General features: G+C 36.1%; 1 protein-coding gene and 1 non-coding gene across 2 annotated transcripts; both read left to right on the forward strand.

The window, feature by feature from the left end:
- The first annotated feature begins 6,624 nt into the window (after positions 1–6,624).
- LOC141655535 (uncharacterized) lies at positions 6,625–38,661 on the forward strand. The gene is made up of 3 exons (XM_074462611.1): positions 6,625–6,993; positions 7,093–7,551; positions 38,518–38,661. The coding sequence occupies exons 1-3, from the start codon at positions 6,625–6,627 to the stop codon at positions 38,659–38,661; spliced, it is 972 nt and encodes a 323-aa protein (XP_074318712.1).
- LOC141622078 (small nucleolar RNA R71) lies at positions 19,479–19,584 on the forward strand. Its single transcript, XR_012532861.1, has one exon. It is a non-coding gene; the product is annotated as a small nucleolar RNA R71 (small nucleolar RNA).
- Positions 38,662–72,089: the final 33,428 nt, after the last annotated feature.

Below are 72,089 nucleotides of genomic sequence, written 5' to 3' on the forward strand. Positions count from 1 at the left end.
ATGATCAGCGACAGTTTCACGGCAATCGTTGTGGTCAAACATTAGTAATGTGCATAGATATTTGTACCGTAACACTTTAAGCACGCTCTGCTGCAAAACAGAAGCCAACAATTAACAAGATAGGCAAAACACAATGAACATGAATTTCTTTAAAATAAGAACCAACACTCACATCATTTTTCATCAGGCCACATTTCCAAGAGATTAATCCCATAAATGTTTCCATGTGTCTCATTGTGTATATACAACAGTCATCAACATTGTAGTTATTTCTCCAACTAAGCTTTGCAACAATGGGATCCATAGCCAACACAACGTTGCTAGAGTAAGAAGTTTTTGGATTCTCACCCAAAAACCTTCCAAGAGCATCAATCTATGACAAAACATTTTAAACCAGTGTTAAGCGCGACTAATAGTCCCAATTCAATAGAACAACAAGAATGTGTCAAATTTAAACATACTGTTAACAGTGGAGATACACCATATTTCTTGATGGCGTCTTCATCTGAGAGTGAGTTGTCAAGAATGACGAAACGCTTCCTCACCAGGTCAACCACGTATAAGAAGAAGTGTTTCTCGTGTACAATTGGGAAAAAAAACTGAAATTACAAAACAAATGACGTACAACCATAAGTACAGTCAAACTCTTGGAAGGGTACATTTTAACTAATCGTGAGGCATATGTAAAAAATGAGAACGGTACATTGCAATATAAAGTGACCTCATTTAATACAAACGCAAAGAAAATTCCCTTTGACTCAAGCAGTTGAAATAAAACAAAAGCAGAATGCAGACATGGAATGATAGTATGACTCATGGTCTATGTTCCCAACGTGTACATATAGTTGCAACTGCTCATGCATATTATATATTCCCCACATTGAGAAATTATAACATTAACAATGTAAATGTTTAAAAAGTACATTTAGTACGTTTAGAAAGTACATTGAGAAATTATAGCATTAACATTGTGTTAAATGGCCATTTATCCTAATTTGGCCTAATCTGAACTTTTTTAATATAAAATGGGTATATACAAGTTGAGGTTCAAATGAGTTTAGTAGTTGGAATTAAACAAAAAAAAGAAAGGACTTATGCGATAATAGTATGTCTCAATTTTTTAAAAATGCAATACAACAATGGCAAAGAAAATTGCAAAGTATTTCAAGCAAACAATAACAACTTACGAGTGCGATTGAAGTTATGTCTATTCCCTGGAAAAGCTGCAACTTCATTTTTACACGAGCCTCGAATAATTCATAAATATTTTCATCACTTAAACCTGGGCTGGGTTTCGCTAATACAGACTGCATGGAAAAGTAACGAAAGAGGGAAGTACAATATCTCAAAATACATATTACACACAGCATTTCAGAGTGTATGTAAATGTACTTACATGCACAAGCGTGGTAAAAAAGAACCGCTTCGGAGTACCAAGATTATTTTCTTCCTCTTTACAATTCAAATATGATGACCAGCAATCAATTACAACACTCGAAACATGTTCAGATGGCTTTAATGACCACAAATGCATTCGCGTTTCAAAATAAGTCTTTTACGATTATAAGTGCTCACTAGAGCAAAAAATATATCAAATTACTTGTCAGGTGTGAAACATGGAAAATGACATTTACAAAATGGTAATTTAGCAAGTACACATTTTAGATTACCTGGAACGACGATTGTTAGTGTCCCGGTCACTGAAAACATATTTAGACACTTGAAGGTGCACCGCAGTAAGAGGTGTTAACACATTGGTGTCATCTTGGATAGCAGAAAACAACGGATCAAAACGAGATGACTGTTGCTTGTTGCTGGATAGAGGTATATAAGAAGGATTTGCCATGAAATTATCCCTTTTGGTAGCTGAAGAAGATTCACCAGGGACAGGGCGATCCCGTTTAACCCCTTTAGCTACGGCTAACCTTGCCTCACTCTCAGCAAAGTCTTTCTCCAATCCTAAATCGAACGAAAATTCACCAGTGACAGGTACGGATGAATTTCTCCACTTAGCACATTGTTCTATGTGTTTAGCACGAGCAAGTTTCAATTTGTACGCTTTCTCAGCTGCATTTGTTACAACAATAAACTGTTCATCCTCATCCAGTGTGCTGGATTCCCACGGCGGTGCACACGACACATCTTCGGTACCACCACCATATGTCAAATATATAAATTCAGTTGCTGAATAGGCCTGTTTGACACACTCTTCACCTGGGAAACATTGCAAACCAACCGCGTATTTCTCATCTAACACAACCATATCTTCCATGACTCTCTTTGCTGAAGCAATGTAGTCATCTTCAAACTCCTGGACAAGGGACAGTATGAAGGTACATCTTTAGTACTATGAAGGTACAAAAAAAATATTTCAAAGTGAATCTTGAAAAGGAATAGTTAATACTTTGAGAATCAATGGATATACCTCCGTAGACGAGTACGAAATTGGAGATTTTGTATCAGTACTAACATCCGTCGACACTCTCCGCACTTTTTCAACCACTTGTCTACATGGATTAGAAAATCTAATTCTTTCCATCGGTCGACCTTTTACACGACCAAGGCCAAACTGACCAGCTTCCATATCCTGCTTTTCCCTTAAGAAAAGTGCAGCAGATGTCCAATTCAAAAGAGTATAGTAATCTCTTTCTACGAATCGTTTTTCATGGACAACACGGTCAACATAAACAAGCTGCAAGTAAAAACAAGATTATGACTGGAAAATGGCAGGTTTTAAAACCATAATAACTAACAATAGATGTAACCCAGAAGATTTGTACCATTAGAAACAGGAGAGGTCCACCAAAGTGATTCTTCTTCCCCTTCTTAACTCAATCCTTTGTGTTATACCACAAACTCTCCATGAAAAATTGACACCAATCAAGCTGACCAATGGCAGACACATTCCTCAGCGATTTTAGTACATGATGATTAACGAACGACTTCTGATTGTTGCGCATTAACAAAGAGACAGCAAGTACCACAAAATTAATCTTAAATTGATCACTGTAATCATCATGACAAATAATATGCTCTGTAAGGGTCTTGATATCCACTTGACCATCAACATGAAATTGAGCTTTCCAATGCACGTAAAACGCATCACATTCTGCATCTTCGTCACTACAGCATGAAAGTAAAACAGGTTTTCCTCCAATTGGGAGGCCAACAGCATCATGAATACAAGAAGCAGAAACACGAAAGCATTGTTTATTAGGTAGAATCATGAAATCCGAATACGGGTTGTAGTTCTCAACTAACCAATAACCAAGGCGTAAAGGAAGCCTTGTAACCCTTAGCCAGAACAATGAAGAAAAACCAATCTCTTCCAGAGCACACCATTGATTGTAATCAAGGTGTCGAAGAACATCAACAAAACTTTTAGGTGACATCTGGGTGGTAATACGGGAGAACGTTGGAGTAGGATCATCAACAGTAGGACTGAGGTTGTTCAACCTCGGAGAAATACGGCGTGTAACAGTTACAGAATTGCCTTTGTGCTTCAATAACTGAAAGTAGTTTTGCATGTAATATTAATGAGTTGTGTTGTGTTGTACACGTTTCACGAAGAAATGTCCTATTAGTTTTATTGAAATGTGCATGATCTACAACAATTATGTGCACGCAATTATGACCTTTTGCATGTGGACTTAAATTGATGCTACTTACGTTAAAAGTACTTAAAATTCAACAAAAATCCAAAAAAGCACAAATTAGATCAAACTAAAAAACAACAAACAAATCGAAATGTATAAGTAAGTTACGAAATCAACAAACAATGCGACAAATACAAATTCCAATAGCATGAAAATAAAGAGAGGTAGGGCTTCTGAGCCCGAAATTTGAAAGGAAATAATTTAGGAAGGGAGTATGCAATTTCGTACTTTATGAAGTTGCATGCAAAATTACAAATGATGCAATTTTCATTAAATGTATAAACAAATGCTTGGGTAGATTTGATTGTGGTTTACGATTATTGCGTTCATCCCCGTTGACTGTGAATCTGTGATAGACACAATTTTCCTTAAGAAGTTTTTGAAACAACTTTGTAATGGGCACAACTGTACATGCATGAACACATTGAAATCTGACTTGTGGTCTTAAAATTAATGCAAAATCAGGATTTTCCGCAGTATTTCTGTGATAATCTGAAAGGCAGATTACCTCGTATGGTGACTATCAAGGGTCCCGGTCCAGACATTGATATCTGGGAAGTGCAGGTTGGAACATCAACAAACACCACTTGGGTTTTCGGTCAGGGGTGGAAAAACTTTGTTACAACATTCTCTTTAGAAGAGAGTGATACTTTGATCTTCAAATACAAGAAAAGTTTCTATTTTAAGGTGATAGTGATAAGTGGGAAAACTTCCTGTGAGAATGAATCATCCCATTTCGTTACAATCTCGACACCTGGAGGTCAGCTCACTGATGGCCTAGACTTTAACGAAAAGCAGGAACACGAAAAGGAAAAGGAAAAGGAAAAGGAAAAGGAAAAGGAAAAGTCTAGCATTTCATAAAACATAATATGTGCATAGGTTGAAATCACAACAAGCAAGCATTCAATTATGAAAGCATATTAATTTAAGCATAGATTTAATCCCATGATTGATTCCCCCAATTGCCCATTAACCCTAGCTTAAGAGACTACTCACTCATGATCATGTTTAACATGCTAATATGGTTGTCAATCATACTAACAAAGTAAAACATGATGAACATGTGATGTAATTAAAAATAATTAAGCAAAGGTAAAAGGGATTATAACTACTTGAGATGATCCAAATAATAAAGCAAAGAATAATAGAAGTAAACTTGGTGATTGATGGAAGGTTGTCAATCCTCTAATAAACCCCAAATAATCTTCTAATTACCCAACTAAAACTAAGAACAATTGAGAGATTAAGGAAAGATTAAGATGTGATTAATATTGAAATGTGTATTACAACTTGAATTAAGACTAAATTAAGAGAGATTAATACTTGATTAAGAGGGACTTTTTAAAAAATTAGACTAAAAAAACCCTAGGAAGGTGATTATGAAACCTACAAGGAAAACCCTACGTAGCCTTCTCCTAGATGCTTTTTCCACTTGATTTCTTCATTACGGCACGTTATTCATCGAGTAAAATGAAACATAAACACTCTAGTAGGCTTCAGAAGATGAAATCAGCAGGAAGAAGCGTTGATAGTAAGAAAAAAGCTCAAAAAAAGGGACCATCAGAGGAGGATGTGCTAAGAACAAAACCTATGCAGGAAGTCAATGGTATTCCTGGTTTGAATTTTGATGAGGACCCTAATGACAGCAGTCATGTCGATGATGAGATTCTTGTTGAAGATATTACAGATAGTGAGATTGATAACAATGTATGGATCACGAAAAGAGGAAAAAAAAGTGTCGTGGTTACAGAAGAAGATAAAGAAGATGATAACATCCTGCAATTTACCATAGAGGACACTAAAGATGAGATTGAGTTCTGGAATAATGCAGTATACTGATTTATTCTAGGTGCAAACCCTCCCTGGGAGGTATTGCAAGGATTTATTCATAGAATATAGCAGAAGCATAATGTGGACAGGATATCATTCATGCCAAATGGGATATTTCTGGTACGCTTCTACAACATTAGGGATAAGGAGACCATATTACAAGCAGGGCACTTCATGTTTGACAATAAGCCATTGATCATTAGGTCCTGGGATGTGAATGTTGAACTGTTGAAAGAGGATGTCAAAACATTTCCTGCATGGATAAGGATTCATGATTTGCCACTTAAATTTTGGGGTAAATGCTTGCCTTCCATTGCAGGACTGGTGGGAAAATTTCAGAAAACTGATCAGCCTACATTGGACAAAACTAGGTTGGGTTTTGCACGAGTAATGGTAGAATTAAATGTTGGCCAAAAGTTTCCATCTAAAGTGAAATTCATGGATGAGTATGGAAAGATGATACATGTGGGGATTGAGTATTAGTGGAAGCCTTCCATTTGCCTCAAGTGTAAAGGAATTTGTCATGAGATGTCTACTTGCATGAAGGTTTCAACCAAAATGCAGCAGAATAAGCATGTTCAGCAGGTATGGAAGCCAACGCCTATTACTGTCACACCTAGTGTGCATACCAGTCTAAAGAAGGTGAGCTCTCTAGTGTGTACTCCTTATAATTCCCATACGCACACTGCTATAAGTCACAATTCTACACCAGCAACACTCCACAGGTTTGCTTCATACAGAGATGTTGTGGAAGGATTTGTGACTCCAAAGGTTGGTATTGGCCAACAGGGTAACCCTACTTCCACTCCTATTAATGAATAACATTGGTTTTTGGAATGTTCGGGGTTTGAACAATGTAAATAAACAAAAAACTGTAAAATGGTTCATTCTTAATAAAGATATCGGTCTGTTTGGACTAATTGAGACTAAAATAAATAGGGAAAATGTGAGAAATATTTCCACAAATATGTTAGATGGTTGGTGTGTTACTACTAATAGTAGTCAACATAAAGGTGGTCGTGTATGGCTCCTTTAGAAACCGAATTTGTTTGATGTTCTGGTATGTCAATATGATGCACAATTTATCCACACAAGAGTCATTTCTAGAGCCTCCCAGCAGCAGTTCTGGTTCACTATGATGTATGCTTATAATGATGGAATTGGAAGGAGGGATCTATGGCAGAAATTAGGAGTAATTGCAGGACAATGCTCTGGACCTTGGGCACTGGCAGGAGATTTCAATACAGTTATTAATCCTGCAAAAAGATTGGGAGCTAATACTAAACACGTTGATATGGATGAGTTTCTAGATTGTATATCAATATGTGGTGTTGCTGATATAGGTGCTACTAGTGCATACTTTACTTGGACTAATAAACAAGATCCATCTACCAGAGTTTTTAGTAGACTGGACAGATTTATGGTCAATCAGGAATGGATGAATCAATTCCCTAATATGATGGCTCATTTCCATCCAGAGGGTCTATTTGACCATTGTCCATGCACTGTGAGCAATATTGCATTAGGAGATGGCAAAAGAGCTAGCTTTAAATATTTCAATATATGAGGAAAAGCTGCCTCTTTTATACCTACAATTACTGAGTAGTGGCAGAAGCACTATCCAGGACATAAGATGTTTAATGTCATTAAGAAATTGAAGGCCTTAAAACCTGCACTGAAGAGATTAAACAAGGAATGCTATGCTGATGTTGTAAACTCCACAGCAATTGCTGAGGCCAAGCTTCATGCTCTTCAAATACAATTAGTTCAGGACATTCACAACCCTGAACTGCTTCAGAAAGAGCTTGAGGTTGCTGCTAGCCTAAAGAATCTTACTGTGGCAAGAGACAGTTTTTTGAGCCAAAAAGCAAAGTCACAGTGGTTAGAAGCTGGAGACAGTAACACCACCTATTTTCATGGGGCTATAAAAAAGAGGATTAGCATGAACAAAGTTATTCAGATTGAGGACCAATATGGCACTGTATGCAGTGATAGCAAGAGCATTCAAAATGGATTTCTGGACTATTACCAGACTCTGCTAGGTAGCAATAAGCCTATTGAAAAGGTTAGACCTAATGTGCTCATCGAGTTAGTGTATATCGTACAATCCCTAAGAAGGTTTGGGTCCTGGAGCCAAGTCGTCTAGACTGTACAACACCTACAAGTCGACTTAATCCTTCCTATTCAACTCTATGCATGGTCTAATGAGGCTCGAGTTGGTTTATGTCTTACAAGCCTCATTGAAAAGATAAGAGATGGGTAAAGAATGCAAGGATTCATAGGCTCGCATTTCATCAAACATAACATGTGCATAGGTTGAAATCACAACAAGCAAGCAATAAAATGATAACATATTAGATTAAGTATGAATCTACCCCCATGTTATGGTTCCCCTAATCCCCTACTAATCCTAGCTAGGAAACTACTCACTCATGATCATGGAAAACATGCTAACAAGGGTGACAATCATATTAACAAGTCTAAACATGATGAAGGAGTAAAACAATAAACAAGGATAAAGTAAAGATTAGAGAAATTGTACCAACTTAGGAATGATCCAAATATAAAGCAAAGAATAATAGAAGAAAACTTGATTGATTGATGACGAGTTGTCAATTGTCCAATAATAACCCAATAATCTTCAATTACCCAATAATAAACTTGAATTACTCAGTAATAAACTTGAACAATAATTAAGGAAAGATTAATGTGTGATTTGTGAAATGATTAAATACTAATCTATTTTAATCTACTCCTAATGAAGGCTTAATAAAATCTAAGGAAGCTTAGTCCCTTTATTATTAAAAATGGAGTATATATAGTGGTACATCATTAGGTTAAGCAAGGGTAGATTAGTAAATAACATTACTAAGTGTTGAATAGAGAATTGCAACTCCTGAGGGACTTACGAGGATCACGTAGCAAGTAAAAGAATTATGGAAAACAATCCGCTCGTCCCGAGTGAAAAACGCGCATCCTGAGCCTCAACCCGAGCGGGTTGATATTGTCCAGAGCGGGTTGAGCAGTAACTTACTCTACTTCAGCTTGACCCGCGCGGGTTGAGCTTCTGTTCCATTTTTTATTGCTTTTGAGCCTATGATCCTTCTATATACTCTTTTATTCTTCATCCTTGGTCATCATTCTTACCTCCTCTTCATACTAGTCCATCCAAGATCGTCAACAAGCTTCCGAATATGCGCGAGAGATGGAATTCCGCCTCATTATCTCCTTTCCTTTAAGACATATAAAATGCACTAGGAAAGCAAAATAGAAAGGAATTGACGGATAAAATGGCCATGAAATGCTATAATAGTATGCAAAATAGGCTCAATTAGGGGACTAAATGTGCGCAATTAAGAGTCACATCAAACATCCCTAAACCGAGCCTTTACTGGTCCCGAATAAAGACGTGACTAGAACTAGACCTTTATTTAAACTATCCTAATAATATAACCGATGTGATACAATTAGGGGGTCTCACTCCGCCCCTTCAACTCACAACAAGACATCCATGAGGTAAGATGCCTTCTTGCAAGGCAAGGTGGGGCTTGCCAAAATGGTGATACATCCAAGCATTAAGCACACAAAACAAGTAATGGATGCATCTACAAAAGAATAGCCACTTTCCTCATCTAAGTGGCGGAAATCATCTAAAGGGGTAGCAATTTAAGGGTACACACTCCATCATAGATATTATTTCTCCAAGCTACTAAGTCTAGGAGGATACCAACAAATCACCTCCAAGTTGTGTCAAACTAGGGTACCTTAGTCCACAATCGCTAAATGCTTCCGTCAAGAGTAGACTCCTTATGGTGTTAGAAACACTGAAGGATCGTGAAATTCCGCCTCTTGCCTAGACAAGAAGAAGGGTCGTCCCCTCTCCACTATGCAACAAATAAGATCAATGGATAAAATGGATCGAGATGTTTTGGGTTTCACATTGGTAGTTTGCTTTTTGATTTGTTTTTCACCCCAATTTCTTGTGGTATTTGACATTTGAAGAACATTTCTTGCCATTTTTTATGATTGGCATATTTATACTTGGCAAATATTTCAATCTTTGCATTTTTGAACATTTTTCAAAGTAACCCCATTTTGTAGCATGGGTACTTTTATTGAAGCATAGGAGTCTATTTTTGCTCCTCTTTTCATTGATGCACTTTGCAAACTTTTTGATTTTGATTTGGTACTTGAACTCAATTTGATATTTTTGTGCCCATTCCCTTTTTGTTGACAAAATATGATGATAGAAGTGTAAGAACGGTTGCATGGCTTCAAAGGTCAGCTTGGAATAAACGGTAGCCAAAGAGTTATCATACCACAAGGTACTCTTGACTAGGCCTTAGTCCATGGGTCAAAAGATACTAGTATGACACATACTAGGGTGTCTTGAGGGTATTCTAGCAAACAAAGTCTCAAGGAGAAAAATTATCTACAAGGGCCTTATATACACTTGTCAAGCTTCCAAAATAAGCATTTTCACAAAATTTTCTAACCATGCAATTACATGCCATGATGCAACTAACATATAAACAACTATAATATGTATTCTTCTATCAACTATTATGCCATATAATCTAGATGCAACTCCTAACAACACATAGATACACAAACCGTAACAACAAAACACACAACGTCCTCCTTGACATGTATGCTCATCCTCCTCATATGAGTAATGAAAAGAAACGGAAGGGAAATAGATATTAGAGCGATCATACCAAGCGGTCTTCACATTCCTTTGACAATGCCTCAAATGAAGTGTCGTATCTATGTGAGAAGAGAACAGAAAAACAAGTATATACAATTCTACACTACTAAATTAAAGAATATGTTTTTGGTTTTTGAAATTTTTAAATTTTTATGGATTTTGTTTTAATGAAATTAAAGAACATATTTTTTGGATTTTTCGAAAATTTTCAATTTTTGTGTATTTTGGTATATAAATTCCCATCCCCCACTTTATTTTGGACATTGTCCTCAATGTACATGTAGGAGTAGGAATGAAAAATAAATACATGTTTTTGGATTTATAAAGTTTAATGGAAATTGAAGTACAAATACAATGATATGTTATGAATGAATGCATGCTTTAACTAAATGCAATTCTATATGACATATATAACAAATGAATACAATCTAAACTACACTAAATGATGCATGTTTAGGTCACCTATGATCAAACCTCCCCAAACCTAATTAAGCACTATTTCTAGTGTAGAAATGAATAGGTTTGGTCATTAGTGATTATGCATGAATTCTAGTCTATATGCAACTAACTATATGAATCATGTGAGATATATTACAATGCAAACTAATCTAGTCATGTGAGATATATTACAATGCAAAATATACATAAGAGATAGGGAAAGAAAGGGTCTTATAATCACGATCTCAATCAAAGCCTCCATCATTAAGGCTATCATCATCTTCACTTTCTTCTTCTTCCGCTCCTCCTCTTTGGTCATCTTCATTCATGCCTTGGTTTGGGAACATAAGGTGAGGTTGCACCCAAGAAGGCCTAGGGCCATTAGGATCAATAAACCCTTGTTGCGCCATATGGTAGTATTGAGGATAAAGGGCTAAATAGTTGTCTTCTTGCCCTCGGTGGATCCTAAAATACATGTTGCTTATCATACCCATCAAGATATCCATGGCCGATGGCAGGGTGTCTGGAGGAGATGGAGGAGGAGGAGAAGGAGGAGGTGAGTAGGGTCGGTAGACATGGGGGTATGGAGGTATCTCTGCATATATAAGAGGGCCGAACACCATGAAGGAACGGTGGAAATCCAAGGCTTGGACCTTGGGATGATGATGGTGCATGGGAAGGAGTAGAAGGTGCCTCCTCATGTCTCCTAGGTGGTGGATCCACAATCCTCTCAATGGGGAGGAGGTAACTCGGCATAGGTGCAAGGTAGCTCGTCCTAGGCACGGTAGGAGGAAGGTCCGAACAAGGAAGGATAAATGTAGTGCTTCCCTTGGTGTACCAATCAATGCTCCCAAATCATTATACTTGCACCATTTGTGATGCCTAAAGATAGCCTTCTCATCAATCAAAGTGTCTTCGGGGAGAGCCACATACCTCTCATCATCATTAAACCCGGGACATAAAACATTGGCCATCCTAGTCACAAGACCACCCATCACAATTCCCTTTGACTTTGTTGTACCCTTTGCTAGATTTCGAAACCGGAAAAGTAATTCAAGTGCGAGATTAAAGTTGTAATTTGGAAAACCTTGGGACATTCAAATATGACTCAAGAAAAGTCATGTCAAGTTGACTCATACTTCCCGTCTCACTCCGACCATAAATAGTCCCCGTTATAAATTGATGCCACACTCTAATAACCGGATGATGAATGTAAAAAGCATGACACTTCTTAAAACCATTTAATTTCAACCCGGTGATCGCTCTCCCAAGTGTGACTCCGTGAATCCCACGGGGTTCTCAGGGTCGGTCTCGGGTATCACAAGTCCAAAAATTTCACCAAAGATACCCAAATGTATTTGGTGGGTCTCATTACACCACCTAAATTCCAAAGACACCCCATATCTTTCTGCTTCAAAAACTTTGAGACTATTAAAGAATTCCAATGTGAGGCTAAGATATGTTTCCTCATGCATATAAAATAAAGTCTCAAGACCCATTCCTCTAAAGAAAGACTCGGTTTGTCCTTCAATACCAAGCTTATCCAAAATTTGACGACAAATGAAACGAGTAGGCTTGAATTCCTTACCTAGTAGTTTGACAAATCGCCTCCTATGCTCATTTTTTATGAATACTACCTCCGGGAAATCATCAAGTTGCTCTATCTCCGGTACTAGCTCCTCTTCATACATTTGGAACTCCGATGGAGCATTATAATTGCTTCCTTTTCTCCTCTTTGATCCCTTAGTAGTAGTAGTCTTACTCTTGCCCCAAAAACTCATTATTGTAGTCTTAAAATCCACCAAGTATCACTAATCAAGATGCTTCAAATCTTCACAAATAAGAGCCAAATAACCTTGAAAATGCCTTATTAGAACACTAGAAGTATTGTAGTGAAGCTAGAAGGCAAAAATCAAACTCGAAAAACAATTGTAGCTCACGGATTTTTGGAGCTTCAATTTTTAAGATGATGAAAATGAGTGATTTTGAGTATGTAGAAGGTTGGAAAGTTGGTTTTTATTGCATAGAAATGGATTAGAATGATTTTTAGCGTAATTTAATGGTGATTTGGTTGGATTTGATGGTCATTTGAGTGATTTTTGTGAGTTGGGGTTGAGCATTGAAGGTAGAAGATGAAGATGACAGGTGAGATTTGAGTGTAGAGCAAAGTCCTGGCTAAAAATAGAGGAAACACGGGTTAAAAGCTGAACACGGGTGGGTTAGAAGTGATCGGCCCGGATTCCTGAACATATTCTGCAAATTTGAGCTGAACCCGCTCGGGTTGTGTCTGACTCGCTCGGGTTGACAGTGGACACGCTCGGGTTGATCTGAACCCGCTCGGGTTGGGAGCTGGGATGTGGATTTTCTTCGGAGCTCGTGCAGATTCTTGGGCAGGGTGCTTTTTCTTTTTTTTTGTCCTTCAATCCGCACGGGTTGGGCTCGGGATGCACAGATTTCGAGCAATTTTGTCCCAACCCCTTTTTAATGATAGAAAATATGTGCACAAGCCCAAAATATCCATTTTCTTCATTTATGTACATTTTCTACCTTCTTATTTTCATCAATTTCCTTCAAAAAGCTCAATTAAAAATATGAGATCCCTCCCTTTTATCTCTCATGCAATTTATTAAATGAATGAATGCAAAATTACACTAAATGCATATATACAAATTAATGGTTATTGAGGAACTCCATCAAACCAAAGATTATCAATAAACAATTTCATGGAAGATTATCACTAGCATTCAAGGCGCGTAGAAGTCGGTCAAATTCTTGGGAGTGAGATATAAATAAGCATGAATAACAATACAAGATTATGCAATAAAATAATGGCCAAGTAATAGACCGAACAAGCGTGTGAAGAATGTTATGACAAAAATTCTAAGAGATGTGATGGATGGTAAGAACATGAAATGGGTAGTTGGTTGGTAATTCACTCAACTCGTCCTCCAAATAGTCAAAATCACCACATTCAATGCAAGTACTCTCATTATCATCTAAGGTGATTTCAAGGGTGTCTATTTGGGGTTCCCAAATGTCCTCATATTCTTCATCCCAACAAGGTCCATTATCAAAGGGGTTGTCATAACAAGGCTCACCAAGTTCAACACAATTGTCTCCCTCTAATATGTCATCCTCAAAGGGTTAGTTTCCACTTAAGCTCACATCCATCTCACTCTAACTTGCCCATTAGCATCAAATTTCATGGAATTTTAGGTTCATTGTTACACAAGAAGAGTAAGGTGACGGCATCCAAGCATTGGTTTTACAATCAAGAATGTACTCCTCATCATCACTCTCTTCATCTAGCACTCCATATTCCCAAGGAGGGGCAAATTTGTGGGCATAGTAGGTTGGTTCAAGGTTATAAGAAGGTGTCTCATTCTCACAAATCTCATTTTCATCATAGTTTTCCTCAATGAATTTTTGAAGTGTGGTTTTTATCGCTTCCATACCTTCCTTGGCACCTTCAAAGATGTCATGTACAAATTGCTTAAGACAATGGATGGTCATGAACTCAACAAATTCCCAAAATTCCTCACAACTCATCTCACATATCCTACCACCACTCAAGTGAAATACCAAGTTGTGGATTTCAAGGTTCATGCCATTATAAACAACACAACATGCTTCATAATTTGAAAGAGTAAAACCATGATGCCAAGCATGAGTCATATAATCTTCATATCTTGCAATATATTTATCAAATGACTCATTTTCATATTGCCAAAAAGTGAATGTAGACATGCTAAACATATGAAATAGAACTACTACAAGAAATGAAATTCCCAAGGAACCACGATCCCTCAAGAAGAAACACAACTAAAACTATACAAAAGAACGATTCAAATACACAACACCGTCCCCGACAACGGCGCCATTTTGATGGAGGGTGTCGTTTTCCGCCATCAATCTCATTTATACCCAACTACTAGCATAGCAAGCAAGTCGTGGTTGATCCACGGGACGGGTGTACTTAAATTGTCCAATCTAATTATAGTTGTACTCAAGGTGTCACAATTGGTTTGGGTTTGAAAATTCTAAACTATTGAAAGCAATGAAAAGTAGGCAATAAGATGAAAGGATGTACACAAATGATAAAGATACTAGGATGTCATGGGATCATAAGGGAATTCACGGAAATAGATCATACAAACATGTTCTTAATTAAAAGCAAGCACTTATTGTTGTGATGGGATCGAGTTAGTGTATATCTTACAATCCCTAAGAAGGTTTGGGTCCTGGAGCCGAGTTGTCTAGACTGTACAACACCTACAAGTCGACTTAATCCTTCCTATTCAACTCTATGCATGGTCTAATGAGGCTCGAGTTGGTTTATGTCTTACAAACCTCATTGAAAAGATAAGAGATGGGTAAAAAAAATGCAAGGATTCATAGGCTCGCATTTCATCAAACATAACATGTGCATAGGTTGAAATCACAACAAACAAGCAATAAAATGATAACATATTAGATTAAGTATGAATCTACCCCCATGTTATGGTTCCCCTAATCCCCCACTAATCGTAGATAGGAAACAACTCACTCATGATCATGGAAAACAAGTTAACAAGGGTGTCAATCATATTAATAAATCTAAACATGATGAAGGAGTAAAACAATAAACAAGGATTAAGTAAAGAGTAGAGAAATTGTACCAACTTAGGAATGATCCAAAAATAAAGCAAAGAATAATAGAAGAAAACTTGATTGATTGATGAAGACTTGTCAATTCTCCAATAATAACCCAATAATCTTCAATTACCCAATAATAAACTTGAATTACTCAATAATAAACTTGAACAATAATTAAGGAAAGATTAATGTGTGATTTATGGAATGATTAAAGACTAATCTATTCTAATCTACTCCTAATGAAGGCTTAATCTAATCTAAGGAAGATTAGTCCCTTGATTATTACAAATGGAGTATATATAGTGGTACATCATTAGGTTAAGCAAGGGTAGATTAGTAAATAACATTACTCAGTGTTGAATAGAGAATTGCAACTCCCGAGGGACATGCGCGAATCACGTAGCTAGGAAAAGCATTCTGGAAAACAATCCGCTCGTCCCGAGTGAAAAATGCGCATCCTGATCCTCAACCCGAGCGGGTTGATATTGTCCCGAGCGGGTTGAGCAGTAACTCGCTGTACTTAAGCTTGACCCGCGCGGGTTGAGATGTTGTTCCCTTTTTTCTTGCTTTTGAGCTTATGATCCTTCTATATACTCTTTTATTCTTCATTCTTGCCTCCTCTTCATACTAGTCTATCCAAGATCGTCAACAAGCTTCCGAATATGCGCGAGAGACGGGAATTCCGCCTCATTATCTCCTTTCCTATAAGACATATAAAATGCACTAGAAAAGCAAAATAGAAAGGAATCGACGGATAAAATGGCCATGAAATGCTATAATAGTATGCAAAATAGGCTCAATTGAGGGACTAAATGTGCGCAATTAAGAGTCACATCACATTGTTCTATAACCGGAGTAGATGTGGTAGCTTCCTCAATAGTGTTGACAATTTCTTGGACTTGCTCCCTTGGTTGAGCTACTACCAAAGCTTTAGATGCTAGAAGAGCTTGTTGCCTCTTTGACAAATTTGGAGTTTTGGATGCCTTAGTTCCACCTTTAGTCCTTGCCATTGTATGGTCCTTATCAATTTGCTATCAACAAACAAAGATGATTCTTGAATACTCCTTAATTCTTCAAATTTCAATCAATTCCTCAATCAATTGGGGATTTTCGAATTTTTGCCCCAAATCCTAGAAAATTGATTCAATTTGTGAGGAAATTGATGATTAAATGGCCTTTTGTTGATGAAGGAGTAATTTAATTGTGTTTTGAGCAAGTTTTAATTTGTTTGTGATGAATTTTTGTGAGAAATTGATGTTTTTATGTGAGGGGATTGAAGGTTTAAGTGAGGGAAAATGGTTGTGTTTGCGTTTGAAAGGTGTAAATGAATTGGGAAGAAGTATAAAAATTCCATGTTTGGGTTAGTAGCAGGTCTGGGACGGGCGGCTTGAAGTTGGCTTGAGCTGATTCTGCTACATGCAAATTTGAAAGATGCAAAGCAGTCTGGGACGGGCGTCTTGGGACTGGCTTGAGCGGATTCTGGCCTGAGACGCTCGTCTCAAATTAGGGATGGGCAGAGTTTCTTACAGGAAAATCTCACAAATTTGAAGCTTCTCGGGACCCACGACTCGAGTCTGGGACGGTCGGCTTGGAGTTAGACACGCTCGTCTCGAAACCACCTCGGGCAGATCCTCTAACAACACTTTCTTCAACATTTGAACTCTTCCCATCTCCCACTACCCAAAGCCAGGACGGGCATCCTAGTGCTGAAGAAGCTCGTCTCAGTGCTAGCTCGGGCAGATCTGCTCGTCTTAATGTCAACTCCCACGAGCTCAGGTCTGCTCATGGGGATCCTTTTCCCGCGTCATTCCTTCTTCCTTTCCTTGTTAATTGTTGTGGGTTGCACTACAAAGGCTTGACTAGCCTAGTCATATGCCATCCTCACACTTGATCAAACACTACACATTAAAACACATTAGAATCCCTCCCTCACTTGCTCTCTTGTCAAAAATCTTATAACAAAGCATGAAAATGCAATGCAAAAATGACAAAAAATGCAATAAAGTAAATGAAATTCTAGTTAGGGGGGTTAGAATATTTAGAAATGGTGGTTTATAGAGGACTCCACCAAACTCTCCTTTCTTTGCTGAGATGTTAAGGGGGAAAAGCCAAGGTGTTATTGATGTTGCTCAACACCTTGTAAAAATAGTCGAAGGCTTGCTCATTTTGATGATAAAGATCTTTCATAGATCTTTACACATTATTTGGTCCAAGTTCATAGCATTTCCAATATAAGGATTGACCAATCCTTCAAATTCATCGTCCCATAGACCACAAACTTCGCTTATTCGTTCCTCAATGTTGTCATGAGTTGTCAAGAACAACTCTCCTTCCTTGTTATTATGGCCAATGAGACCTTATTCATTACTTGTCATGATGGGTGAGCTATTCAAGCTCTCATTGTTGTTGAAAATTCCATGCTCTCCGAATTGGGCTACTTGAATGTCATCCACTTTCTTCTTCCATATGGGTGATGTTTCTTACCCATGGCTTGATCTTTGCATAGATATTCTAACTTCTTCCTATCACTTTCTCGGCTATAGTGATCGACCACGAAGCATGGCTCATGTAATCGGGGACCTCTCATGGTTTTGTCAAGATTGAAAGTAATTGTCTCATCCCCTACTTCAAGTGTGAGCTCTCCATGTTTCACATCGATTACCGCTCCGGCGGTATGCAAGAAAGGTCTTCCTAAGATGATTGGGATGTTAGAATCCTCCTCCATGTGTACAATGACAAAGTCTACCGGGATGAAGAATTTGCCAATTCTCACGGGCACATACTCACATACCCCTAGAGATGTTTTTGTTGATCGATCCACCATTTGAAGAGTAATGTTGGTGCATTTAATCTCTCCCATTCAAAGCCTCTTACATACCGAGTATGGCATAACACTTATACTTGTCCCGGATCTTTGAGCTTTGGAGGAGAACTTCCTTGATGAATAGCACTACTCACTTTGGTGAAGGCAATATTCTCCAACTTTCGGATGGACTTCTTCTTGGTAAGAATGTCCTTCATGTACTTTGCATAACCCGGAACATGATTGACCAATTGTGTGAATGGGATTGAGACTTCTAAGTTTTTCACAATTTCCATGAAATTTCCAAGTTGCTCATCAAGCTTAGGCTTAGCTTGGCGACTTGGGAATGAAAGTCTAATCACAATAGGCTCTTTGTCAACATTCTTAGCCTTTTCTTAATTTCTCTTCTTTGAAAGTTCATTGATGGTAGGCTCTACTTCCTTAGAGTTCTCCATAACTCTTTGCTTTCTACTAGCATCCATAATATCTTCATCAATTGGCCTCTTCGGCCCCTCATATCTTGTACCGCTCCTCAAATGGATGACACTAACCATTTCATGTCTTGGGGGGGGGGGGGGTTACCTTGAGGAGGTAATTGCCCGTTTTGTCTTTGGGAGTTAGAAGATGCTAGTTGAGTCATTTGAGTCTCTAACATTTTGGTGTGGGAAAGTATGTTGTTGATGGTGGTTTGTTTGGCTTGGCTATCATTTTGCATTTGGGTGAAGAATTCTTGTTGGTTCTTTTGCATTTGGAGGACCGCTTTTTGAACATCAAAACTTTGGTCATTGCATTGGTTGTAGGAAGATTGATTTTGATATCTTTGGCTTTGGTTGAAAAAGGGTCTTTGAGCTTCATTTCTCATTGGAGGTGGGGTGTATGTTGGTATTGAGGATTTTGAACATTTTGGCTTTTGTATGGATTTGGATGAAATTTGGTATTCTCATTATAGTAATTAGAATAAGGGGTGCCATTCTTGTATGCTTGGAAAGCATTTACTTGTTCATTTGTTCCCCTACATTCATTTTGATTATGTCCCAAGGTTCCACAAGTTTCACATACTCCGTTTGGGATTGAGGATGATGCTATCATAGCATTGACATGTTGTTTGGGTGATTTGGAGGCCTCTTCAAGCTTAGCCATGGCCTTCTCAAACTTTAAGTTGATGGTGTCGATATGAGCACTTAGTTGAGCACCCAATTGTGTGACGGAATCCACCTCATACTTTCCTCCTCTAGTGTCCTTTCGAGGCCTACTATATTGGGAATTATGAACCGACATCTCTTCGATTTTGGCCCATGTTTGGTTGTCATCAACTTCGGTAAACCTCCCATTGGATCCCATATTAAGCACATTGCATGAGTCTTCATATAAGCCGTTCCAAAATTGTTGAACAAGGAACCACTCACTAAGTCCATGGTGTGGAAAGAGCGATAAGTGTCCTTAAATCTCTCCCATACTTCATATAATGATTCTTCATCCCTTTGCTTGAACCCGGTGATTTGGGCTCTCAACATGTGAGTCTTTTCCGGAGGATAGAATTTCTTGTAAAAGGCAAGTGCTAACTTTTTCAATGAATCAATAACAAGGGTAGCCTTGTCTAGGCTCTTCAACAATTGCTTTGCGGTTCCGATCTAGGAAAAAGAAAACAACACCCACCGAATTTGGTCTTGAGTAACTCCGGTTTGAGAAATTGCATCACAATAGTCACAAAAAGTCTCCATATGTAAATGAGGATCCTCACTAGGCATCCCTCCAAATTGACTTCTCTCAACTAATTGTATCAATGCGGATTTGGCACTGAAAATACCGGTTAAATGTGATGGTGTAGGAGTACCGTTTGGTAGGTTCTCCTCGGTTGGTACGGAATGAGATGAGAATTTAGGCATTGTTGGTTGATTTTGTAGTTGGTTTGGAATTATGTTATCCTCTCCTTCTCTTACAAAAGGGTTGACAAACTCAATGTTATTTGGTTGAATGTCCACAACCTCTCCAATACCTAAAACTCTTGAAGTACCCCTAGCAACTCTTCTATTGTTGGTTAAGGTCCTTTCAATCTAGAGATCAATAGATAATGGATTCCCTTGTGATCTCCTAGTCATGCAAAATATCAAACAACTAGAAAACAATTAGAACAGCCTGTAGAAGATGAGTTCCCCAAGGTAAAGAAAGACACAACTAAAAACAATTAACGAAAATCAAATCAATTGAACACCGTCCCCGGCAACGGCGCCATTTTTGGTGTGATGTTATTGCTCGTCGTTAAAGCTATCAACCAAAACAATATTTCTAACTCTACAAACTACTGTTTAATGGAGTGGTAAGTAAAGGTCGGATCCCAAGGGACGGGTATTGATTTAGGATTTCAATTGCAAGTAGTTTATGTCTTAGGGTGTCACAAATTTGGGTTGAGATGAGATGTAATTTAACCTAATCAACAAGATGAATGTAAATTAAGAAGACAAAGTAAAGCAATTAGAGGGGTTTTGTAAACTATTGATTAAGGGCACTAGGGTGTCATGGGTTCATAAGGGAATCATGGAAATAGATCATACAAACATGTTCTCAAATAGACGCAAGCAACTTATTATTGTGATGGAATCGAGTTAGTGTATATCTTACAATTCCTAGGAAGATTTAGGTCTCGAAGCCGAGTCGATCAGGACTTTACAACACCTACAAGTCGACTTAGTCTCTCCCTATTCAACTCTATGCATGGTCTAACAAGGCTTGAGTTGGCTTATATCTTACAAACCTCATTTAAAAGATAAGAGATGTGTACAAAATGCAGGGTTTCATAGTCTAGCATTTCATCAAACATAATATATGCATAGCAAGAAATCACAACAAGCAAGCATTCAATTATAAAAGAACATTAATTTAAGCATAGATTTATTCCCATGATTGATTCCCCGAATTCCCCATTAACCCTAGCTTTAGAGACTACTCACTCAAGATCAAGTTTAACCTGCTAATAAGGTTGTCAATCATACTAACAAAGCAAAACATGATGAACAAGTGGATGTAATTAACAATAATTAACCAAAGTTAAAAGGGATTATACCTACTTGAGATTATCCAAATAATAAAGCAAAGAATAATAGAAGTAAACTTGATGATTGATGGAAGGTTGTCAATCCTCTAAACCTCAAATAATCTTCTAATTACCCACTTAAAACTAAGAACAATTGAGATATTTAGGAAAGATTAAGATGTGATTAATATTAAAATGTGTATTACAACTTGAATTAGGACTAAATTAAGAGAGATTAATACTTGATTAAGATATGATTATTAGATCATGCTACTCTAGGTAGTACAATAGGGTATTTATACTCAAATTAAGTACAAGGATTAGGGTTAATAAGGGCTTAAATGATCATTAAGACACTAAGAGAAGTTGATGATTTTCAAGTCCCATAGGGACACGGGCGAGCTGGGTTGCAAGACCCTTAGGGCTACGCACGAGCTGGCTGAAGAATACATGGGTCCTATGGGAAGATCCGCTCGAGCCGAGCCTTGGGACGCCCGGATCCTGGCTTGAGCTGCCCGTGCTGAGGTCGGGACTCCCGGATTCTGGGACAGGGTTTCTTCTGTTATTCTTGACTGCCTAACAATCCGTGGGGACTGTGTTAGGGTCGTGGAGATCTCCATCATTGCCCAATTCACTTGTTTTATTTGCTTAGGCCTTTAGTTTTGGTCTCCTCTTCGATGGTTGGTCATTAGATGCGATCCATTTATCTTTATTTTGCTTCATAAATGCAAGGCTAGCAATCCTCTCCAACCAAGGACACAAAACCTCAAAGAATATGCAAAATGGGGAACTAAAGATAAAAAATGACCCTAATAGTCGCTAGAAAGCATGGGGAACGAGGTTAATTGCTCGTGAAGTTATTGCTCGTCATTAAAGCTATCATCCAAAACAATATTTCTAACTCTACAAACTACTCTTTAGTGGAGTGGTAAGTAAAGGTCGGACACCAAGGGACGGGTATTGATTTAGGATTTCAATTGCAAGTAGTTTATGTCTTAGGGTGTCACAAATTTGAGTTGAGATGAGATGTAATCTAACCTAATCAACAAGATGAATGTAAATTAAGAAGACAAAGTAAAACAATTAGAGGGGTTTTGTAAACAATTGATTAAGGGCACTAGGGTGTCATGGGTTCATAAGGGAATCATGGAAATAGATCATATAAACATGTTCTCAAATAGATGCAAGCAACTTATTGTTGTGATGGAATCGAGTTAGTGTATATCTTACAATTCCTAGGAAGATTTAGATCCCGGAGCTGAGTCGATCAAGACTTTACAACACCTACAAGTCGACTTAGTCTCTCCCTATTCAACTCTATGCATGGTCTAACAAGGCTTGAGTTGGCTTATATCTTACAAGTCTCATTGAAAAGATAAGAGATGGGTACAAAATGCAAAGTTTCATAGTCTAGCATTTCATCAAACATAATATGTGCATAGGTTGAAATCACAACAAGCAAGCATTCAATTATAAAAGCATATTAATTTAAGCATCGATTTAATCTCATGATTTATTCCCCTAGTTCCCCATTAACGCTAGCTTAAGAGACTACTCACTCACGATCAAGTTTAACATGCTAATAAGGTTATCAATCATACTAACAAAGCAAAACATGATGAACAAGTGGATGTAATTAACAATAATTAACCAAAGGTAAAAGGGATTATACCTACTTGAGATGATTCAAATAATAAAGTTAAGAATAATAGAAGTAAACTTGATGATTGATGGAAGGTTGTCAATCCGGCCTCTAAACCCCAAATAATCTTCTAATTACCCAACTAAAACTAAGAACAATTAAAAGATTAAGGAAAGATTAAGATGTGATTATTATTGAAATGTGTATTACAACTTGAATTAATATTAAATTAAGAGAGATTAATACTTGATTAAGAGATGATTATTAGATCATGCTACTCTAGGTAGTACAATAGGGTATCTATACTAAAATTAAGTACAAGGATTAGGGTTACTAAGGGCTTAAATGATGATTAAGACCCTAAGAGAAGTTGACGATTTTCAAGTCTCATAGGGACACGGGAGAGCTGGGTTGCAAGACCCTTAGGGCCACGCGCGAGCTGGCTGAAGAATACCTGGGTCCTGTGAGAAGATCCGCTCGAGCCGAGCCTTGGGACGTCCGGATCCTGGCTTGAGACGCCCGTGCTGAGGTCGGGACGCTCGGATTCTGGGACACGGTTTCTTCTCTTATTCTTGACTGCCTAACAATCCATGGGGAGTGTCTTAGGGTCGTGGGGATCTTCATCATTGCCCAATCCACTTGTTTTATTTTCTTAGGACTTTAGTTTTTTTCTCCTCTTCAATGCTTGGTCATTAGATGCGATCCATTTATCTCCATTTTGCTTCATAAATGCAAGGCTAGCAATCCTCTCCTACAAAGGACACAAAACCTTAAAGAATATGCAAAATAGGGAACTAAAGATAAGAAATGACCCTAATAGTCGCTAGAAAGCTTGGGAACGAGGTTAATTGCTCGTGAAGTTATTGCTCGTCGTTAAAGCTATCAACCAAAACAATATTTCTAACTCTACAAACTACTCTTTAGTGGAGTGGTAAGTAAAAGTCGGATCCCAAGGGACGGGTATTGATTTAGGATTTCAATTGCAAGTAGTTTATGTCTTAGGGTGTCACAAATTTGAGTTGAGATGAGATGTAATCTAACCTAATCAACAAGATGAATGTAAATTAAGAAGACAAAGTAAAACAATTAGAGGGGTTTGTAAACAATTGATTAAGGGCACTAGGGTGTCATGGGTTCATAAGGGAATCATGGAAATAGATCATATAAACATGTTCTCAAATAGATGCAAGCAACTTATTGTTGTGATGGAATCGAGTTAGTGTATATCTTACAATTCCTAGGAAGATTTAGATCTCGGAGCTGAGTCGATAAAGACTTTACAACACCTACAAGTCGACTTAGTCTCTCCCTATTCAACTCTATGCATGGTCTAACAAGGCTTGAGTTGGCTTATATCTTACAAGCCTCATTGAAAAGATAAGAGATGGGTACAAAATGCAAAGTTTCATAGTCTAGCATTTCATCAAACATAATATGTGCATAGGTTGAAATCACAACAAGCAAGCATTCAATTATAAAAGCATATTAATTTAAGCATCGATTTAATCTCATGATTGATTCCCCTAGTTCCCCATTAACGCTAGCTTAAGAGACTACTCACTCATGATCAAGTTTAACATGCTAATAAGGTTATCAATCATCCTAACAAAGCAAAACATGATGAACAAGTGGATGTAATTAACAATAATTAACCAAAGGTAAAAGGGATTATACCTACTTGAGATGATCCAAATAATAAAGTTAAGAATAATAGAAGTAAACTTGATGATTGATGGAAGGTTGTCAATCCGGCCTCTAAACCCCAAATAATCTTCTAATTACCCAACTAAAACTAAGAACAATTAAAAGATTAAGGAAAGATTAAGATGTGATTATTATTGAAATGTGTATTACAACTTGAATTAATATTAAATTAAGAGAGATTAATACTTGATTAAGAGATGATTATTAGATCATGCTACTCTAGGTAGTACAATAGGGTATCTATACTAAAATTAAGTACAAGGATTAGGGTTACTAAGGGCTTAAATGATGATTAAGACCCTAAGAGAAGTTGACGATTTTCAAGTCTCATAGGGACACGGGAGAGCTGGGTTGCAAGACCCTTAGGGCCACGCGCGAGCTGGCTGAAGAATACCTGGGTCCTGTGAGAAGATCCGCTCGAGCCGAGCCTTGGGACGTCCGGATCCTGGCTTGAGACGCCCGTGCTGAGGTCGGGACGCTCGGATTCTGGGACACGGTTTCTTCTCTTATTCTTGACTGCCTAACAATCCATGGGGAGTGTCTTAGGGTCGTGGGGATCTTCATCATTGCCCAATCCACTTGTTTTATTTTCTTAGGACTTTAGTTTTTTTCTCCTCTTCAATGCTTGGTCATTAGATGCGATCCATTTATCTCCATTTTGCTTCATAAATGCAAGGCTAGCAATCCTCTCCTACAAAGGACACAAAACCTTAAAGAATATGCAAAATAGGGAACTAAAGATAAGAAATGACCCTAATAGTCGCTAGAAAGCTTGGGAACGAGGTTAATTGCTCGTGAAGTTATTGCTCGTCGTTAAAGCTATCAACCAAAACAATATTTCTAACTCTACAAACTACTCTTTAGTGGAGTGGTAAGTAAAAGTCGGATCCCAAGGGACGGGTATTGATTTAGGATTTCAATTGCAAGTAGTTTATGTCTTAGGGTGTCACAAATTTGAGTTGAGATGAGATGTAATCTAACCTAATCAACAAGATGAATGTAAATTAAGAAGACAAAGTAAAACAATTAGAGGGGTTTTGTAAACAATTGATTAAGGGCACTAGGGTGTCATGGTTTCATAAGGGAATCATGGAAATAGATCATACAAACATGTTCTCAAATAGACGCAAGCAACTTATTATTGTGATGGAATCGAGTTAGTGTATATCTTACAATTCCTAGGAAGATTTAGGTCTCGGAGCCGAGTCGATCAGGACTTTACAACACCTACAAGTCGACTTAGTCTCTCCCTATTCAACTCTATGCATGGTCTAACAAGGCTTGAGTTGGCTTATATCTTACAAACCTCATTTAAAACATAAGAGATGGGTACAAAATGCAAGGTTTCATAGTCTAGCATTTCATCAAACATAATATATGCATAGGATGAAATCACAACAAGCAAGCATTCAATCATGAAAGAATATTAATTTAAGCATAGATTTATTCCCATGATTGATTCCCCGAATTCCCCATTAACCCTAGCTTTAGAGACTACTCACTCAAGATCAAGTTTAACCTGCTAATAAGGTTGTCAATCATACTAACAAAGCAAAACATGATGAACAAGTGGATGTAATTAACAATAATTAACCAAATGTAAAAGGGATTATACCTACTTGAGATTATCCAAATAATAAAGCAAAAAATAATAGAAGTAAACTTGATGATTGATGGAAGGTTGTCAATCCTCTAAACCTCAAATAATCTTCTAATTACCCACTTAAAACTAAGAACAATTGAGAGATTTAGGAAAGATTAAGATGTAATTAATATTGAAATGTGTATTACAACTTGAATTAAGACTAAATTAAGAGAGATTAATACTTGATTAAGATATGAGTATTAGATCATGCTACTCTAGGTAGTACAATAGGGTATTTATACTAAAATTAAATACAAGGATTAGGGTTACTAAGGGCTTAAATGATCATTAAGACACTAAGAGAAGTTAATGATTTTCAAGTCCCATAGGGACACGGGCGAGCTGGGTTGCAAGACCCTTAGGGCTACGCACGAGCTGGCTGAACAATACATGGGTCCTATGAGAAGATCCGCTCGAGCCGAGCCTTGGGACGCCCGGATCCTGGCTTGAGACGTCCTTGCTGAGGTCGGGACTCCCGGATTCTGGGACAGGGTTTCTTCTAATATTCTTTAGTGCCTAACAATCCGTGGGGACTGTGTTAGGGTTGTGGAGATCTCCATCATTGCCCAATTCACTTGTTTTATTTGCTTAGGCCTTTAGTTTTGGTCTCCTCTTCGATGGTTGGTCATTAGATGCGATCCATTTAGCTCTATTTTGCTTCATAAATGCAAGGCTAGCAATCCTCTCCTACCAAGGACACAAAACCTCAAAGAATATGCAAAATGGGGAACTAAAGATAAGAAATGACCCTAATAGTCGCTAGAAAGCATGGGGAACGAGGTTAATTGCTCGTGAAGTTATTGCTCGTCGTTAAAGCTATCATCCAAAACAATATTTCTAACTCTTTAAACTACTCTTTAGTGGAGTGGTAAGTAAAGGTCGGATCCCAAGGGACGGGTATTGATTTAGGATTTCAATTGCAAGTAGTTTATGTCTTAGGGTGTCACAAATTTGAGTTGAGATGAGATGTAATCTAACCTAATCAACAAGATGAATGTAAATTAAGAAGACAAAGTAAAACAATTAGAGGGGTTTGTAAACAATTGATTAAGGGCACTAGGGTGTCATGGGTTCATAAGGGAATCATGGAAATAGATCATATAAACATGTTCTCAAATAGATGCAAGCAACTTATTGTTGTGATGGAATCGAGTTAGTGTATATCTTACAATTCCTAGGAAGATTTAGATCTCGGAGCTGAGTCGATAAAGACTTTACAACACCTACAAGTCGACTTAGTCTCTCCCTATTCAACTCTATGCATGGTCTAACAAGGCTTGAGTTGGCTTATATCTTACAAGCCTCATTGAAAAGATAAGAGATGGGTACAAAATGCAAAGTTTCATAGTCTAGCATTTCATCAAACATAATATGTGCATAGGTTGAAATCACAACAAGCAAGCATTCAATTATAAAAGCATACTAATTTAAGCATCGATTTAATCTCATGATTGATTCCCCTAGTTCCCCATTAACGCTAGCTTAAGAGACTACTCACTCATGATCAAGTTTAACATGCTAATAAGGTTATCAATCATCCTAACAAAGCAAAACATGATGAACAAGTGGATGTAATTAACAATAATTAACCAAAGGTAAAAGGGATTATACCTACTTGAGATGATCCAAATAATAAAGTTAAGAATAATAGAAGTAAACTTGATGATTGATGGAAGGTTGTCAATCCGGCCTCTAAACCCCAAATAATCTTCTAATTACCCAACTAAAACTAAGAACAATTAAAAGATTAAGGAAAGATTAAGATGTGATTATTATTGAAATGTGTATTACAACTTGAATTAATATTAAATTAAGAGAGATTAATACTTGATTAAGAGATGATTATTAGATCATGCTACTCTAGGTAGTACAATAGGGTATCTATAATAAAATTAAGTACAAGGATTAGGGTTACTAAGGGCTTAAATGATGATTAAGATCCTAAGAGAAGTTGACGATTTTCAAGTCTCATAGGGACACGGGCGAGCTGGGTTACAAGACCCTTAGGGCCACGCGCGAGCTGGCTGAAGAATACCTGGGTCCTGTGAGAAGATCCGCTCGAGCCGAGCCTTGGGACGTCCGGATCCTGGCTTGAGACGCCCGTCTTTGAGGCCTCGGGACGCCCGGATTCTGGGACACGGTTTCTTCTCTTATTCTTGACTGCCTAACAATCCATGGGGAGTGTCTTAGGGTCGTGGGGATCTTCATCATTGCCCAATCCACTTGTTTTATTTGCTTAGGACTTTAGTTTTTGTCTCCTCTTCAATGCTTGGTCATTAGATGCGATCCATTTATCTCCATTTTGCTTCATAAATGCAAGGCTAGCAATCCTCTCCTAGAAAGGACACAAAACCTTAAAGAATATGCAAAATGGGGAACTAAAGATAAGAAATGACCCTAATAGTCGCTAGAAAGCTTGGGAACGAGGTTAATTGCTCGTGAAGTTATTGATCGTCGTTAAAGCTATCAACCAAAACAATATTTCTAACTCTACAAACTACTCTTTAGTGGAGTGGTAAGTAAAGGTCGGATCCCAAGGGACGGGTATTGATTTAGGATTTCAATTGCAAGTAGTTTATGTCTTAGGGTGTCACAAATTTGAGTTGAGATGAGATGTAATCTAACCTAATCAACAAGATGAATGTAAATTAAGAAGACAAAGTAAAACAATTAGAGGGGTTTTGTAAACAATTGATTAAGGGCACTAGGGTGTCATGGGTTCATAAGGGAATCATGGAAATAGATCATACAAACATGTTCTCAAATAGACGCAAGCAACTTATTATTGTGATGGAATCGAGTTAGTGTATATCTTACAATTCCTAGGAAGATTTAGGTCTCGGAGCCGAGTCGATCAGGACTTTACAACACCTACAAGTCGACTTAGTCTCTCCCTATTCAACTCTATGCATGGTCTAACAAGGCTTGAGTTGGCTTATATCTTACAAACCTCATTTAAAAGATAAGAGATGGGTACAAAATGCAAGGTTTCATAGTCTAGCATTTCATCTAACATAATATATGCATAGGATGAAATCACAACAAGCAAGCATTCAATCATGAAAGAACATTAATTTAAGCATAGATTTATTCCCATGATTGATTCCCCGAATTCCCCATTAACCCTAGCTTTAGAGACTACTCACTCAAGATCAAGTTCAACCTGCTAATAAGGTTGTCAATCATACTAACAAAGCAAAACATGATGAACAAGTGGATGTAATTAACAATAATTAACCAAAGGTAAAAGGGATTATACCTACTTGAGATTATCCAAATAATAAAGCAAAGAATAATAGAAGTAAACTTGATGATTGATGGAAGGTTGTCAATCCTCTAAACCTCAAATAAACTTCTAATTACCCACTTAAAACTAAGAACAATTGAGAGATTTAGGAAAGATTAAGATGTGATTAATATTGAAATGTGTATTACAACTTAAATTAAGACTAAATTAAGAGAGATTAATACTTGATTAAGATATGAGTATTAGATCATGCTACTCTAGGTAGTACAATAGGGTATTTATACTAAAATTAAGTACAAGGATTAGGGTTACTAAGGGCTTAAATGATCATTAAGACACTAAGAGAAGTTAATGATTTTCAAGTCCCATAGGGACACGGGCGAGCTGGGTTGCAAGACCCTTAGGGCTACGCACGAGCTGGATGAAGAATACATGGGTCCTATGAGAAGATCTGCTCGAGCCGAGCCTTGGGACGCCCGGATCCTGGCTTGAGACGCCCGTGCTGAGGTCGGGACTCCCGGATTCTGGGACAAGGTTTCTTCTGTTATTCTTGAGTGCCTAACAATCCGTGGGGACTGTGTTAGGGTCGTGTAGATCTCCATCATTGCCCAATTCACTTGTTTTATTTGCTTAGGCCTTTAGTTTTGGTCTCCTCTTCGATGGTTGGTCATTAGATGCGATCCATTTAGCTCTATTTTGCTTCATAAATGCAAGGCTAGCAATCCTCTCCTACCAAGGACACAAAACCTCAAAGAATATGCAAAATGGGGAATTAAAGATAAGAAATGACTCTAATAGTCGCTAGAAAGCATGGGGAACGAGGTTAATTGCTCGTGAAGTTATTGCTCGTCGTTAAAGCTATCATCCAAAACAATATTTCTAACTCTACAAACTACTCTTTAGTGGAGTGGTAAGTAAAGGTCGGATCCCAAGGGACGGGTATTGATTTAGGATTTCAATTGCAAGTAGTTTATGTCTTAGGGTGTCACAAATTTGAGTTGAGATGAGATGTAATCTAACCTAATCAACAAGATGAATGTAAATTAAGAAGACAAAGTAAAACAATTAGAGGGGTTTTGTAAACAATTAATTAAGGGCACTAGGGTGTCATGGGTTCATAAGGGAATCATGGAAATAGATCATATAAACATATTCTCAAATAGATGCAAGCAACTTATTGTTGTGATGGAATCGAGTTAGTGTATATCTTACAATTCCTAGGAAGATTTAGATCCCGGAGCTGAGTCGATCAAGACATTACAACACCTAAAAGTCGACTTAGTCTTTCCCTATTCAACTCTATGCATGGTCTAACAAGGCTTGAGTTGACTTATATCTTACAAGCCTCATTGAAAAGATAAGAGATGGGTGCAAAATGCAAAGTTTCATAGTCTAGCATTTCATCAAACATAATATGTGCATAGGTTGAAATCACAACAAGCAAGCATTCAATTATAAAAGCTTATTAATTTAAGCATAGATTTAATCTCATGATTGATTCCCCTAATTCCCCATTAACGCTAGCTTAAGAGACTACTCACTCATGATCAAGTTTAACATGCTAATAAGGTTGTCAATCATACTAACAAAGCAAAACATGATGAACAAGTGGATGTAATTAACAATAATTAACCAAAGGTAAAAGGGATTATACCTACTTGAGATGATCCAAATAATAAAGTAAATAATAATAGAAGTAAACTTGATGATTGGCGGAAGTTTGTCCATCCGGCCTCTAAACCCCAAATAATCTTCTAATTACCCAACTAAAACTAAGAACAATTGAAAGATTAAGGAAAGATTAAGATGTGATTATTATTGAAATGTGTATTACAACTTGAATTAATATTAAATTAAGAGAGATTAATACTTGATTAAGAGATGATTATTATATCATGCTACTCTAGGTAGTACAATAGGGTATCTATACTAAAATTAAGTACAAGGATTAGGGTTACTAAGGGCTTAAATGATGATTAAGACCCTAAGAGAAGTTGACGATTTTCAAGTCTCATAGGGACACGGGCGAGCTGGGTTGCAAGACCCTTAGGGCCACGCGCGAGCTGGCTGACGAATACCTGGGTCCTGTGAGAAGATCCGCTCGAGCCGAGCCTTGGGACGTCCGGATCATGGCTTGAGACGCCCGTGCTGAGGTCGGGACGCCCGGATTCTGGGACATGGTTTCTTCTCTTATTCTTGACTGCCTAACAATCCATGGGGAGTGTCTTAGGGTCGTGGGGATCTTCATCATTCCCCAATCCACTTGTTTTATTTGCTTAGGCCTTTAGTTTTTGTCTCCTCTTCAATGCTTGGTCATTAGATGCGATCCATTTATCTCCATTTTGCTTCATAAATGCAAGGCTAGCAATCCTCTCCTACAAAGGACACAAAACCTTAAAGAATATGCAAAATGGGGAACTAAAGATAAGAAATGACCCTAATAGTCGCTAGAAAGCTTGGGAACGAGGTTAATTGCTCGTGAAGTTATTGCTCGTCGTTAAAGCTATCAACCAAAACAATATTTCTAACTCTACAAACTACTCTTAAGTGGAGTGGTAAGTAAAGGTCGGATCCCAAGGGACGGGTATTGATTTAGGATTTCAATTGCAAGTAGTTTATGTCTTAGGGTGTCACAAATTTGAGTTGAGATGAGATGTAATCTAACATAATCAACAAGATGAATGTAAATTAAGAAGACAAATTAAAACAATTAGAGGGGTTTTGTAAACAATTGATTAAGGGCACTAGGGTGTCATGGGTTCATAAGGGAATCATGGAAATAGATCATACAAACATGTTCTCAAATAGACGCAAGCAACTTATTATTGTGATGGAATCGAGTTAGTGTATATCTTACAATTCCTAGGAAGATTTAGGTCCGGAGCCGAGTCGATCAAGACTTTACAACACCAACAAGTCGACTTAGTCTCTTCCTATTCAACTATATGCATGGTCTAACAAGGTTTGAGTTGGCTTATATCTTACAAGCCTCATTGAAAAGATAAGAGATGGGTACAAAATGCAAGGTTTCATAGTCTATTATTTCATCAAACATAATATGTGCATAAGTTGGAAAAAATTAAGCAAGCATTTGTATGAACTCATTAAGCTTAAATCTCCCCAATGATTAACTCCCCTAATCCTCCACTAATCCTTATTAAGTAACTACTCACTCATTATCATGGAAAACATGTTATAAATGGTGTCAATCATCACAACAAGTATAAATATAATAAAAGAGTGAAGAAATAAGCAATAAAGAGTAAAGAGTAAAGGAATTATACCAAACTTAGGATGAACAAATGAAAAGGAAAGAATAATAGAAAAAAACTTGATTGTTGATGGAAGGTTGTCAGTCCTCCAATAAACCCCAAATAATCTTCTAATTACCCAACTAAAACTAAGAACAATTGAGAGATTAAGGAAAGATTAAGATGTGAATAATACTGAAATGTGTATTACAACTTGAATTAAGACAAAAATAAGAGAGATTAATACTTGATTACGAGACGATTATTAGATCATGCTACTCTAGGTAGTACAATAGGGTATTTATACTAAAATTAAGTACAAGGATTAGGGTTACTAAGGGCTTAAATGACGATTAAGACCCTAAGAGAAGTTGACGATTTGCAAGTCTCATAGGGACACGGGCGAGCTGGGTTGGAAGACCCTTATGGCCACGCGCGAGCTGGCTGAAGAATGCCTGGGTCCTGTGAGAAGATCCGCTCGAGCCGAGCCTTGGGACGCCCGGATCCTGGCTTGAGACGCCCGTGCTGAGGTCGGGACGCCCGGATTCTAGGACAGGGTTTCTTCTCTTATTCTTGACTGCCTAACAATCCGTGGGGACTGTCTTAGGGTCGTGGGGATCTTCATCATTGCCCAATTCACTTGTTTTATTTGCTTAGGCCTTTAGTTTTGGTATCCTCTTCGATGCTTGGTCATTAGATGCTATCCATTTAACTCCATTTTGCTTCATAAATGCAAGGCTAGCATTCCTCTCCTACCAAGGACATGAAACCTCAAAGAATATGAAAAATGGGGAACTAAAGATAAGAAATGACCCTAATAGTCGCTAGAAAGCATGGGAACGAGGTTAATTTGGGGACTAAATGTGCACAAATATGAGTCACATCAACGATTGCATAAATCCAAACTTGAACAACAGTTTGGAAGGTTCATAGAGGTAGTAAAAAATCTTCAAGTGACAGTGCTATTTACCTAGGATGCGCTGAGCTTCTCCCAAATCTTTCATTTTAAAATGATTTCCCAACCACTCCTCAACAGAAATATTCATTGGTACATCATTTCCAATGAGTAGTATGTCATCCACATACAAAACCAGGAAAATAACTTCACTCCCACTAAACTTCATGTATAAACATGGTACTTCAACACTCCGATAAAAATCATATTGTTTAATGACATGATCAAAGCGATGATTCCAACTCCTAGAAGCTTGCTTAAGACCATAAAAGGATCTCTTAAGTTTGCATACTTTGTTAGGATTTTTAGGATTCACAAAACCTTCAGGTTGTATCATATACCCTTCCTCTTCTAGAAATCCAATCAGGAACGCGGTCTTGACATCTATTTGCCATTTTTATAGTCATGTAATGCGGCAATCGCTAACATGATCTGAATAGATCTTAGCATAGCAACACGTGCAAAGGTTTCATCATAGTGTAAACCATGAACTTGTGTAAAACCTTTTGCAACCAGTCTAGCTTTGTAGACATATTTATGTCCATCTATGCTGATCTTGACCTTAAATATCCACTTACACTAAAGAGGTCTCACCTTATCAGGTAAGTCAACCAGATCCCATACCTGATTATCGTACTTAGAATCTATTTCGGATTGCATGGCAACAAGCCATAATTTAGAGTCGGGACTAGCAATAGTCGCTTTGTAGGTAGCATGCTCATCACTTTCTAAAAGCAATACTCCATAATCACCATCTTCTTCGATAACTCCCAGATATCTATTAGGTTGGCGACTAACCCTACCTGACTTCCTAGGAACAACAATTGAGCCAGATGAAGAAAGAACATCTTCCTCTATCGTCTCCTCAGTTTCTGGCTCTTGAACTTCTTGAAGTTCAAATTTTCTCTCACTCTATCTTCTAGAAATAAATTCCTTTTCTAGAAAGACAGCCTCACGAGCCACAAACACTTTGTTCTCATTACGGTTGCAGAATTAATAGCCTTGAGTTTCATTTCGGTAGCCTACAAAGATACATTTGTCAGAACAAGGGGGCTAGCGCTTATCGTCAGACTTGTTCTTGACATAAAGCATCGCAACCCCATATTTTCATATATGATAAATTCGGGACCTTCTTTCCATATCTCATATGGAGTTTTTTCGGTTGCTTTAGTTGGGCTTTTATTTAGTGATCGAATAGCAGACAAAATGACAAACCCCCAAAATGAGTCTGGTAACTCAGATTGACTCATCATAGATCGAACCATATCTAACAAGGTTTGATTTCTCCTCTCGGTCACACCATTTAATTGTGGTGTGCTAGGGGGAGTTACCTGAGATAAAATACCACAGTTTTTAAGGTGAGAAACGAACTCATTACTCATGTATTCGCCACCACAAAGCGATCGTACACTAGTAGAAAAAACCCCTACAACGGCGGTCGAAAATGACCTTTTATGGCGGTTTTTAAAGGTTTTGGGTGCGTTGTATATCACGGGGTCGTATATACTTTTGCGGCGGTTGTACAACCGCCACTATAGCTCTCAGACGGTGGCGGTTGTTAAAAAAACCGCCATTATAGACTTATATAAAATGGCGGTTGTTAGATAAGAACCACCACTATAACTCGTTTATAGTGGCGGTTATTGTTTGAAAACCGCCATCATAGGTATTTTAATAAGAACTTTGAATCACAAACCGCCATAACAGGATAATATAACGTCGGTTCTTGTTAAAGAACCGCCACTAATGGTAATTATGATGTCGGTTGTTAGTAATGAACCGTCACTAAAGTTGAACTAATAGTTGCGTTTCATACTTAAGGACCGCCACCTTAGATTGATATTTTAAAAAAAAAAAATTATTTACTACCAAAATTTTGGTAGCAATGACCTATAAATTTGATAAGTCAAATAGAGATATATACAAACAATACATACAAAAGAATGTCAACCAACGAACTTGCATATTATCCGATAGAACAATAATGTCGATGTTTTTACATCCAAGAATATATATAATCACATACACGCCTTAGTTAATAAACTAGTCAGCATTTCATGTTAATGGATGCAAAATACGGACTTTGTCTACAATAAACCCCATCAATCAAGTAAATATCACCAGCTTGAAAAGTTGTCGAGCCACCCCTCCCTTTCGAATGTGACCCATTCGAGGATAACTTGGCTGCACAATAAAGAAGCCAGGTGATGTAAGTGACAACATCAAAATGCTATTTTAAGACACTGACGAGAAAAAGTTGAGTTTTAAATAGTAAGCAATTAAAGAGCAGTATACTCTATTCACCAAAAAAAGATCAACAGAGGGCAAATGACTAGAACACTCTAGATAGACAACGAAAGAACACATATCATAGTTAGGTAGGTCACATTCATGAAGTATAAATGACATTTGAATGCATCTAAACAATCGACCACACAGTTAAACAAAAAAAGCATCAATGTCATTCTGAAACAATTACCAGGCCTATATTCTTACCGCAAAGCATAGAACACTAACAGGTTTGTCTGAAATAGCTATAAGAACTTATCGCAAAGCATAGAAAGGAAGCAGTTTACATTCATATTCAAGCCAATAGTAAATTAATCTATCTTCTTTTACCTCTATATTCACAAGAGCCAAATGAATCGCTGGGGCTAATAATATGATAAATATTAACTTTTGGATGACACGTAATACTATGACGTCCAAAATTGCATCAATTGAATGTTACTTGATAACATAGTCATAGACTCATAGTCCCGAAAAAATGAGAACGGAACTAATGCTAGATTTAAAAGAGCAGGTAATGAACTCACATTGATGTCATTTAGGTACCTTTCCTTCTCCACCCTTACAATCTGAAAACTTCAAAATCAACCGATGAAACTTGAAAGCTTGACGAAAAGTAGAATGGCTAATTATGTTTCAAATAAAGGAGAAGTTCATTTAGTCACTCGGTTCACTTGTATTCACTATATTTCCCTTTTAGAGATGCAAAAATTAGAATGACCAACAAAAAGGAGAAGGTAGTCCTACTATTGATAAAATAGTTTTCTTTTTTTTTTAACACAATATAACTTTGAATTCATCAACATCAATACATGGACACCCAAATAGCGAAAAATAGGGAAAGTCATTACACACTTTTGTCCAATATATTTAGATTTAGAGTCAATATTGAAGATTTATCAGTGGATGGTTAGAAGAAGAAAGATGAAGGGAGCTGTACCATGAAATGAGTCTCGTAATAAACTGCAGAAGGTGTCCCTGAACGATTGCGGCTTGAGGAAGAACGTCAAGAGGCAACCTGAAGGCAAAAGGTGGGTGCCGATGCATTTAGGGTTTTCAGAATTTTTTTTGTGCAAGTGAATAATCCATGATAACAATCAGACCAACATATCCAATCAAGCAAAATCTTAATCCTATAAAGAACAGAACACTAAAAAAAACTGAGATATAAAGGTAAAGAACAGAACATGCAAAGAAATACTGAAAGCTGGAATCGTGCCCATATCAGTTATGTGTCTTGATTTATAGCCAAATAAACAGGTTGTGCACGAGGAATGCCCTGCAGGCTAGTTTTGACCTATCATCAAAGAAGTGGCAATATCTCACAATCCAGGAATCGTTTGCGTGTGATTCAAATTGGAAATGAAAGCTAACTCAATTAGCTTTCATTTGATGTATGGTTTGCACATTGGTTCAACCTGAGCAAAGAGATATGAAGCCTCAAAGTCCCTGCTGAAACATAGCATGCTGCTGAACATTCAGTTTTCACCTGAACTTACTCTTTGTCCTACATCTCTCAACCCAGGAGCCTATTTCGTGTGATTCTAATTGAAAATGAAAGCTAACTCTTTTAGCTTTCATTTGGTACCTATGGGAAATTCTAACTCATCTTGAAGCAATATTTATAAGATCTGCAAAACAGGTATGAATGCTAAACTGTACAGTAGAGGTTCAGCTTGACCTGTCATAACTAAAGCGATCATATCTCTCAAACTAGGCAACATCTTGGAGTAATTATTTTTGGAAATGGTAGCTAACTCTTGTAGCTACAAAATGGCATAGTTTGGACATGCTAGTTCCAAGGGAGCATAGAGTTATGAGGGCTGCAAGTTGACATGGAAACTGGAAGTGCTGCTGAGTAAAATGCATCAGTCTGTTTTGAACAAGGGACGTTCAAGGGTGTTTTTGGCCATTCATATGATATGTAAAATAGGAAAAATATTAGGAGCCATGATATGAAAAATTAAGGCTCTAACTATTTTGTTTTGTGTTCAAGTAAGACGAACGAGGACAATCAACAAGTTGTACAAGTGCATAATATGCCACTGGTAGAATGAATAGCAGAAAAGAGAGACTACACATATACCAAAGCATAATATGGAGTAACACATAAATTTTCACTAAAATGGTAAACCAGTTCACCAAGTTATAGCACTAATCTACAAAGGTACCACAACAATCTCAACATAATCAATATAAGTTAATAAAAAATAAACAAACCAACATTGTAAATCAAATGAAGAAACAAAATTAAATTACAAAAAGAAGCATTGGTGTTGCATTTTAGCAGAATTAATTGACATCCGCTCCTCGAAGAGCTGATGATAATGATTATAGAGTCAAAGGAGCTCACATTAGAATTAACCATAAATGTTATAACCCATCACGATAATCACCGCTTAATTCACCTAATAAAACAACGGAATGAAGTTCACAAATGACATTACCTGCATACAAAAATTAATAGAATACTAAAAAAAAATAACAATTTAACATACCTGAATTTAGATTAAATTCAACACCTGCAAATAACAAAGTTGAATCGAACAACAGATAAAATTGGTGACTAGGAGTAAGATTTAGACTCGAGCAACACTATCAACAAACTACTGTCTGAAAAATATCGAATTAGATTAAAACAAGATTAATTAGGGTTTTTCAATTTGGGGGTTATAAATTACAGCTTCGAGTTATACCAGCGATATATTTGGGCGAAGTGGAAGCCATGGCCGAAGCACCGAGGGCAGGAGCATCAATAGAAGCAGAGACAATGGAGATGGTAGGCGTACATGGCGCTAGCGACGGTACTCCAAAGAAGGAACCCTAACCTAATTAAACTTATAAATTTAACATAAAATTTAAAATTACGATTAAAGGATTTATACAGTGTAGTGACTTACAATAGGATATTTATACTAATACAGATGCTACTTTGTATAATTAATAATACAATAACAATCAATTTGATGAGTTGAAAAATTGGGTTACCTGAATTGAAATCGGAATTAATGATTGAATAATAAATAATATATAAACGAAAATGGTGGCTTTGTATTGTTACTTGTGCGGTTTAGTCGGAAAGAACCAGTAGTATAGAGAGGAGTTTGAAAAATGGAATTACCTGAGTTGAAATCGGAATTGATGATTGAATTGAGTAGAAAAAGGTGCGGTGTAGCCGGAAACAACAAGGAGATTGACGGTTGTCGAGGGCGGCGTGAGAAAAGGAAGATGACGGTTGGAGTTGATACTTAATTGAGGGGATTGTGAGGATTAATTTTGGCTGTGTGAAAATGACGAAGGTCGAACAAGACAAAGGAACATTATACGAGTAGAACTTTTGGGTTTTTAATTTTCGAGGGTTTTTTTTTTCTCTATTAAAGTCGGCTTTAATTAAAAACCGACACAAAAACATATAATAGCGGTTTTTAGCCCAAAAAATTGTAACATAGTATTAACTTTTAGCGTCATTTTTAACGTCAGTCGTTAATATAACCGCCACGATTGACTTATGGTGGCGTTTTCTATTTGGAACCGCCATAAAAAGTCTCAGTTATCACATCGGTTCTTATATAAACCGCCACAATAGACCTCCTATATGTATAAAAATTGGGTTCCCACCAATTTATTGGGCTTTTCATGTCGTTTCTCATAGAACCGCCACGGTAACCGCGTCGTGATAGGAGTTTTTTCTACTAGTGCTTGCCGCGGTGCTAGTTCGAGTGGTTGGTATAGCAATGGGAGGTTCAACAAGATAACGTAATTTGCCATCACCACGGGGGCTAAACGAAGCTATTCTTCCCAATCTTTAAAGTTACTACCATTTGCTTTTAAAGTGTATTTGTCCATGAATGAGCGAAGCTAGAATCTTTTGATATGGTGACAGGTTGACTACTTGTAGCCATTTTCAACTACTAAAAAACGAAAATGGAAGGAACAATTAACATTTATGGCAAATTTAAAAACAATTTTTAAATAATAACATTTATATAATGATCTCCCACTAAATTATATAAATGATTCCAAGATCCATCTTTATATAAATATGGGCACGGTGGGCCGATTCATCCCATACTTAACACAAATTTGGTGGGTCAACTTTTAGACCGATTCTACTAATAGAACTCTTGGTTGACTAATTTAACTATTAAATCCCGTCTACTAGCCACGGAACTAAATAAGGGCACGGTGAGCCGATTCATCCCCTACTTATTCCATTGAGTCCAACCAATTTTCGCGAATAATAACATTTATTACCGTACTTACCCAACGTAAAAAGAAAGCACCCCGGTGAGCCGAGCCCACTCCCTAATGACGATGGGATTCATAGGTCCTACTAATGGGTAAGGCTAATCCCAATTTTTAGAAATGTGAGAGATCTTATCAATTTAATTGTCTATGATGCTTAAGTGAACTAATTTAGTTAATTTTAGACAACTTTAAATCGATAACGATAAGAAAAAACATGTAGTGACGATTTGGCATGCATGCATGAACATAAAAGCAATAAATCCTAATATGGCCACCTAGTTAATCTAATTAACTACTCTATTACATTTTAGAAACAAACTCTTTTCGTCCCTTGAGTCTTCATAAGAAACACCTCCAATGATTCACCATCTTTTGGATTTCGGAACGCCTTTCCGAAAAACACCGTCTTTAGGAAAACTCCGTCTTGGGAAAATAAGAATATACTACTACTAAAATTAATTACATAGAAATTCCTATTATACATTAATTAAAAGAAATAAAATACAATAAAACTATTAATTAATTACAAACAAACGATACGAGATCGTATTTAAATTACAAACCAATCGATATTCCCATACATTGCGGGTAATACCGATTTCTAACTATAGCCATACTAGGAATTACATAATGTAAAATGAATAACACCATTCATCAACATGAATAAAAAATATGCATTAATTAAAATATGACATGCCAAATCGTCCGAACTTAACAACAACGATCATTTGAGCTCGATTTTTGCGGTATTGATTCTTCTTTTTAACCATTAAAATTCCATAATCAATAATTAAAACATTTTTAATATGAACCTTTTATACTAATCTGAATCAACTCAAAAAATTAGTTCCCACTAATTATTTGGTGAATTTATGGGTTTAAAAGATTATTTATAGCATAATTAGTCTTAAAAACATAAGTTTTATATTAAAAATCAATTTAATCATAACCCTTATGTAAAATTCAAATATAAAAATTTTGTACATTCTGGTCACCCACCAAAATGACATGCATGAAGGAAAAATTGATCATTAAAATTTATTTTAAACACAATTTTATTGGTTAATTACGACATTTATGATTTAATTCCAAATTAAATCATAAAAACCTAAAAAATTTCAAATTAAAATTTTTATCATTTTGAAATCATTTCCAGTAGCTAAAAACAATAAAATTTCGAGCCCCTAAAAATAGTAAATATTTATTTTCTAAATAACCATTATTTACGAATTTCTATCAAATAAAAATCAATAAACTAATTAAATTAATCACATTAGTTTATAAAAACTTTAATTCTCATAAATAGAAAATGTAAGTTGTTATTTATAAATAAACATGCATAAAATTAACATGCATCATAATTTTATTGACTCTTATATAAAATAAATGCATATTAACTCAATTCTATGCAATAAAAAGTAATAATATGCCATAAAATTTTATAAATTTCAAATTTTCGACTCATATCATCTCATGATCAAATTATTAACATTCAAAGTAATATTTTGTGTAAAAACTAATTTTAACATCAAAATACACATTTTATCAGTTTATCTTATAAATTCATAAAACCGTCTTAAAATGACATGCATGTAAGTAACACGACTCTAATAACAATTGTTGGGATCCATGACCCTCATTAGACTTTTCTAATTTAACCTAAAATTACTTGTTAATTTTATTAGATGGTCCTTAAGATACATGCATGCAAGTTAAAGTGGAATATCTATATTAAAGGTAACACATTTCCTTACATTTTTGGTAGAAGAAAATAAGGCACCACAAAGAGACTCCTTATCTTTGTGATTCTTGAGCTTAAAAAAAACCGGATGATCTTACTAAACCGAGTATTCAAAATAGAATACCTCCTTAAGATGGCACCCAAGATTAGCACAAAGATTACTGCAAGTATTAACTAGATAGTTGTAGTAATTTACCCTTAATATTAATATATATTACTACTCTAGTAATAATGGATGAATACTATCATATTTTATGTGATTTTTTAGAGAGATAGCATGTGAGAATTATATGGTGTGAGAGAGGTAAAAAGTGAGCAACAATTGCTTTATTTAAGAGTATAAAACCGGCACATCCAAGGAAAAGGGTGGTTTTTTGCTTATTTTATTCCACATGTAAATAGAGGTACAGTGTAGGTAGGTATGATTATTGTGTCATGCCTAATCATGAAATGATTATGTTTTAAGCATCTTCCAAATGCTGGAAGACACAAACTCATGGAGTCCCCAATACACTACCATAACCGGTTATGGGGGGCTTTATGGGTCCATTTCAGTTTTCGACATTTGTCCCACAAATGCTTATTAGACTCGTGTTTAATTATCTTACATAATTAAATATTAATTTGATCATATAACAATTATGTGACGAATTAATAAACAATATACACTCAACTTGTTGAGTGATATTTTATCATCATAGCAATGTATAATGGGTACTATAATGCCCAATTTAATTAATTTACAACTCCTTGCAAATATAATTAATTTACAACCTCAATATATATATATATATATATATATAGAGGCAAGATCCGGTGAGTCCACCTATATATTTGAGTCCATGAGTCCATAAAACAATATCACGCACTATACAAAACAATATCACGAATTTTTTTTTTCAAATTTTTTTTCGAATTTTTTTTTTCAAATTTTTTTTTTCGATTTTTTTTTTCGGAATTTTTTTTTTTCAAATTTTTTTTTTCCAATTTTTTTTTTTTTTTTTTTTTTTTTTTTTTTTTTTTTTTTTTTTTTTGTAAGCTGTGATATTGTTTAGTATAACGTGTGATATTGTATTACAAAACAATATCACGATTTTTTTTCGATTTTTTTTTTCATTTTTTTTCGAAAAAGTTTTTTTTTTTTTTTTTTTTTTTTATGTAAGATGTGATATTGTTATAGTATAACGTGTGATATTTTATTACAAAACAATATCACGTTTTTTTGTTTCAAATTTTTTTTTTGAAAAAGTTTTTTTTTTTTTTTTTTTTAATATTTAAGCTGTGATATTGTTTAGTGTAACGTGTGATATTGTATTACAAAACAATATCACGACTTTTTTTTCGAATTTTTTTTTTCAAATTTTTTTTTCGAATTTTTTTTTTTTTTGAATATAAGCTGTGATATTGTTTAATATAAAGTGTCATATTGTATATGGACTCACGGACTCAAAAAGATAGGGTGGACTCATGTAATCCTAATTCTATATATATATATATATATATATATATATATATATATATATATATATATATATATATATATATATATATATATATATATATATATATAATCTCGTCTAATAATCATGAATTCCAAACTCATATTAAATAATTAACTCACATAACTAAATATATATAAGGGATTAATTAACTTGTATCAAATACAAATAATTAGTTTTTCCATTTGTTCGTCATCCTATAGGTGTGACCGAAAGGGATCAGTTGAAGACGTTACCGATGAACGTTGATCAACTGGCAAATGTAAAATACATCTCTGATATTCCTTGTAGGATATTTATTAATGTAGACGCACTATTGTGGAGGACACCCACTCCAACAACAAGGGAGCCTGTAAAGATTTAAAAATTGGAAATCAGGAGGCCTGTTTAGGCGCGGGCAAGGCAACGACTTAAAGGGTGTCTCCTGGTTGTTTCAAATGTTTATGAAATCGTTTGTAAAATTGTTTGTAAAAGGGTGTCAAAACCCGTTTTGTTGAAAAGATCGTTCAGACCGCTTTTGTGCGAATATGAAAAACGGGACTTGAATAATCGCCATTATGTTGATAACATTCGATGCCGGGTTCAGTTTTTCAAGCTTTAGAAATAAAGTGTAAGAAGATGCTTGATATGAACTAATTATATTAAGTTCATTGCTTTGTAATTAGTCAAAGTTCATCATCGTACTCGTATTAAACCGACATGGTATGTAGAACCAAGAATGACTAATATGATTGTTTTGAAAATGTAAAAAAATGAATAAAAAGCTTTAAAATAACCATTAAAATGTAATTAACCAAATGTTATCACCGAAACACGGATTAACCGTCATGGTATAACACAACGCCAAATTTGGCCATTAATAACAAGTGTATCAAAACGTTTTAATGCATATAATAACGACACTTAGATTACCGTTTTCCAAATATTGGCGGAAACCTAGTCCGCGCTAATAAGAATAATGATTTCCCTCGAAAACCGTTGTTATTATAATGTGACAACGGTTGTTTAACAAACCGTTATAAAAAACATTTAACGGTTTCCAAATACTCGTTATTGAATCACCCTTATCAACGGCTGTTAGACCACCGTTACCAATTTAAGAAAACGGCGTTTTGAAAACGGTTACTAAATTAACACCAGCAACGGTTTTTGGTACCCGTTGTTATGTTATAGCTACGGGTTTCTTGTAACCGTTATCATTTTATATTATGAAAGAACGGTTCCTCTGTACCCGTTGTTATTTATCATTTACGAGTTAAAAATAACCGTTTTAAACCTTTTTTCAATATTTCATATTCAACCAATACATGTATGATAAATAATGAACTGTTGCATGCATTGTTTTATTTGACCATTATTCTTATCCATCCATTTTTATATTCACACATGCATACATATTTTCCTATAAATATCACTTATAATGTGATCAGTTAACCATATCCACCAATTCAAAGTTTAATTAATCATAGCCTATAATTTAATTAAACATATTACACTTCGATCACCATGTTGTCGTCGTCTTCTATACCCCCCGAATCAAAATCAAATACTCGCTATGTCCATCCTACTACATGTATTATACACAACCTTCCAATCAAATATGATGACAATGGCAAGGCTTTTTCGAGAAGTTTTACTTGGATGAGAGATATGCTTCGTCAAGGTGGTTATACGAACATTAAAAAGGTTCACCCTGCTTGGACTAAAGTTCGTGGTTTTCTTGGTTACACATTGATCGAGTTTGAAGGTTTTGGGAAGAAGCTGGACTTTTTTTGTTAAGTGAGAAAACTTCAAGCAAGATACAAGGATCATGATGCTAGGAAGAAAAATTATTATATGGACGATGTGTTACAAGCGCAATATTTATGGATTGCAACCGATTGTGACATTAATCTATTAAGAACATATCGACACTATATTGAAACTGTGCCTCGTTCATGGGTGGCAGAACAAGTGCTTCCTAATAATCCACATATTGAATTCCCAATATTTATCTCAATCGTAGGGGAATTACAAGATGATTATGTTGATTAATTATTATTATTCTAATTAATGTTGTTGGAACCGCGCGTCTTTTAGTTTCTTGTTATGACTGTTTTTTTCTTGAATATATGCGTGGTAGAGTATTTTATTTTCTAATTATTTATTGCAAGTTAGGTTGGTTTAAAATATTTGTTAATAAGTCAACTTTTACATTAATTAGGTAATTGATTTTTACTTATTAATTACCAACGCTTTTGAAAAGAATTATAAATGTGACTGTAAATGTTAAAGCATCCTTTACTAACATTCATTAATCAAATCACAACATTTCATCCCTAGTACACAAATTTGAAACAACATGGCAATGAAATCTAATTTTATCAACAACGAAGAATGGCTTACACAAACGATTGCAAATGATGGGAAGGTTCTCGCCGGGCTTCCCGCCGATCAACATCCATTAATCAAAGCATCCCTTGAACATCAACGGAATTATTGGATTAAGAGGCGTGAAGCAGTCCGGCTTGTCAACCAAGCCTCATCATCATCATCTTCTTCATAACCTCGTCGGCCAATTACTCGCAACTTGGCTGCAGCGAGAGATATGTTGAGTTGTACTCTTCCAACCTTATCTCCACATGCAAGTCGTATCCTTGCATATATTCAATCTGTTATTGCAAAATATGAAGCCAATGACCCGGTAGTTAGTGGTATACCAGAGTGGCGTAATTGGTGACAAGTTGAGAAGCGCTTTTTACTCTTAACCGGGCTTGTTCCGGCTTATTATACATCTTTTGATTTCTGATAAATGCTGTAATCTATTTGGTTTAAAATTAAATTAAATGATCATTTTGAAAGTATTGAGTTATGCTTGTTTGCTTTGCTTCCATTTTTTGAACTTCATAGATCAATTAGTAATCAAGATTGCTGCTACATAATACTCATAACAACGGTTCACCTACAACCATTGTAAATTTGTTCATTAACAACGGTTCACCTACAACTGTTCTAAATTTGTTCACTAACAACGGTTCACCTACAGCCGTTGTAAATTTGTTCATTAACAACGGTTCACCTACAACCATTGTCAATCGTGACGTTCTAATTTCAATGTGGACCGTTTATTACTTGTTTAACCATACGACTCGATATATTAAAAAAATAAATACATGTAAGATATGACCATACGACTCAATATATTAAAAAAAAATAAGTACATGATATGATAACGGGATTTTTTAAGCCGTGGTGAATATTTCTCATTATTCTTTATTTGGCCAATGCACGGACTGTTCAGTTATTTTTTATTGAATAAACGTTGCATTATTGGTGGGTGATTCTATAATTTTAATTTTGTTCCAAAATTATGGTCGTTAACCAACGTACAAATATTGCGAGTCCATGGGTGAAGAGGGATCGTAAGTTGTCAGAAGAAGTAGAAAATAAAAGATTAAGGGAATTGCGTCGTCAAACGAGCTATATTGAAAGCGAGAAATAAATGGATGCATTATGAGAAAGGTTAAAGGAACAATGTCCTTTCCATTTCATTAAGTACACCCCTAAACATATAATTCCTGAAGGTACAGATGAGAATTCATCGACTTTCGAAATTGGTTCTTCTGAGGATTTGATGGTGGGGTATATATTACCCAGATGTGATTGGTATGTATCTCTCGTGAGTGAAGCAACAAAAGCTTGGCGTCAATGGCGGTTTAGGTCATCGAAGGTGATGTCGGATTTGGAGGAAAAGACCAGAGTTGAAATAGACTCCTACACCATCATTAATAGGAAGAGATATTGTCCATGACGTAGTGTATTTTGGTTCCTTTAATTTGATTAATGTATGTTTATTAATTGCTCATTAGGTTGTATTTAGGAAACCAAATAAGGAAATTTTTTTTTAATATATGCATTAATTACATTGGGTTGTGTGTAATTTAGTCTTGAATTACTAACTTAATACTTCCTCCATTCAACTCCACCTTACAAATTTGCTTTTTAACGTTTGCCAACGCGTGTTTTACGCGCTAAATATCTTTAGCTTTGTATTTGCAAAAATTATAAAAGTTAGATATTCTTAATGTGTTCCTAAAGAAGAATCAAATAATATCTCACATGAATATATTTTCACTTATATATCGAGAGAAAATCGACATTGAATGTTCACTTGTGAATAGTGTACAAAAGAGAAACTTGTAATGTGGAGTTGAATGGAGGGAGTACCAAATATGGAAGATGCTTTTATTTTTTGGCGGGAAAAAATGGACACAATGAAAGATAAAAGAAAACGATTACACACCAACCGTTGTATTATAATGAAAACAATTACAGATTTTTATTCAACCATTATCATATTGCAAAAAAATAAAATAAAAGAAGGCGGTTTGGCTTAACCCGTGTTTATTAGTTTCAATTAAATTCCACAACCAACACACATGCAAACCTTCTCCTCGCTCACTTAAAACTCTCGACCACTGAGTTTCTTTATAACGACTAGTATTCTCTGTCGTTGTCGCCATCCCCATTGCCTCTGCTGTCCCCTCCGTCATCGCCAGTTCGGGCCCGGCTTCTCCTCTTTGAAGAAGTAATAATAAACCCTACTCCTTCTTCTCATTAAATTAATGTCTTTATTTTCTTTTTTAGTTGTGATATTATCCTCTAATTATCTTAGATTTATGATGTGTTAAACAACACCTATTATTTTAAGTATATTGTGTGTTAAATAACACCTATATTTTTAGGTATACTGTGTGATCATTTATTTGAGACAATGCTCCTGCTATGTCGACTTAATGCTTAAAGTTAGTAGTTTATTAATTTCTGGTTTAGATATGGGTGGAAAGCGGAAAAGAAAAGATGGGAAAAAGTCAGGCGAAGAAGATTCAGGTGATGAGAATAATTTGGAATCGGATACTGGGCGAAGGCACCATAGGGTATCCTAGAAGCAATAGAGAGAGGGATACCTAATAAACTTCAATGAGATGAATTAACGGGGCTGCCAGATGGTACCTTTGTTGTTAATTTTACGAGTTGGATTGGTTGTTGTGTAAGAGAGTATGTGCCTCTCGGTTTGCCGCGTATCAATCAATTGAGTGAAGACCTAAAGGAAAAGCTATGGGTGAGAATAAAAGTATGTATATACAATAACAAATGCGTTAGATGAAATTATCTTAGTATTCGATATGTGCTATTAGCCAAAACTAACCAAATATGCTCACCATATATGCAGTCAGCTTACAGTGTCCCCGAACAACATGACGGTTACCTACAAAAAATGATAGGGGAATCCTTTAGGGCATGGAAGCTAAAGGTTTTTTGGAACCACTTGTTCAACAAGAAGACCAGGGAGATGAACAATAAACCACCAACGAAGAAGTGTCGATATGTCAGCCTGGAAGATTGGTATAACTTTATCGCTTATTGTAACACTCCCATACACTAAGTGCCTTACCAGGCCAACCTAATGCATGAGAATGCTACCATCTCGATTATCCGAGGCAATGTATATCAAATAGACCATAAAGAAACATACTTAAATACGTAAAAGAGTTTAAGTGATTACAATCCGAAACCAAACTGTAAAGTAAATACAAATGTTCCAAAACTCAACCAACTGAAAGAAAACTAGTTCATGACACAACAAAAGACTCTAAAGACAAGTGATGACTCCATCCCAGCTATCCCTCGCGCAAGCCATCTCATAGCTGCTCAATAACTGATCACCATCCTCTAATGGATCACCACAATTTTCAAAACATTTAAACGGGGTCAGTTACTAATTACCCAAAACACAATACATAAGATACAACACACACATTACCCAAACTCCGTCACAACTCCACACACCTGACGACACAATAAAGTGTGTAGTCCTTCCAGAATACCCATCGAAACAGATATTCCACGCCGCCAGTGGGGGACAACAGCCGTACCCACCAAATCCCCGCTCATCTATTCTGAGCGATAACCCGTGTTCCTTAATGTGCACATCCTCTCTTGTTGCGGGTTCCACAGAGGGCGAATCAAGGGCGTGAAGCCACTCCCGCAAGTGACTCCACTCAGCCGAGAACACGCCTCGAGAACCACAGACAATTACACAACCAATTAAACAACAACAACGCCATCACAAAACCAACATGTTATAGATAAAAAATGAAGAGTCTATCCAAGTCGAAATACTCGAGAGGGGGGGGGGGGGGTGAATTGAGTATTTAAAAACTTATGCCCACTTTTTTTTATATATTTATATAATTAATTACTTAAACTTTATTGATTAAACTTTAACTAATTAACTAAACGATTTATAAACGTAATGAAATGAACTATAAAAGAAATTGCAAGGACACACAATATTTGTAGTGGTTGAGCTTCACACGTCAAAGCCTACGTCCACTATTCTCGATGAATAATGTTAGTACCTTTCTCCGGATGGCAAAATTATCAACCCACTCGTATAACTAACTCTAGCTATAACTCAATTTGAATATCACTAGATATACGGTTTCGACTATCTTAAGGTACTAAGAAAGCACTTGATTGTTCTTCTAGGTATTAACACAATTGAACGAGTAGAAACTATATGAAGTACTATTATCTTATAACGTAACCTTAAGAATTAATACACAAATTAAAGAGCACGAAATTTCGTAAAAGATTTTCAAAAGCAAAACAAATAAAATACTCGATTAGGATTTAAAATCAATTTGTTTGCAAGGAAATTTTATATCTCGAAAAGCTTGTTTTTATCAATGAACATCATGCGTATATATAGTAGAAGAGACAAACTAGGGTTTTGGTCGAACCCTAAGTGTGCCGTGAGGCGTGGTAGTTTTTCTCATAAGAAACAAATCTTATCTCTTCTTAACTTAGTCTACTAAATATTTTGATTAAGTAAATAAAGTAAATCTAACATAATTGATAAGATATAAAAATATCTTATAGCAACATATTATGGATTTGACCTAATAATATTTACTTGCATAGGGAGTTAACTCGGCCTCCATACGGTTCATAAGCCCATCTTAGCCGAAACCCTAGGTCAAAATATCAAGGAGTAGATTAGGGTTAGGTTTAGGTAATTTAGCAAACCCTAGGTACCATGACGACTCATAAGTCGTTTTACTAACCAATAGGATAACGTAAATTATTTATTCTAAGCAAACCGAATTTCATCTCTATCATATACACACATGATTTTGAAACATATTAGAATAATTTTATCTTTTGAAAACTGATTTTAAAATTATTAAAATCGTGCCTTTAAAATGCAACCCAAGGTTATAGTAGAAATGGCTATAACCTTAAGTTTGGTAAGTAAAGTTATAGGTGAAATAGCTATAACATTACCTTCCCAATATTACTTCTTAAGATACCGTTATTAGACGATGTTCTATACTAGCTAATCTTCTTGGAGATCTTCAGTAGTAGGATCATCATTTATTTCGAGCATAAGCTCTTCATCTTGAGCTTGTTATAGACTTGATCGAGCCTTTTGCTTGAGTGATCATCATACTTGAAACTTGTTACAGTTACTATGACGCTTTAAGAATCTTCATTGTTATAGCTCAAGCCGCTATAGCATTACTTGAACGATGCTTCACAAATCTTCAATGTTATAGCCAAGGTTGCTATAACATTACTTGCTTAAATTGTAAACTTTATTCAATCTATTAAAGACTAAACAAACGATTACGAGCAAGAGTATATATAATATAAAGTCCACACTTGTCATTATCAAAACTAATCATATATCTATATGGTCCAACAAATTCCCCCTTTTTGATGATGACAAGTCTCTTACGATTTATGACTAAGTGTAAGTTCCCCCTCAACATAATACTATACAAGTCATAGTTAGTTGAACGCAAGAACAATCCACTTATATATAAAGTATAGCATCTAAGGACCTTAAGATATTAAAGGTTCTGACAAGAAGCAAGCTTAGGCTAATACCTAAGTCACGGTCAGTTTCTTCCCTCTCTTGACATTATCGAAAAGACGAGAACAAGACATAAAACAACGAGAATAATAGAGACCGAGGAAGGAATAAACATGTAAACACATATTATAAGACGAGAAGAAAATGCACGACAAGCAAGCATAATATAATATGTCTAATACAAACCGAAAAGTAAAAGCCGATGGGCCGAATAAACAAAGTTTGCCAATGGGCCGAAAAGACAAACATCAAAATATAAGTTTAATAAGGAAAAGAGCAAGGAATGGGATTTTGGGACGGGTTTAGGCATAGTCGCGTTTCACGACATTGGGATTCATATAACCGGGACGAGTCCTAAACTCAAGAGAGTCGAGACGATCGAAGCAAGACCGCACATGATTAGCTTGTGCTGTAAGACACGCCTCAAAGTTAACCACCTTCAACGACAAGGCCTTAATAGCTTCGAAAATAAATCCCATCTCCGCATGCATAGCTTTCCCTTCACGCCAAATAGTCCCACCTTGACTAGCCAATTTAGCCAATGATACGGAATGACGGACACATTCCTTTGCCGCTCTATCCGCATCACGAGCCATAGCTTCAACACGTCTTTCTAACCCATGTAAATAGGATAGGACCTCGGCATTACCCGAACCATTACAAACCGGAGCCCCATCTTTTTCCTTTCCCATTCCCGTGACCAACTCCACAAGCAATTTATTTTGAACATCCAATTTTTCACAAATACTTGTCATGAATGAATAAATTTTTTGTTCCACGGCCACCATCACATCCGACGACTTTTCCACCACATTACACTTGGATAAGAAGATCAAGTCGGGTCCAACCGCGGCTATTTTTAATAATTTGTGATGTGTATCACACATCTCGTCTTTTACCATGACCCCATATCTAGTACGACCGACAACCCCCTTGTGTTCCAAAATACGAGAAATCCACATTCCAAAAGGTAAATCCAAGGTAGTATAAAATTTTTCTTCGGTGACGGAAATACTAGTTTGGACAATAAGGTGGAAACTTAGTCGGGAAAGACTAACCTTAACACCTTCAAGCCATTTTGAGACCAAAACCATCTCATAACTCGACAATTTATCACGGCCTCCCCTCCTTGGAATGACCGTATTCCATAAAAAGTTTAAAAAGAATTTTAACTTGGGTGTAAATATACCCGCCAAAATATTACTTGACCCCATAGCACTGTCATCAAAATACCTCTTGATTTGAAGCTTTTCTTCCTCTGTGAAGAGTCTATCGATCCGAAATACTCAAGAAGGGGGGGGGGGGGGGGTTGAATTGAGGATTAAAAACTTTGACCTACTTTTCGATTGTAAGTGTATAATTAATTATTTAAAGTTTATTGATTAAACTTTAACTAATTAACCAATTAACGAGTTAAAACAATGCAAATAAATGAAAGAGAAAGCGAGGCACACTGATTTTTGAAGTGGTTCAGTTTCACAAATAGAAACCTACGTCCACTGTTCTCGATTAATAAATTTAGTACCTTTCTACGGATTACAAATTTACTAACCCAACTCGTACAACTAACCTTAGTTGTAACTCAAGTGAGTATCGCTAAATACTCGAGTGACTAACTTACGCTAATAAGAACGCACTAATGATTCTTCTAAAAGTTCAAGTTAATAAACGAATAAGAAATCAATTAAACACTATTATCTTATAACGATAACAAAAGAATGAATGAACAAGTATATATGACACACGACCTTTTCAAAATAACAAAACGGTTTTTCTTTGCTTTTAAAAACACGGTTTATACTTTCAAAATAAAATCAAATTATGCTCAAAGGTCTTACTTTCAAATGTAGCACAGAGTAGAGTATTTATAGCAAAGGGGGAAGTATGCCACACGGTTTCCACGAAACCCTAGAAGCTGAAATAATAGATATGTAAACTAATCATATCTTTGTTATTTCTTTCCTTAAAAGTTTAGGAGATAATAGAGAATATTCAAAAGATAATTTTATCAATTATTCTCCTATTATCTTTTCCTTAAATCTTAAGATATGATAAGATTTTCCATAAGAAAAATATTCTTATCATATATAGCCATATCAAGTTAAATATAAAAGATACGTTAAGGTAATTCTAGAGAATAAGATCTTAACAATAACAACTTTTATTCTTGGCTTACACAAAACCAACACGGCTCATATGCCTCATTTTTAGTGAAAACCCTAGCTTGATATTAGGTTAGATTTAGGGTTTAAGAGTATGCAATATTAGAAACCCTAATTAGCAATATGACTCAACTCATAAGTTGACCCAACATAATTACTAATTATAAGATTAAAATAAAGCCACACTCAATATAAATATGGGCTTCCTCATTAAATAAATACTTTTTGCTAAAACACTTAAAAGAGACAAAATTATTTTTCAAAAATAATTTGAAAACTTCTTAAGTCGTGCGTTATATAAGCTTAGCATTTCAATGTTATAGTAGAAGAGCTATAGCATTGAGCTCTTTCATAAGTAAGTTATAGCTGTGAAGCTATAACTTTACTAACATAAGAAGTCCATTCTCATGTTACCATTACGAGATAATCACCTACGCTATTCTAATCTTCTTAGGAGATCTTCGAGTGTAGGCTACTTCATCATTCAAGCCTGATCAATCTTTAAATGAGCTTCATCATCTCACAAATTCTTGAATAATTCTTCCATTATCTTGCAATACCTTGAGGGCTTGATCACAATAAGTTCTTGTATACTTTCATCACAATCCTTTAAGCTTTGCAAATAATAAGTCTAATCTGAAGAGACTACACAAACAATTACGCACAACGAGTATATATAATATAAAGCACTCTTGACATTATCAAAACATCAAACATATAAATCTATATGGTTCAACACTCCATCACATCCCCCCATTCCGCACTTGGGTTGATTTCCACTCCATCATCAGGGACGGAAAACAGAGTGCAAAAATCGTCAAGGGAGATGGTGACTTTGGACTCATTTACCATTGCATGCAACACATTCTTCTTAATAGTAAACTAAGCATAGAATTGAATTACCTCAATAGGATAGACGGGACCGATCAAAGAACAAATCTTTATCCGTTCTTGATATGTCCAGAAATCTTTGAAGAATTGCAAAGCTTCAAGCTTTGCATACCACTTTTCGGAATAAGACCGTCCTCCATGAATATCGTATCGCATAACACGATTTACCCGAGTCCTCTCTTCCGTGGTAAATCGAACCTTATCATGACCCGTCATCGTAGCATTCAGCATATACTCTCGGAGCAAGGTTCTTTGAGAACCATCTCGGTTAACCACAACCTTGGTCTCTTCAACCGAACCCTCGATACCAATATCCTTCTTCTTACCCTTCTTTCCGATGCTTTCCCTCGAAATTAGTATCAACCCAGTTATAATCAGGATTAGTAGGTTTGAAGTTTGATTGAGGTGAGGAAGTGTTTGTGGTTTGAATGGGCTTGTTGCATGGTGGTTTGGATGATTCGGTCGTAGTAGAAGACCAAGTTGATGGTGAGTTGAGGCGAGTTGTTGGTGGAGACATGATGATGATGATGATAGATGGTGATGTTGAGTGTGGGAGAGTTTTAAGAAAGTTAATTTTTAGAGAGTTGTGAGGGTGATGGAGACGTGAGGAAGGTGGGATATTTATGGGTGGTAGAAGCAATTTGTATTATGGTAAAATTAGGCTACGTGTAGGCGGCTATTGATATGATTAGGAATCTTTCCTTTTTTTTTATATACACATAATTGATTAGGAAAGATAGGTTATGTTAAATCTTCTAAAAGATATGGAATATATATGGTAGGAGACTTTTGTGTAAATCACATGGGTAGATTAATACTAAGATAAAAAGAATATTATGGATGGAAATATTTTCGGCTAAAGGAAATACTAAGATGAGAAAACCGGTTTGTAAAAAAATACACATAATATATGACTAGCTGGCGGAATATTCTCATAACGTAATATAATATTTAACAAGAATATGCTTACAGCAGAATATATGGACACAGTCATAAAATCTCGTCAAATCTAGTCAGTCATAAGGATAGTAAAATATTTGAGACAAGTTTAGTTGCCACCAATTAAACCAATTTCCAACCGTAAAATCTCAAAACGTTCTCTAGCCAATGCTTTGGTAAAAATGTCAGCTCATTGTTTTTCTGTACTACAAATTTATAGTCTTATGTTACCCTTATCTACATGGTCACGTAGAAAATGGTGTCTAATGTCTATATGCTTAGTATGCGAGTGGTGCGCAGGGTTCTTAGATATAATTATAGCGCTCGTATTATCACATAAACCGGGAATACACCCAACGTTAACACCGTAATCACATAACTATTGTTTAAGCCATAAGAGTTGAGAACATACCAACCCAGCGACAATATACTTGGCTTCAGCTGTAGATAACGCAATGAAATTTTGCTTCTTTGACCCCCATGTAATAATGCAAGGTCCAACAAACGTAGCTATGCTGAAGTACTGTTTCTATCAAGTGAACAACCTGCATAGTCTGCATCTGAATATCCTATGAGATCGAAGTTACACTCAAGGGGATACCACATATATAATTTCGATGTACCAATTAAATACTTCAAAATTCTCTTACTTGCAATCATATACGATTCTTTAGGTCACGATTGAAATCGAGCACATACACATACACTAAACATTTTTTTTTTGCAAGAGAAGCAAGCCTATTGTATTCATCTATATAGGGAATAAATGGCCAATCTTACAAAAGGAGAATCAATAGTTTCCTCAACTAACATCCATCTAGAGCTTCTACAATCTCTCCCTCATTAGAGGGGTGAGTTACATATAATAATCTAATTTTCACTAAATATTGAATACGTTTTACCACATAATAAACCTAATGCTCCTGTCCAGAAAGAATTCTTGAATTACGCTCCTCCCAAAGACAATAGACAGCAGCACCCAAACAACTAGAGTACCATTTGGCCTTCCAATGTTTGCAAGCTCTACGACCAGCAATCCAATGCATCTCCTTACTTAGCTTAACAGTTCTGTGGTGTAAGTTCAGCCAAATTAAGACCTGCCTCCAAACCATAGCAGAATAACTGCACTGAAAAAACAAATGCTCATGGCATTCATTATCCATCTTGCATAATATATAACGGTTCACCATGTAAAGCCCTCTGATGTTCAACTGATCAATGGTAGCCAGTTTCCTTTGCATAGCCATTACTAGGAAAAAACTATGCTTAGGCAATAAAGCACGATTCCAAGCAGCCTTGGTACAACTCAAGGTATTACCACGCTGCCTGAAGTGATCATATTACAGATGAAGCCTGAGCCTGCCCTTCTTGACATAGCTCTGCAGCAACCCCTGAGCATTATCACCAGACCCTGCCATAGCCATTAACTCATCTCTAACCTGCAAAATGCTCCTCCAACTCTCAGAATGCGTGCTTTTCTTTTGCATAGTCAAGAAGTTCCCATGCTTGATATTATAAGTGTAATTCCAAGTGGTCCAGAAACCATCAGATTAATTAATGAGTCCTGGTAGGGAGAGCAACAAGATGCCCAACTTTTCAGTATCATTTTCCTTTGTCCTTCTTCAGAATTCCTTAGAAAAGTTTTACAGAATTTATTGATTAATCTGAGTACACCCTTTGGCAGCAATAGAGTTGAGCACCAGAATTGCTCCAGACCAAAAATAACAGAGTTAATTAGGCTAATTTTCCCAGTATAAGAGAGTTTATAAGTAGACCAATGATTTAGAGCCCCCTGAACCTTGTATAGAAGATCAGCAAACATGGTTTTGTTTGGCCTTCCTTCATTGAGAGGAACTCCAAGGTATCTGAATGGAAAATCACCTTCAGTATAACCAGTAGCATTCAATATTTCTTGCTTTATTGTCTCCCTTATACCTCCCAAATAGATACTGGTTTTATCAGGGTTAGCAGTTAACCCAGACATTTTAGCAAAGGAGTCCAAAGAGGAGGTAATAGCTCTGACTGAAGGAACATCTCCTCTGACAAATAGCATCAAATCATCAGCAAATATCACATGATTCAAACCAATCCTACCACACTTAGGATGGTAAGATACCTGATGCAGCTTATGTATACCCCTTAAAATGCGTGATAAAACTTCTATACTCATGACAAACAGAAAATGAGATAAGGGATCTCCTTGTCTGACTCCACTGGCTCCTTTGAAAAACCAAACATTATCACCATTCACCTTCAGGCTGAATCAGGTAGAAGTAATACATCCCATAATCCACTTTCTAAATTGCTCAGGGAAGTGAAAGTGCTGCTCCTTACCAACAATATCAGGCAAAAAAGGTTTAAGCCTGGAACATAAGATATTACTGACTGTTTTGTAAAAAATAGTACAGCAAGCTATGGGTCTATAATCCATAACAGTTGCCACCACAGATTTCTTGGGAATAAGGGCAAGCAAAGTTGTATTAGCTTGCTTAGACATATGGCATGTCTTAAATAAGCCCTTAACAACCTTGCAGAAATCATTTTTAATGATGTCCCAAGATGTTTTGAAAAATTGAGCTGAAAACCCATCCTGCCCCGGACTTTTGTTAGGGGCTATAGAGAAGAGTGCAAGCTTGATTTCTTTTTCATCAATCTCCTTGCAGATCTCCACACAGCCAGAGTTAGGAAACCTAGGCCCTTCCAAAGAATCCATAAGAGAAGTGTCCACAGGACTATGCTGCCCCAATAACCACTGGTAGTATTCAACAAAGGCCTGATTAACAGCAGACACCCCATCCCTGTCAATCCCATGTCTATCCTTCAGCTTGCCAATAATACATTGATGCTTCCTAGAAGCTATTCTAGAGAAGTAATAGCTAGTAGGGGCATCATTGAATTTGATACTCTGAACCTTAGGTCTTTGAAGTAGAGAGCTATGTTCAGCTTTCTTAAGAACCAAATAATCCTGTAAAAAGTCCCTCTCCTTAGCAATTAAGTCAGGATCCAAAGGATTACCCTGAAGACAGGATTCACAATCATGCAGGTGTTGTTGAGCTTCCCTGACTTTCCCAGTAATTCCAGAATAAAAATGCTTATGTAGTGCAATGAGCTTATGCCTAACATTTTTTAATTTAGAGAACAAGCTATACATAGCATTCCCACTGACAGGAATATCCCAAGCCTCTCTCACCATGGTCCCATACTCCCCATGATCTTCCCAGCAATTCAAATAACTGAATCTTTTCCTTGGAGGGGGAACATCAGTAACAGTGACCATGAGAGGGGAGTGATCAGAGACCCCCGCTGGCAATACATGAACCTGAGTAGTAGGAAAATGAATCAACCATAAGGGATTGGAGAGCACTCTATCCAGTCTTGACCAAACCCTAGTAATAGCTTCCTGTTTATTAGTCCAAGTATATTCACAACCCAAACTATGAAGATCATCAAGCTGGCAGTCCAAAATACATTGATTAAAAGCTAGCATATCTCTAACAGATGGAGGATTAGGACCAATTCTCTCCTCCATACTTCTCACAATATTCCAATCACCCATAAGAATCCAATTAGTAACCTTAGAAGCAACTCCTTTTAGTTCCACCCATAGTCTTTCCCTATGATCAACATCATTGCTACCATAAACAAAAGAAACATGAAATGTCTCATTAGAAGCATTGTGTTGAAGCTCTAGATGAATGAGTTGATCATTGACATAAGAAGAAACCAAAGTGACTCTTCTAATATCTAAAAACACCCAAATCCGACCATTGTAATGGTGGGAGTAATTATTCAGAACCATATAAGAAGGAAAAAGCCTACTAATAGCAGCAAAATTATTTAGTTTAACCCTTATTTCTAGCAAACCCAGGACCTCAATTTTATTATCCCTAAGATATCCCCTAGCCTCTTGCTGCTTTATTGGGTCATTTAACCCTATAATGTTTCATGAAGAAACTTTCATGGAAGTGGATCAGGAGGCTATTCTTCCAAAAGAACCACCTCAGTGTTAGAACCAATATGGGTTCCTCTTCCTGCAAAATAGAATAAGAGTTCTGAACTGAAACACTATAATTAGGATTCACAGATATTTCCCCATCTGCAATTTTTCCTGCATCCCTCTGCACATTCTCACCCTCTACAGTAACTGGATGGGATCCAGAGCCTGCCTCCTTGCTAACAGAGGAAGAAAGACATACACTAAACATTATATCAGGATGACTTGCAGTTAAATAATGAAGTGAGTCAATCATACCTCAATAAGTTGTCTCATCGATAGACTTACCGTCTTCATCCTTAGTCAACTTCTTGTCTGTAATCATAGGAGTTGGCTTAGAATGAGAATTTTCCATACCAAATTTCTTGATCAACTATTTGATGTATTTCTGTTGGTGTATCATTATTCCTTCACTAGTTTGTTGAATTTGAAGCCCAAGGAAGGACTTGAGTTCTCCCATCATGCTCATCTCGAATTTAGAGGTCATCAATTCTGAAAAGTACTTACACAAACGATTATTAGTTGAACCAAAGATAATATCTTCAGCATAAATTTGTACAACTAATAGACCAATATGGGTCCCTCCTCCTGCAAAATAGAATAAGAGTTCTGAACTGAAACACTATAATTAGGATTCACATATATTTCCCCATCTGCAATTTTTCCTGCATCCCTCTGCACATTCTCACCCTCTACAGTAACTGGATGGGATCCAGAGCCTGCCTCCTTGCTAACAGAGAAAGAAAGACATACACTAAACATTATATCAGGATGACTTGCAGTTAAATAACGAAGTGAGTCAATCATACCTCAATAAGTTGTCTCATCGATAGACTTACTGTCTTCATCCTTAGTAAACTTCTTGTCTGTAATCATAGGAGTTGGCTTAGAATGAGAATTTTCCATACCAAATTTCTTGATCAACTCTTTGATGTATTTCTGTTGGTGTATCATTATTCCTTCACTAGTTTGTTGAATTTGAAGCCCAAGGAAGGACTTGAGTTCTCCCATCATGCTCATCTCGAATTTAGAGATCATCAATTCTGAAAAGTACTTACACAAACGATTGTTAGTTGAACCAAAGATAATATCGTCAGCATAAATTTGTACAACTAATAGACCAGAATTTTCGGATTTCAAGAATAGGGTTTTGTCGACAGATCCTCTTTTAAAACCACTTTCAAGAAGATATTTTGAGAATCTGTCGTACCAAGACCTAAGAGCTTGTTTCAAACTATACAAGGCTTTATCTATTTTGAAAACATGGTTTTGAAACTTGCTATCGAGAAATCCTGGAGGTTGCTCAACAAAAAGCTCTTCATTCAAATAACCGTTAAGAAATGTTGTCTTAACGCCCATTTGAAATAATTTAATTCCTTTGTGACCTGCAAAAGCTATTAATAGCCTAATAGCCTCAAGTCTGGCCACGGGAGAGAAGGTCTCATCATAGTCAATTCCTTCTTGTTGATTATACCCTTGTACAACCAATATGGCTTTATTTTGTACAATAACTCCCGTATCGTCCAACTTGTTTCTAAAAACCCATCTTATACCAATGATAGTTCGGTCTTTAGGTCTCGGAACCAAATGCCAAACTTTGTTCCGTTCGAACTGTTGAAACTCTTCTTGTATGGCCACGATCCAATCTGGTTCTGCAAGTGCTTCTTTGATATTTGTTGGCTCAATGGTGGAGAGGAAGGAGTAAAATGAGCAAAAGTTGTTATGCATTCTACGAGTTCGAACTCCTTCATTTAAACTACCTAGGATAGTTTCCATTGGATGAGAATCCTTATATCTCCATTTCTTAGAGACAGGAGGCACATCGTCATCTGAACTTGGCTCGCCTTCTTTGAATGATTAAGGTCCAAGCCTCGTTCCTCCTGAATCCAATCTTGGGGTTATAACGGAATCAGGTATAACTCTAGATCTTGTTCTTTGATTTGGATTTGATGTTATAGCATCATCGGCTATAACTTCAGTTTCAAATTGCTTGGGTTGAGAAGAGGTTATACTATCATCAACTATTTTGTCAGTTCTCTTTCCTTTATCATTCGAAGGGTTTCCTTGTTCATCATTTGTGCCCTCAATTTCTTTATCTTCCCCATCCAATTCTGGAAGATCATCCTTAGATAGTTAAAAATCAGGTTCGTTCATATCCTCTTCTTTATCCTGTTCAGCTTTGTCAAACATGTTATTCTCATCAAACACAACATGAACACTTTCTTCTATGGATAGAGTTCTCTTATTGAAAACCTTATATGCTTTACTATGATTACAGTAACCCACAAATACAGCCTCATCACTTCTAGGATCGAATTTGCTTAGTCTATTTTTGCCATTATTGTGGACAAAACACTTACTCCTGAAGCAACGTAGATAAGATATGTTGGGTTTACATCCTCTCAGAAGCTCGTAAGGAGTCTTCTCGAGAATTGGTCTAATCAAAGCACGATTATGTACAAAGCATGTAGTACTAATAGCTTCAGCCCAAAAATTATGAGGTAGACCACTACATAACAATATAGTGTGTGCCATGTCCTCTAATGTTCTATTCATACGATCAATAACATCGTTTTGTTGTGGGGTTCATGGTGTTGAGAAGTTATGCCCAACACCATTCTCTCTACAATGTTCTATAAAGGCATGGTTATCAAATTCGGTGCCATGATCCGTACGAATATAAACTAATTTTTATTTATACTTATTTTAGGCAAGCTTCATTAGAACTGCAAACTCTTCGTAAGTTTCATATTTTTTAATTGAGAAAGATTGGCCAAACATATCTAAAGTAATCATCAACTAGAACGAAGACATTCCTGGATCCGTCTCTACTTCTTACCTGCATTGGGCCACATATATCCATATGTATGCATTCTAGTGGTTCATTGGTGCTTAACACTCTCTTAGGTTTGAACTATGATCTCACATGTTTGCAACGAGCACACGAGTCACATAAAGTTTCTTGATCAAATTTGATTGAGGGAAGTCCTTCAACCAAATCCCATCTCTTTAATTTATTCAAAATTGTTGAACTAATGTGAGCAAATCTTTTGTGCCAAAGACAAGGATCATCAGTTGTAACTTTCATGTATGTAAACGAGTTAGTAGGAATATTGTTTAAATCAATCATATAAACATTCCTTTTACGCTGTCCTTCAAGCACAACACTACTTGTTCCTTCAATTATTATTCGACAGGAATCTGAATGAAAAACAACTTTATTTCTCTTGTCACATAATTGAGAGATACTCAGTAAATTTTGCTTTTGACCACTAATAAGATAAACATCACTAATAGCATGAGAGGAAGATATGCCAACTTTACCAATACCAATAACGTTACCCTTCTTATTGTCATTAAATGTAACTTTACCTCCGTCGAAGGGTTCAAGTGAAAGAAATAAATTAACATCTCCAGCCATGTGCCTTGAACATCCACTATCAAGGTAACATACATTATTTTCTTTCACCATAACCTGAAAAATAATTAGATACAATTTTTAGGTACCCAAGCTATGTTGGGTCCTTTGACGTTAGTCACTCTGAACACTAAATCTTTTCTAACCTAACTTGTCTAATGAACTTTCGTTCTGGAAATGAATAGGTTTGTCTGGGAACCATCTTTGGGTATGTTTTGGGTTCTTCTTGACGTGGACTTTCAGGTTGTTTTGGGGAAGCCTTAGTTTTGAAAGACTCTTTAGACTTAGGTGATTGTTTTGATTTGGTAGCCTTCTTAAAGTCAAAGCTCAAATCATAGAACCAACGATGATTATAATTACGTCCTTCACTCGTACTTGGTTCGGATGGGGGAAGTCATTATCCTCTAAAACTGTGTCATTTGCTTTAACTAAGTTGATTCTTTTTCTTAAATCCTGAACGTATTTGACACAATTTTCTTGGATATGACCCGTATGACAACAGTAATTGCAAATCAAATATTATGCTAGATTGACATATTTTATCTTCCTGAAATCTCGTTCGAAAGGAGTTGATTTGCATTTAGAGTTGTCTCTATGACCATAACACTCATGTCCTAATCCCATTTTCATATTATTATCTGATTGCATAGTTAAGAAGTTTAGGACACGTGTGCTACCTTCCCACTTTTCGTGGACCTTTCTAGCATGTAAGAGTAAATCTTTTAAAGACTAGATCTCTTTATTGTACTTGGAATGGTCTGACTGAACAACCTTTGGAGGATGAGTCTCTTCATAATTGTCACGAAAGTTGTGGAATCTCTCGTCAAGAACTCGTACCATTTCAGTATGCATTCTTTTTGTATTTAATAGTAGGGTTTTAGCTTCCTTTAATTGCTTAGTTAGAGAGTCAATTTCCTTCTTTTGATCTAAGATCACAGCTTCTCTAGCTGTAGCCTTTGACTTAAGAAGCTCTTTGACTTTCCTCAATTCTAAGGTTATAGCTTCACTAGTTGTAACCTTGGCTTGAAGATGCTTAATGTTGAGTTTCAGATCTGAGGTTATAGCTTCATTAGCTATAACTTTAGACTCAAGAACCTTTTTCTCAGCATTTGTCACATCTGAAGTTGTAGCCATATTGGCTGTAACTTTAGATTTGAGCTTCTTGGCGTTGGCTTTAAGGAGATGATTCTCTTCAGCAATATCGAGAATTTGTTCTTTTACATCTTTATACACCAGATCTTGTTCATGACATTTATCAAGAGAGTGCTCAAAGTATTTGATTAAGGCATTCAAAGACATTTCTTAACGCTTTTATTGAGTTGAAGATAGCTTACCTCTTCTTCTTCTTCTGAATCTGAATCTGAATCTCCTAGGAATCAGCAATAAGAGTCCATGCTATCTTTATCATTGTCTGAAAATAGGTCAAGGCTTACGTTGCTTAGGCATAGGTTAGCAACTTCTTCTTCTTCAGATCCTTAATCATCCTCCGTGTCAAGTTCTGCCCAGCACTATGCCATCATTACTTGCTTGAACTCTTTCTTAGTCTTCTCACACTTTGCTCTGTCTTTAATTTTCTCCTATGTGGGACAATCCGTAATCATATGACTGGATTCCGCATTTGAAGCATCCTCTATTAGCAAACGTATTTAGAAGTTTTCTTATTATAGGACTTGTTATTGTTATTAAATGATTTTGCTTGCTTATTTCTAAAAATTCTTTTATTGAATCGTTTAGCAAACAAAACCGTTTCGTCCTCTATTTTAACATCGACATCTTCCTTATCCGAAGCTTGTAGAGCCATGCTCTTACTATTACTAGACTTGGCCTCATCGTCATCCAGGACGAGTTCATGAGCCATAAGAGCTCCAATAAGTTCTGCATAAGGTAGAGAGGTGAGATCTCTAACTTTCTTCATAACCGTGACCTTGGGGCGTCATTTATTGGTTAAACTCCTAAGTACTTTCATAGCAATATCCTCGGAGTTAAAAGTTTTACCAAGATTTTTGAGTTCATTAATGATAGTAGAAAAGCGTGCTGATATGCTATAGAGTGATTCAATCTTTTCCATTTTAAAAAGTTTGTATTTTTAAATCAGTAAGTCAATACGATATTTTCTAACAGCGGCGTTCGTTCATAGGCTGATTCAAGGCCATCCAATATTTCCTTGGCCGAAGTGCAAGAAGAAAAATGATCGAATTCAGTCGTTGTCATGCTGTTTTGCAACAGGCTTATCGCTTTCGAGTTTTTCTCAGCCTTCTTGTAATCAGCCTCAATATAGTCTTCTTCCTTCTTCTCATAGGTAGTGCCTTCAGTAGATCCAACGACCAAAATTTTATTTGGTCCGTTTTGAACGATCTTCCAGCACTCCCAATCATGTCCTTTTATGTAGTGTGTCATCATGTTTTTCCATGATCCATAATTCTTCCCATCAAAGATAGAACACTTAAGATACTTGGATTCCATTTTACACGTGTAAGGCAACAGAATTAAAATAAAATAAAATGATAAAGAGATAGACGGATCAGCCTCTTTGCGGTTAGGCAATCAAGAGCATGAGGCTCTGATACCATTTGACAAGTCTATCCAAGTCAAAATACTCCGGGGGGGGGGGGGGGAATTGAGTATTTAAAAACTTCTGCCCACTTTTTTTTATATTTAAATAATTAATTACTTAAAGTTCATTGATTAAACTTTAACTGATTAACTACACGGTTTATAAACGTAATGAAATGAATGATAAAAGAAATTGCAAGGACACACGATATTTGAAGTGGTTCAGCTTCACACGTCGAAGCCTACGTCCACTATTATCGATTAATAATTTTAGTACCTTTCTCAGGATTACAAAATTATCAACCCACTCGTATAACTATCTCTAACTATAACTCAATTTGAATATCACTAGATATTTGGTTTTGACTACCTTAAGTTACTAAGAAAGCAGTTGATTGTTCTTCTAGGTGTTCACACAATTAAACGAGTAGAAACAACATGAAGTACTATTATCTTATAACGTAACCGTAAGAATTAATAAATAAATTAAAAAGCACGACTTTTCGTAAGAGATTTTCAAAAGCAAAACAAATAAAATATTCGATTAGGATTTAAACTCAATTTGTTTGCAAGGAATTTTTATATCTCGAAAAGCTTGTTTGTATCAATGAACATCATGCGTATATATAGTAGAAGAGACAAACTAGGGTTTTGGTCGAAACCCTAAGTCTGCCGTGAGGCATGGTAGTCTTTCTCATAAGACACAAATCTTATTTCTTCTTAACTTAATCTACTAAATATCATAATTTATAAGATATAAAAATATCTTATAGCAATATATTATGGATTTGACCTAATAATATTTACTTGCATAGGGAGTTAACTCGGCCTCCATAAGGCTCATAAGCCCATCTTAGCCGAAACCCTAGGTCAAAATATCAAGGAGTAGATTAGGGTTAGGTTTAGATAATTTAGCAAACCTTAGGTAGCATGACGACTCATAAGTCGTTCTACTAAAATTCGTTCTACTAACCAAAAATTCGTTCTACTAACCAATAGGATGACGTAAATTCTTTATTCTAAGAAAATCGAATTTCATCTCTATCATATACACACATGATTTCGAAACATATTAGAAGAATTTTATCTTTTGAAAACTGATTTTAAAATTATTAAAATCGTGCCTTTAAAATGCAACCTAAAGTTGTAGTAGAAATGGCTATAACCTTAAGTTTGGTAAGTAAAGTTATAGGTGACATAGTTATAACTTTACCTTCCCAATATTACTTCTTAAGATACCGTTATAAGACGATGTCCTATACTAGCTAATCTTCTTGGAGATCTTCAGTAGTAGGATCATCTTTTATCTTGATCATATGCTCTTCATCTTGAGCTTGTTATAGACTTGATATAGCCTTTCGCTTGAGTGATCATCATACATGAAACTTATTACAGTTACTATGACGCTTTAAGAATCTTCAATGTTATAGCTAAAGCCGCTATAACATTACTTGAATGGTGCTTCACAAATCTTCAATGTTATAGCCAAGGTTGCTATAACATTACTTGCTTAAATTGTAAACTTTAATCAATCTATTAAAGACTAAACAAACGATTACGAGCAAGAGTATATATAATATAAAGTCCACCCTTGTCATTATCAAAACTAATCATATATCTATATGGTCCAACAAATAATAAACACAACTACCACAAACAATTATGTAACCAATAACCGAGTAGGGAAACCCTACCTGGAATAAGCAAATCACCACGATCGTCACAAAGTAGCTACTAAATATTGCTCCTCTACGAAACCACCTCCTATAAACACATAACCATATAATCACTTCTTACATACATCAAACTCCCAAAAATAAAATCAACGAAACGGTATAAAAACTATATAAGGATCTTATCCACAACACGACGAACTCAACGGCATAAAGAACACGACGATCCGACAACCTTAGCCTTTGGGATTTGATAGCAACGCGAAGAACAAAAGCAACGTAACTTGTTTTCTCTCTTGAAAGGTTTTTAGAAAAGATAAAAGTGATAAATAAAGTGACGGAAAGCTTTAAATACCAATCACGCGTTACTAACAAAACCCGGCTAAAACAACCCGCAGAACCAACTTACTAGATCGAGTAAGTCACTTACTCGATCGAGTGACCCTAACTCGATCGAGTGCCACACTTACTCGATCGAGTACCCATCAGCAGAACACTGTTTCGTAAACCAAACTTACTTACTCGACAGAGTAAGCCCCACTCGATAGAGTACCCATAGACAGAGAAAACCGTAATATTACACTTATAGGCAGTCTTACAAGTTTAAGGTACGTAATTTATCTGCAACTCATTGTGATCACTTTATTAGTAATCACTTAATAAGTAAAGAAATATGCTTACGTTACTCGATACAATTCATTTTATGAAGACTATGAGCAAGCAGAACCTAGAGAATATTTCAAAGAAAGAGAGCGTCTTTTATGGCTCCAGAGGTGGTTATAGATTGATTAAGAAGCTTGTAATGACTTAATTCTTATATTATTAGGTGTTTTATACCGATGTAATTTATATATATATATATATATATATATATATATATATATATATATATATATATATATATATATTCATATTAATCATACATATTTTGAGAGGATATCAATGTAATGAATGAATAGAAGTCAAAGCTTGGAACTGTCAATCGTCACGACGCTTGCGTGGCCGGTCACACTCCTAAGCATGGACAGTTAGAATCTCCATATGATATGGCCACCAAAGAGAAAATTGTAGGTTTGAATAAATATGTCACTCCTACCACTGGTTGCCGGTTATATAATTGTGAGTTTAAATAAAACTTAATTACATAATGATTTTTGGTGTATGTAGAGGATCTGTGAGAAGGAGGTAGATGAAGGCAAATGGAAGCCTCAAGGACGTGATGACATTCTTGCTAGGGCAATCGGCAAAGCAGAGCATCCAGGTCGTGTGAGAAGGGTATCGACACATGGTGGTATCACTAAGTATTTTGGGAAAACTACTCGAAGGATAATGAGTGGTGATGTTAGGGTATATAAATACTGTATTTTATTCAACATAATTTATAAATATATATGCTGAAATTATAATACTTATTTTAGTCATATTCATTTATACTACACAACTACAAACAATGGCCAGGTTGATACTGAGAATGGTGAAAACGGGGGATAAGCCATCTAAAGAAGAGTTGTTTATGGTTCGGCAAGTCATAAAGGATGCAGGGGAGAAGAAGGAAAAAGCGGGCATGCGAACTGAGGATGACTTGGCAAAGGAGAATGAGGTGGGAGCCGAAGACATGTCAAAGGATCAATATCGGGTAGTTGAAGAGGAAGCCTTGAAGCCCGTGAGAGAGGTGGTGCAGGTAGTTGATGATGACACGTTCTTATCATCTCCAAATCCGGCTTTTGACGAGGTATTAGCTACTAGGACTAGTTTATAATTGTTGTATATATACTAATTAATTGAATTTATTAATTAAAGTAGTGCATGTATATATAATAATTAATTAAAAATGTGATGGGCGTTTGCAAGAAGCCTTGTGTTCTTTACTACAATGCCCCTATAGTACTATCCGGCAAAATTACTCGTGCTAGGGGAGCCGCATTCTATTACGACCAGATTCAAGAAGTCGAGGTTCAAGGCATTGCCCTCTGTCATAATTTAAGAAAAGTGGAAGTGACCCACTTATATCTATAGGAGTATGGTACACTTAGTGATAATTGGTGTTTGCAAGATGTCGTGGGTTCTATTGTGCAATGGCCTGAAGCATTAATTAATGTTGACATCTCCGGGGTAGTTATGCTAAAGCTAACGCATTTTAGAAAATGAACGCCTTTAAACTTTTTAGGGTAACCATATCAAACATATAGTAAGTATTTTAATTTTTACATTTACATGAGTTACACAAAGCCATTATGGCTGAAATTAGGACTACTACGTCAACACCCAAAGTCACTGATTCGACTGCCTCTCCATCCAAAATTCAAGAGGTAGTAATAATTCGAAAAATAAATTGTGAGTTTTTTTTTTGTTATTTAAATTATATATGACGTCTCGTGTAATGTATTTATATATATATATATTTTTTTTTCTAAATTGTAGACCGAGCTTAAATCAGACGACGTATATTATAAACCATCTATTTTTGCTGCACACAAGCCTACTGTTCAGAGCGATGATTATAAGCAAAAATTGAATACTCCAACGCTCGTAGCTTTGCACCAGCTGACTGAAAGGAAGGCAGCTACCAGAGATGTACTCATTATTGAGATCGAAGAGGATGTTGTGGGCGAAGGTACAATTGTTATGATGGATGGGAAATCACTTTGTCAGTTTCTCGACCTTGACGAGTTAGATGCTATGCACATTTTAATTTGGATGAAGTAAGTTCATTAATAAAACTTGTCATTTGGTTTTACGAATAGTGATGTTTATTTAATTCATCAATGAAAATAACATTCTTCGTTTTATTTGACGTAATAGGTACCTTTTACATACATCGATGAGGGGAATTACGTTTATCATGACTACGGATTCTTCTCACCTGAAGTGTTCTCTCTAAAGGTGCTTAGATATAGATACGAAGATCGCATCGATAACATTGCTCAACGGTTGAGGATGCCCAAAAGCCTATGGTTTGCCCCATATAATGAGAATCGGTATTTATAGTACTTTATTATAATAAATCACGATTCTATTCATTTATTACCACGCTTACATGTATGTATATGAACTAACAGTTCAATTTTCAATATTTCATTGCAACCATTGGCTGCTTGTGGCAATCAATGTGATAAAACGCATAGTGTATTGGATTGACTCTTGCGGACATGGTCCCTCTGAGAAATTTGTAAAGTTTATAACTGAGTATGTTTACAACCTTACATTATAATGTCAATTATTATTGTCTGACCTTTGAAGACTAGGCTCCTTTTAATGTCTCATCAATATTACTAACCCAAATGCTAATTATAATTTCCTGTATATATTTATGAATTAGTGTGTTTCGAGTAATTGGAGCATCAAGTCCAACTATTCTCCGGATAAAAGTAAGTGTATTCTTAATACTTACTCCTATCATTTAATTTATGTTTATGCGAGAGGTTGATCTAATTTAGCTTATTTGTATATGATTTATATATTAGTCTCTTGTACAACCAGATGACAAACAATGCGCCTTTTACTGTTGTCGGTCCATGTGGGACATTATCACCCGAAAATATACCAGCATGGAGTCACTGGTTAGTGTGTTTTAATAACTATTTCAAACATAACTTGGGTTTAATTCTGTGTAATATTCAACTTATTCTGTCTATTTTGATTTAAGTATATTCTGATTTGTAGTTCCCACTTTCAATCAACAACAAAGACCCAACCTCAAAGCAAAACATCGCCGACACGAGAAATAAGTGGGCCACTAATTTTCTTTCATTAACGGATGGTCAATAGTCTGCTCCATTATGTATGTGTGTATATAGAGCCATGTGTATTTGGTTTTGGTCACCATGTTTATAATATTTTGATGCTGGGTTGAATAGATCAATCTGTGTAAAAATTCTGATGATGCAGGATTGAATTTTTGCAATGCGCAATTTCTTTGAAATGCTATTTTGCGAGCATTTCAAATGAACTCTCTATCGCAAAAAATAGTATTTCAAAGAATTCTTTGGAACTGCTAAAACATTTTTTTTGAAAAAATATTTATAAATTTGATTACGGTTAAAAATAAAACCGTGGTCAATAAATATATTGACAACGTTCGCATTTAAATATAAACCCGTTGACATATTCATCCATAATGGTACGGCAAAAAATTTAATATAACGAAATAAAACCGTTGTCGAATTCATGACATTTAAAACGTTTTAATAAGCATAAACGGTTGTCATATTTAATATTTTACAACGGTTTTGTTTCAGTAAAACCTTTGTGATCAGAGGTTTCTGTAGAGCATTCCAACTAATACTACCACGGTTTCAATATTAAAGACAACGGTTTTTGAACTGTTCTTAATATTCTATTACGGTTATTTGAATCCGTTATTTACATTTCATAACGGTTCCGCCTTTTTAACAACCGTGGTCACAAAATTACAACGGTCGATGTAAAAACGGTTACGTGTTTTGTATTATAACAGTATATCACCTTATCTAACCGTTGTTGCACCTATTATTTGGCGTAGTGCAAGGAACCAAGGGTGAAAATAATTTATGGTTAAAAAATGCTTGTTGTGAAAATGATTTGAAATAGTAAAAACCGATTGCAAATAATAAATGAAAATGGGAAAGAATGGAACACAAACACATTTGAGTTCTGACCTGGGCATCCAGAATAGGCGCGAGCCACCTAGTTTTAACTAAGGGCTTCTGCTTCAGGTCAAAACTCAGTTTTGGCTCATTTAATCCGTGTTTTGGACCATGTTATGCATGTTTTAGCATGTTAAGGTCATAAAAACAGATAAAAGAACATGAAAGAAGAGGTTTAATTACACCCTCATACTTACATGCCAGGTTGCTTGACGAGAAATCGACGAAGGTATAAAAACATCTCTACGAAAACCTTCTCTTATTCTTCCACAAAAATATATCATGGATACTTTCGAAAATAGGTTGCGACATTGGTGTCGGGATTTATCGCCTCCCGACAAGTCTCAACTGGCATTGTAATGGGAGTTGGTTAATTATTGGTGCTCCGTCAAGTTAAGGTGCAATTCTCGTTCCTTGAAGCATGCTCTCGTTTTTGGGATTCAAAACATCATGTTTTCGTTTTCTCGAAAGGTGAAATTTGCCCTCTTGCCGAAGAAGTGGGTGTTATTTGAGGGTGGTCAAGTTGTACTTCGGTGCTTCCTCCAACTCAGTTGTGTTACAAGGAGACGTTTCGTTCTATGTTGGGCTTGT

Source organism: Silene latifolia, chromosome 1 (genome assembly GCF_048544455.1).
Source record: "Silene latifolia isolate original U9 population chromosome 1, ASM4854445v1, whole genome shotgun sequence".
NCBI lineage: Eukaryota > Viridiplantae > Streptophyta > Magnoliopsida > Caryophyllales > Caryophyllaceae > Silene > Silene latifolia.

Coding starts and splice junctions, on each gene's coding strand:
- LOC141655535 (XM_074462611.1), top strand. CDS start 6,625: ATGTATGCTTATAATGATGGAATTGGAAGGAGGGATCTATGGCAGAAA. Junction 6,994..7,092: donor TTGACCATTGTCCATGCACT/GTGAGCAATATT, acceptor ATTACTGAGTAG/TGGCAGAAGCACTATCCAGG. Junction 7,552..38,517: donor GCAATAAGCCTATTGAAAAG/GTTAGACCTAAT, acceptor TATAAATTACAG/CTTCGAGTTATACCAGCGAT.